Raw genomic sequence first — 72,089 nt, 5'->3', positions numbered from 1 at the left:
TCAGTTCTGGATCACTCCATACAGTCGACGTGCACGTACCACGTGACGTAAAGACAACGTCATAGATTCCATCTCCTGCGTTGATCAGTGAAAGGCTGGGTCCAACATGGTTGGAGAAAACATCAGTCAGTGACGTCACAAAACACGTGAAGGCAACTCCCCCATCTGATTCCCTTCTGATGACCACTGGTAAGCATCCAACGGCGAGGGACATAGTAGTGACCACCTCAAATCTGGAGACAGTTTGTTTCTCAAACACCGAGATCACGGCTTCAGCCTTCTGTCCCGGTTCCACTTGCACTGCAGTGTCCACGTCAAAGGTGTGAAGATCGTCAAAATCCTGCATGACGGGATTATTGACGGAGAGTATCTTGTCGGCTGCACCATACACCGCCCCGGAGAGTTCAAGGTTTGTTGTGCTACCCCCGAGAGAGTAACTCTGGAAAAATTTCACAGACACCGTGGATTTGAGCTGCTCGTGTGTGGAGTAAGGGAATGTTCTGGGGCGTGTGGAATCGTTCTCGAAGTACTCTGTGCCGATTATAAATGGGGTGTCCATGTCGAGAGAGACGCTCTTGTAGGAGAACTCGGGGTTATCTTCTCCTCTCTTGCACTTAGAACGACTGCGGTGAATCACTGGTGTCCCAAACTCCAAGGGAACGATGGAATCGTCCAGGCCGTTTGTCGTGGAGACCGTCGTGTGCTTGAAGTCCACAAAGTTCCACTGTATATCGAACACGTGCTTCTCTTTCTTCTGGAACAGGCGCTTGGACATGCGGGTAGAGCGTAGGTATTTCTTCCAGGCGTAGTTCTCCAGGATATCTCGCAGGTTATTGACTAAGCAACAGTGCTGCGATTGACCCTCCATTATGTCCTGACAACAAATATATATATATACATAAGTTACCTGGTCAACATGGATTTTCCAATAGAGTTCTGCCTATAGAGTGTTTTAAGTGTTTATTTCACGCATCTTTCTGAATGTTACGTGCCTTCTAACATATACCTTGATTGTGCAAACACCTAAGTTTAATATTTACAAATTCTCGCAAGCCAGTGTCTACATTACACCTAAGTAAGATGTTAGTCACTGGGATGTTTGGCGTAAAGTTGCCAAGAAACAATCGTATTAAGATATAAAGAGAATGCCCAATTGCTTTCTTTGTTATCTTTCAACTTCTACAATTTCATTTTTGAGAGAGTTTAGTGTTTCCAGCGGACCAGGATTTTACTGAATGGTTTACTTACTCTGCAATATCAGAACCACGATATAAGATGGTAAGGTAGTGCCCAGGAGTAGACTTCCACAATACAGTCACCAGTTATTGAGGTAAGGTAGTGTCCAGGGGTAGACTTCCGCAATACAGACACCAGTTGTTGAGGTAAAGTGGTGTCCAGGAGTAGACTTCAACAATACAGGCACCAGGTAAGGTCAGAGAAGTTCTTGTATCGTCGGTTGAAGGTAAGAATGACTTTCCTGTGTACCCGTAGGTATTTATATGCACGTGGGGCAGTGGAGAGGGGGGTGTCAGTGATCATACGATCAGACAAACCACTTGATCGCGTGGGTCTCCGGGGCCCACTAGGGGGTGTCTGGGTGAGAAATGGCGAGACCAATTTCCTGAGATTATTATCTTCAGATCAGCTCTAGAATGTCTACACAAAACTCGAGCGCTGTCCAAGGCTGCAACACAAAGGCCTTGTGGGCAAACATTGTGGGCATGAGGGTAGGTGCGGTCGCGCGAGCTGTGAGAAGTGGTCTGAATGTTAGTAACACCTGAGATAAGTAGTCTGTCACTCTTACCTAAAGCTGGAGAATTCGTATTGCAAAACGAATATACCGGAAATTCATTAAGTGAAAATTATAAAATTGTCTATGTATTTTAGAAGGGTGTATGATCAGTTTTTAGATTAGGCTATGCATCTGCAGTAAAAAATATATTTAAGAATATAAATTTGGCCTTTATTTTTCTATAAAACAGACCGATGTGTATAAAGTTACACCATATATATTTATATTCCATGGCTTACTGAGTAAAGAATTGAAAATCAACGCCTTAATAAGATTTGCACTATTCCTGAATTGGATTTGTTCAAACTTGTTAAAAAAGTATGCAAGGACATTAAACCATCCTTGGTAAATAATACCATGTAGAATAGTGGGAAAGATTACACGCTATGAACAGTCGTGAGAAATGCGTTGTTGTTGTGTTCTCGGGGTCTTGTGCTTTGATCTACAGTATAGACACATGCTAATCCAAACAGCCAGGTGATAATCCTCACACCTAGGGATTACTGATGGGCACATTTCAGAGCACGTTTGCTCCGTGTGATCAAAAGTACTAAAAATCTGTTTGCATTGGAAACGGTGTGTGACGAAGTTCAGTAGTTATGTACACATACATCGATTATCTCATCACTTGTAGAATACCTGCTATCAATCGTTTTTTGCTTTCAGAGTTCCTAAAGTAAATTACTAACTTTATGGTTATGATTGTGCACTAACCACTGGTGGAATCTGGCTGTACTGATGTCACGTGACCAACAGATGACATTAAACTTCATGTAAAACATTCCCTCAGTTTGCATACGATTAATCAGATCTTGTTTCCATTCATGCAGATGTCTGAAGTTAGGGCCGAATAATGGAGGTCTGTGAACGCCACATTGGTTCATATCCAGCGGTGTCATTCAATTATTCATTTAGGCATTGTTTTCACCTCGTCAGACAGGGATAATCCCTCATTATCTGTCACTATCTATGTTAATTGTGTATTGTTCCAGACTATTGCAGTTAACCACGGCTGAGTTTGGACCACTTGTCAGACAGATTAAAACCATGACTTTCAAAAGTACACAAACAGACAATTTTTTGATAAGGGTGATACGAAGCTTTATAATTTCATTTTGCAAGAAGGTACTCTTTATGTTTTGGGGTTTTTTGGCCGCATGCGCGTTATTCAGCTGCATATGAAAACATATTCATCAAGGTCTTTGAGGTTAAAAACTTAATGAACTAAAGTCCAAAATTCAAAGCTTATTAATTGTTCCAAGGTTTTATTATAAAGTGCAAAATAAATTTGTATTTTTTCGACGTTTTAAGCCCCCTTTCCAACATGTTTGCCCCCTTGCGTATTAAATATTGTGATAATGGGATAATACGATCCTCTGGTATACATACAGTGTCAACGTCAAAACCATATACATCACGTTCTATCATCCACTTATGGGGGAACATCGGTGACCCCATACAGGCGATGCATAAAGTATACGCTTAAATACAGTTAATAAGTTTAAAACTGCACGTAGGTATCGAGTTTTTGGTGGTTCAGCACACCGCGAGTGCGATGTTTGTTACCGCTAAATGTGAAGAAAAGTCATATTTCAAACGAGCAAAGTACCGGGTATAATATCTCATATCAGATTTGTGTAAGAATGTTGTCTATCTCATATCTACGACATTATACGTTCCGCCATGCTGACAAACATTCATAACAAGTTTGCCAGACATAGTTTAAAGATATGGACAGATAAACTGTCGGGCTTTGTGTCATTAGTATTTTTCATCATACCCAGAAGTGTGTTAATTGCCTAATTGTTGTTTATAGTCTGTCTGGATATTTTCAGACTATTAATAATTACCTGCTAATTGATTTGTTTGGAGAGACAACTGCAACTAATCTGGCAAAAGTCTGCCAAGTATCTGTTTTATTTCGCCAATTCTGAGCTAGACGATGATTTTAACATGGTTACCACGTGATTCTAAGTTTGTGATCAAAGTATACCATGCCTCCAAGTCAAATGTCAAGCCAGTCTAATTGCTGTTTAAAGCCACAGTTGATTGTAACTACAGACAATTTTTTTGTAAAAATACATAAATTCAATACATTTTTGCACGACTCGTGGGAAAGTTCTGTTGTTGTTACTGTTTTCTCTGACTGAGAGAATTAATGCTATACAAACATGACGGGCTAATCCAAACACCCAGGTGATAATCCTCACACATATGGATTACAGAAAAGAACTTTGTACTTGTGGAAATAGAACAAGGCATAATAACGCTGACTATACCATATACAGCCACGCAGTTGATGAGAAACGCCTACCTCTACGTGTCACTCTGAGCACTAACCACAAGTAAATGTGCTATCACAACGCTGACTATATACCACATATAACCAATGAGTGATGAGAAACGCCTACCACTTCATCTCACTTTGAGCACTATCCACTGAGCAGCATGTTATACCTTCACATAAAATCGACAGCTGTTGCATGGTGCTAAACTCTTGTATCTGATCCAGTAATGTGTATTTGTAACGCCAACTATAAATTTAAAATAAAATGATTTCATATGAGTAAACTAGAGAAGCTGTGGAAATTTTGACGGAACATGGATGACATTGTGTTATATATAATAAATACCACACGTATCACTAATCAGAACAGACTTGGCAGAATTATAAACAACATTTGTTACCATTATTTATTGTATGCATTTGTGGAAGGCGCTGTGAGATTTGTGAGTGTACATGAATAGTAGAAATACCTGCACCCCAATAAGAGGGCCCAGTAGTTGATTGAAGTTGTTGGTGGGTGGGTGGGGGCGTCGGGGTCATGGAGTTCTGGGGAGGAAATGTCTTAATTATGGCGTCATTGATGATCGCCACCTATAAGCAGACGCTATGATCAAAATAACGTTGACAAAAATTCCCGGCGGGGCGTCCTCTCTCACAGACACAAGAACTGAAATGTGTCATAAACTTAACCTGTCGTTTGTCTGTAATTTGTAAATCGTTGTTATCTGTTACAATAAACATCCTAATTGATGATCATCCTCCTAATTATTTATGATATGAATGGGGGTGATTCTATTTAAGGCTGAGCGATACATAATTATACAATGAGTTTGTTTCCGGCACGTTTCGTCAGACGGTCAACCCAGCACCCCCAGCATCCATACCTTGCCCCACCCACACCCCCTATGCCTAAAGTCACCCTATTAATGACGGGTTGGTATCGGAAATGACAGCTAACCTACAGTGTTCCGAAGTATTTATTTTCGTGCAATAATTTTTTACCACAACTCTGCGAAAGTGTCAGTATCTCGGATGTTGGAGAGAGATAAAAAGACTCCGTCTGTAAAAATTTTGCTTCGTCTCCCAGTGTTAGATTATTGAAATCAAGAAGCTGTACACCCTAAAATCCCTGATATATTGTTGGAATGCATGAGTTACTTCAATTGGACCTACATTGTGCAGAATACGGCACGTGACATATACGCTTGACTGACGGGATACAGCTGTTTCCTCAAGGTTTGTACTTTGACCAGGACAGAAAAGATACTAGTGTTAATCTGCATAAACAGACGATAATCTTTACAGGTGTGGGTTATACGAATGTAGATATGCAAACCTGGACAAACTGGGGGCTGTTGTCAAGAGGAGCACCAAGATTTAAGAATAAGCAGATAACAATGGTTACCACCAGGCAATTTCCACCGTGATATGATGGGCACTAAAATTTGTTAATGAGTGCTATTGAAAAGTCACTGATTTTTCAAGAAAAACTAATATTATCCTGTCTATAAAGTTGGACGAAATTCAAATGGCCTACATCTTGGAGGCCTTATATCATACACTTAATCATTATTTGTTTTTTTTTTAATTTTTCACATCCCATAGACGCTCAGATTTACGGATGAAGCACAAACCCTGGAGGAAACTCTCGGGATTCTCCAGAAGCCTGAGAACTCTCCTGACGTAAGGCCACAGTCGGACCAGCGGAAGATGCAGGCACCAGAGCAATGACTAAATCGTTTAGTCCATGTTTAAAACAAAATCTTCTTAAACGAATTGTTGCAATCTACTATTTGGGATGAAATCAAATGAAATAAATCCTTTAACACATATCTGTTCTTAAAATTCCATGCACATATAAATGTATTTACCAAAGTACAACGTTCTGTACTTTGGTCATATATGGTATAGTCAGCGATGTGATGCTTTCATCTATTTGCACAAAGCTGTTGGTTGATGAAATCGGATTCTTATAAAATAAATCCGTGTAACAAATACTTGTTCTTTCAAATACCATACACACTTACATTTACCAAAGTGCAAAGTTCTATTCTGTAATCAGAGGGTTGTCACCTGGGTGTTTGGATTAACCTCTTGTGTTAGTAATCAGAGGGTTGTCACCTGGGTGTTTGGATTAACCTCTTGTGTTAGTAATCAGAGGGTTGTCACCTGGGTGTTTGGATTAACCTCTTGTGTTAGTAATCAGAGGGTTGTCACCTGGGTGTTTGGATTAACCTCTTGTGTTAGTAGAACATTCAGAGAAAACAACAGAATTTTCTGCCGTTGTAATCTCCCGTGACTTGAAAAAAAGCAATTCAGTTGGCTTGAAAATGGACTTAGAGGCATGATATGCTTTCATCAGGGACTTTCATCTCCATTCCATAATGCAACCATTTCTTGTGGAATAACACAAACACCTGGCAGACTTTTACCAGATCAGAATATCGAAGTGACTTTTCAATAAACAGATCGGTTAAGAAATCATTACGCTGACTTTACCAGGTGGTGAGTTGATGAGAAAGATTAACCATACCACACATATACATATACATACCACACAATACATATGCACACAATACAATAACCATAAGTAAGTGTGCTATCACACCGCTGAATGTACAAGATGGTGAGTTAATGTTAAAGGTTTGGCATACCACACACACACACACAACACAATAACCACAAGTAAGTGTGCTAACACACCGCTGACTGTACCAGGTGGTGAGTTGATGAGAAATGTTTGTCATACCACAAATGTACAAAACACAATAACCACAACTAAGTGTGATATCACACCGCTGACTGTACCAGGTGGTGAGCTAATGAGAAAGGTTTCCCATACCACACACGCACACAACACAATAACCACAAGTAAGTGTGATATCACATCGCTGACTGCACCAGGTGGTGATCTAATGAGAAAGGTTTCCCATACCACACACGCACACAACACAATAACCACAACTAAGTGTGATATCACACCGCTGACTGTACCAGGTGGTGATCTAATGAGAAAGGTTTCCCATACCACACACGCACACAACACAATAACCACAAGTAAGTGTGATATCACACCGCTGACTGTACCAGGTGGTGATCTAATGAGAAAGGTTTCCCATACCACACACGCACACAACACAATAACCACAACTAAGTGTGATATCACACCGCTGACTGTACCAGGTGGTGATCTAATGAGAAAGGTTTCCCATACCACACACGCACACAACACAATAACCACAAGTAAGTGTGATATCACATCGCTGACTGCACCAGGTGGTGAGCTAATGAGAAAGGTTTACCACATCACACACGCACAACACAATAACTACAAGTAACTGTGCTATTATACCATATAGCGAGTTGATAATAAAGGTTTATCATACCAAACACGCACACAACACAACAACCACAAATGTGCTATTATACCATATAGCGAGTTGATGAGAAAGGTTTCCCATACCAAACACGCACACAACACAATAACCACAAGTGTGCTATTATACCATATAGCGAGTTGATGAGAAAAGTTTACCATACCACACACGCACACAACACAACAGCCACAAATGTGCTATTATACCATATAGAGAGTTGGAGAGAAAGGTTTACCATACCACACACGCACACAACACAATAACCACAAGTAACTGTGCTATTATACCATATAGCGAGTTGATGAGAAAAGTTTACCATACCACACACGCACACAACACAATAACCACAAGTAACTGTGCTATTATACCTTATAGCGAGTTGATGAGAAAAGTTTACCATACCACACACGCACACAACACAATAACCACAAGTAAGTGTGCTATTATACCATATAGCGAGTTGGAGAGAAAGGTTTCCCATACCACACACGCACACACAACACAATAACCACAAGTAACTGTGCTATTATACCATATAGCGAGTTGGAGAGAAAGGTTTACCATACCACACACTCACACAACACAATAACCACAAGTAACTGTGCTATTATACCATATAGCGAGTTGATGAGAAAGGTTTACCATACCACACACGCACACAACACAATAACCACAAGTAAGTGTGCTATTATACCACATAGCGAGTTGGAGAGAAAGGTTTACCATACCACACACGCACACAACACAATAACCACAAGTAAGTGTGCTATTATACCTTATAGCGAGTTGATGAGAAAAGTTTACCATACCACACACACACACAACACAATAACCACAAGTAAGTGTGCTATTATACCATATAGCGAGTTGGAGAGAAAGGTTTACCATACCACACACGCACACAACACAATAACCACAAGTAAGTGTGCTATTATACCATATAGCGAGTTGGAGAGAAAGGTTTACCATACCACACACGCACACAACACAATAACCACAAGTAAGTGTGCTATTATACCATATAGCGAGTTGGAGAGAAAGGTTTACCATACCACACACGCACACAACACAATAACCACAAGTAAGTGTGCTATTATACCATATAGCGAGTTGGAGAGAAAGGTTTACCATACCACACACTCACACAACACAATAACCACAAGTAACTGTGCTATTATACCATATAGCGAGTTGATGAGAAAGGTTTACCATACCACACACGCACACAACACAATAACCACAAGTAAGTGTGCTATTATACCACATAGCGAGTTGGAGAGAAAGGTTTACCATACCACACACGCACACAACACAATAACCACAAGTAAGTGTGCTATTATACCTTATAGCGAGTTGATGAGAAAAGTTTACCATACCACACACACACACAACACAATAACCACAAGTAAGTGTGCTATTATACCATATAGCGAGTTGGAGAGAAAGGTTTACCATACCACACACGCACACAACACAATAACCACAAGTAAGTGTGCTATTATACCATATAGCGAGTTGGAGAGAAAGGTTTACCATACCACACACGCACACAACACAATAACCACAAGTAAGTGTGCTATTATACCATATAGCGAGTTGGAGAGAAAGGTTTACCATACCACACACGCACACAACACAATAACCACAAGTAAGTGTGCTATCTCAATCATCATCCTATTAATGACGGTTAGTCTCGCAAATGGCAGATAAATTACAATGTTCCAACTTCTGTATTTTCAAGTAATGATTTGTTTTACTACAACTCTACTAAATTGGCAATATATCTGAAGTTCGAGAGAAAAACAGAGCATATTGTCTGTCAAATTTCGGCTCATTTCCCAATATTATGCTAGAAATCAACAAGCTTTTACGCCGAACTTCGGATACAATGTTGCCGTTTTTGACTGGTGTGTCATTAATTTTACACATTCTGTGCAGGGTAGGGTATGTTACATATATGGCTGACTGACGGGACAGTCAGATGAACGTTCCGTGGTTACACGCCGTTTGGTGGATTTATAAACATTAGGGAACCTGATGTGTGTGAGTGTGTTGACCTGAAAACCATGGAGTTAAGCGTAACGCATACCAATGAAACCAAAAATCCTCACAGGGTTTTGACACACTAAATACTTTAATGAAGATATCTGCACATCACAGATATTCCTCTGAGGCACCTTTTTTTCTTTCCGACTCATTTATATACTTCCTCGAAGTGTGAGGCGTGACTGACATTTTAGTTCCTCAATAACAACTATTTGTCGGCTGCCTGTAATCAGCGACCATATTCACACCACATACCGAAATACTATATCTGTAGATAATCGTGCTCTGCTTTGTTTATCACCTGTCCAGAGTCATTATCATACCATCCCGTCTCTACCATACTGTACAGTCTTTGATCATACTATACTCATGCTGATAGTATAACCAAGCTATTTATCTACCTCGTGCAACCGTCAAAAGGCTGATAGCCAATCTGCCATTTCCCTTAGAAATCTCCATATTCGGTCGGGCTGTTCCTTAATTTTGTTTTGAATGAAAGTCCATTCTCCCTTGATCTTTGAGGTCGTGGGTTGGAGACCAGCTGTCACTTGTTCGGCTGCAGTTTTAATCAAGTTGGGAGTTTTCTCAACTGACATGAATTTCGCCAGATACTAATATGAAGAGGTACTGTGCGTTGGAAACCCACGGATTTTACATTAGTTGCTGGGGTTCTTGTGGAGCTAAAGAAGGTGAGTCTAAGAGCCTTTCTTTTCTTGAACAATATTTGGAAATCCTAAAAGCACTAACAGTAGAAGACAATGTGCTGTTTAGACGGGAACAGAGACACGTGCAGGCGAAACAGTTTGAAATCCACCTTCGAAACTCGAGATAAATCGATCATTTGCCTTTCACTGCAATTGATTCTTGCTGATTTTTTGTGTATTTGACCATGTAAATAAGGGCAAGTTGAAAGAGACATAATGCCTCATAACGCTAACACAATTGAAAACATAGAACAGCAATGTTTTGATAACAATGAATAACGTTTAATACAGTAAAATGCATGTTACTAAAATGTAAGGCACAGTTTCCATGATAACATAAGAATAGCACTAAGCATGTGAGCTGACAAACAATGTTACTGGCTCAAGAGACGAATGGGCTCGGCCTTCACAATCAGTTCTGGATCACTCCATACAGTCGACGTGCACGTACCACGTGACGTAAAGACAACGTCATAGATTCCATCTCCTGCGTTGACCAGTGAAAGGCTGGGTCCAACATGGTTGGAGAAAACATCAGTCAGTGACGTCACAAAACACGTGAAGGCAACTCCCCCATCTGATTCCCTTCTGATGACCACTGGTAAGCATCCAACGGCGAGGGACATAGTAGTGACCACCTCAAATCTGGAGACAGTTTGTTTCTCAAACACCGAGATCACGGCTTCAGCCTTCTGTCCCGGTTCCACTTGCACTGCAGTGTCCACGTCAAAGGTGTGAAGATCGTCAAAATCCTGCATGACGGGATTGTTGACGGAGAGTATCTTGTCGGCTGCACCATACACCGCCCCGGAGAGTTCAAGGTTTGTTGTGCTACCCCCGAGAGAGTAACTCTGGAAAAATTTCACAGACACCGTGGATTTGAGCTGCTCGTGTGTGGAGTAAGGGAATGTTCTGGGGCGTGTGGAATCGTTCTCGAAGTACTCTGTGCCGATTATAAATGGGGTGTCCATGTCGAGAGAGACGCTCTTGTAGGAGAACTCGGGGTTATCTTCTCCTCTCTTGCACTTAGAACGACTGCGGTGAATCACTGGTGTCCCAAACTCCAAGGGAACGATGGAATCGTCCAGGCCGTTTGTCGTGGAGACCGTCGTGTGTTTGAAGTCCACAAAGTTCCACTGTATATCGAACATGTGCTTCTCTTTCTTCTGGAACAGGCGCTTGGACATGCGGGTAGAGCGTAGGTATTTCTTCCAGGCGTAGTTCTCCAGGATATCTCGCAAGTTATTGACAATGCAACAGTGCTGCGATTGACCCTCCATTATGTCCTGACAACAAATATATATATATACATAAGTTACCTGGTCAACATGGATTTTCCAATAGAGTTCTGCCTATAGAGTGTTTTAAGTGTTTATTTCATGCATTTTTCTGAATGTTACGTGCCTTCTAACATATACCTTGATTGTGCAAACACCAAAGTTTAATATTTACTAATTCTCACAAGCTAGATGCTCAGATGTTAACAACTGGGATGTTTGTTGTAAATTTGTCATGAAGAAACTATCGTAGTAAGATATAGAGAGAATACCCAATTTCCTTCTTTGTTAACTGTCAACGTTTCATTATTGACAGAGTTTAGTGTTATCAGCAGACCAAGGTTTTTCGGAACGGTTTACTTACTTTGCACTATCTGAACCAGATTATAAGATGGTAAGGTAGTGTCCAGGAGTAGACTTCCACAATGCAGGCACCAGTTATTGAGGTAAGGTCAGAGAAGCTCTTGTATCGTCGGTTGAAGGTAAGAATGACTTTCCTGTGTACCCATGGGTATTTATATGCACGTGGGGCAGTGGGGAGTGGGGTGTCAGTGATCATACGATCAGACAAACCACTTGATCGCGTGGGTCTCCGGGGCCCACTAGGGGGTGTCTGGGTGAGAAATGGCGAGACCAATTTCCTGAGATTATTATCTTCAGATCAGCTCTAGAATGCCTACACAAAACTCGAGCGCTGTCCAAGGCTGCAACACAAAGGCCTTGTGGGCAAACATTGTGGGCATGAGGGTAGGTGCGGTCGCGCGAGCTGTGAGAAGTGGTCTGAATGTTAGTAACACCTGAGATAAGTAGTCTGTCACTCTTACCTAAAGCTGGAGAATTCGTTTTGCAAAACGAATATACCGGAAATTCATTAAGTGAAAATTATAAAATTGTCTATGTATTTTAGAAGGGTGTATGATCAGTTTTTAGATAAGGCTATGCATCTGCAGTAAAAAATATATTTAAGAATATAAATTTGGCCTTTATTTTTCTATAAAACAGACCGATGTGTATAAAGTTACACCATATATATTTATATTCCATGGCTTACTGAGTAAAGAATTGAAAATCAACGCCTTAATAAGGGAGAAGATTTGCACTATGCCTGAATTGGATTTGTTCAAACTTGTTAAAAAAGTATGCAAGGACATTAAACCATCCTTGGTAAATAATACCATGTAGAATAGTGGGAAAGATTACACGCTATGAACAGTCGTGAGAAATGCGTTGTTGTTGTGTTCTCGGGGTCTTGTGCTTTGATCTACAGTATAGACACGGGCTAATCCAAACAGCCAGGTGATAATCCTCACACCTAGGGATTACTGATGGGCACATTTCAGAGCACGTTTGCTCCGTGTGATCAAAAGTACTAAAAATCTGTTTGCATTGGAAACGGTGTGTGACGAAGTTCAGTAGTTATGTACACGTACATCGATTATCTCATCACCTGTAGAATACCTGCTATCAATCGTTTTTTGCTTTCAGAGTTCTTAAAGTAAATTACTAAGTTTATGGTTATGATTGTGCACTAACCACTGGTGGAATCTGGCTGTACTGATGTCACGTGACCAACAGATGACATTAAACTTCATGTAAAACATTCCCTCAGTTTGCATACGATTAATCAGATCTTGTTTCCATTCATGCAGATGTCTGAAGTTAGGGCCTAATAATGGAGGTCTGTGAACGCCACATTGGTTCATATCCAGCGGTGTCATTCAATTATTCATTTAGGCATTGTTTTCACCTCGTCAGACAGGGATAATCCCTCATTATCTGTCACTATCTATGTTAATTGTGTATTGTTCCAGACTATTGCAGTTAACCACGGCTGAGTTTGGACCACTTGTCAGACAGATTAAAACCATGACTTTCAAAAGTACACAAACAGACAATTTTTTGTTAAGGGTGAAATTAAAGTAATACGAAGCCTTTTAATTTCATTTTGCAAGAAGGTACTCTTTATGTTTTGGGGTTTTTTGGCCGCATGCGCGTTATTCAGCTGCATATGAAAACATATTCACCAAGGTCTTTGAGGTTAAAAACTTAATGAACTAAAGTCCAAAATTCAAAGCTTATTAATTGTTCCAAGGTTTTATTATAAAGTGCAAAATAAATTTGTATTTTTTCGACGTTTTAAGCCCCCTTTCCAACATGTTTGCCCCCTTGCGTATTAAATATTGTGATAATGGGATAATACGATCCTCTGGTATACATACAGTGTCAACGTCATAACCATATACATCACGTTCTATCATCCACTTATGGGGGAACATCGGTGACCCCATACAGGCGATGCATAAAGTATACGCTTAAATACAGTTAATAAGTTTAAAACTGCACGTAGGTATCGAGTTTTTGGTGGTTCAGCACACCGCGAGTGCGATGTTTGTTACCGCTAAATGTGAAGAAAAGTCATATTTCAAACGAACAAAGTACCGGGTATAATATCTCATATCAGATTTGTGTAAGAATGTTGTCTATCTCATATCTACGACATTATACGTTCCGCCATGCTGACAATCATTCATAACAAGTTTGCCAGACATAGTTTAAAGATATGGACAGATAAACGGTCGGGCTTTGTGTCATTAGTATTTTTCATCATGCCCAGAAGTGTGTTAATTGCCTAATTGTTGTTTATAGTCTGTCTGGATATTTTCAGACTATTAATAATTACCTGCTAATTGATTTGTTTGGAGAGACAACTGCAACTAATCTGGCAAAAGTCTGCCAAGTATCTGTTTTATTTCGCCAATTCTGAGCTAGACGATGATTTTAACATGGTTACCACGTGATTCTAAGTTTGTGATCAAAGTATACCATGCCTCCAAGTCAAATGTCAAGCCAGTCTAATTGCTGTTTAAAGCCACAGTTGATTGTAACCACAGACATTTTTTTTGTAAAAATAGATACATTCAATAAATTTTTGCACGACTCGTGGAAAAGTTTTGCTGTTGTTAATGTTTACTCTGACTGAGAAAATTAATGCTATACAAACATGACGGGCTAATCCAAACACCCAGGTGATAATCCTCACACATATGGATTATAGAAAAGAACTTTGTACTTTGGTAAATCTATAGATAAGTATGAATGGGATTTGAAAGAACAAGTATGTGTTACAAGGATGTATTTTATAGGATTACGATTTCATCAACCAACTGCTTTCTTACAAGGCTTGTGCAAATAGAACAAGGCATAACAACGCTGACTATACCATATACAGCCACGCAGTTGATGAGAAAGATTGATGAGAAACGCCTACCACTGCATGTCACGTTGAACACTAACCACAAGTAAGTGTGGTATCACAACGACTATATAACACATATGATAGTGAGTGATAACAAAGGCTTACCATACCACCCACAACACAATAACCACAACTAGATGTGCTATTATACCATATAGCGAGTTGATAACAAAGGTTTACCGTACCACACACACACAACACAATAACCACAAATAACTATGCTATTATACCATATAGCGAGTTGATGAGAAAGGTTTACCATACCACACACACACACACACAACACAATAACCACAAGTAACTGTGCTATTTTACCATATAGTTGATGAGAAAGGTTTACCATACCACACACGCACACAACACAATAACCACAAGTAAATGTGCTATTATACCATATAACGGGTTGATAGGAAAGGTTTACCATACCACACACACACACACAACACAATAACCACAAATAACTGTGCTATTATACCATATAGCGAGTTGATGAGAAAGGTTTACTATGCGGCACCCGCGGCAGAATCACCAGTTGTTGCATGTTGCGAAACACTTATATGTGATATAGTTGGCAATAACATTTTATTCAACTTATCGACTTGAAACCGGCGTCCTGTGAAGTATGTAGGTAGACTGAAGCAGAAGTACATATGGATATTGGTCTATTTCTGACTAAAGCAGTAACACTGTTCAGTATCTGACATGTGGTCACGTTTATTGTGTATTTGTAACACCGATTATAATTTTTTATTATAGAATTTGATTTGAGGAAATCACAGAAGTTGTTAAGCTTTTGTCAGAACACTGATGGCAATGTATGACAATTACCTGTATAGCAATTAGCACACCTATCAAGAATCATAAGATGCAGACTGCATCAAATTATAAACTACCTCTGTTGCTATTGCGGACATTTGTGGAAATATCTAAACCTCAGTAATAGTCCCAATGAAACGAGTTCAATTCCATATCAGGTCAGACCGAAGTCATTAAAACTGACAGCTTGTCTGTGGCTGACTGGGTTGTCTTCCCCAGACAACTAGCGCTAGGGAATAGCGTTCTAATGAGCGAATAATGAGCTAAGTATGACGTCATTGATGCTCACTGGGATATGACTAAAACAACGAGGCATAATTCCAAACGAGGCCCCTTCAGACGCAAGAAAACAGAAATCTGTGAAAAACATAACCTGTCGTCTTTCGGTAATTAGTATCCTTAGTATGTGTTACAATAAGCATCCTAATTGATTATGATATAAATGGAAATGATTATAATTAATTCTTAGCTTTACATAGGTGTACAATGACATTGTTTCCGGCACGGCTCCTCAGACGGTCAACCCCGCACTCTCCCCCCACCCTCCCCCCACCCCCTATGCACCCACACCTTATCCCACCCACGCCCCCAATTTCTATTATCATCCTATTAATGACGGGTTAGTCTCGCAAATGGCAGATAAATTACAATGTTCCATCTTCTGTATTTTCATGCACACAATGATTTGTTTTACTACAACTCTACTAAATTGGCAATATATCTGAAGTTCGAGAGAAAAACAGAGCATATTGTCTGTCAAATTTCGGCTCATTTCCCAATATTAGGCTAGAATTCAGCAAGCTTTTTACGCCGAACTTCGGATACGATGATGCAGTTTTTTAGTGATATATCATTAATTCTACATATAGTATGCAGTGTAGGGTATGTTACATATATGGCTGGCTGACAGGACAGTCAGATGACTGTTCATCTGACTGTAGGTTAGGTTTAGGTTTTTTATTAGATTTTTCCATGTGTGTGTAACAGCGCTTTTCAGCATTGTTTGAGTTACTTCACGACGAAATCGTCTAGTCTGTGTACGCGCCTTGCATATAGACACACTGCTCAGTCGGACAGTTCTTTGTACTCTCTACCTAACTATACATAGAAAGGTCGATAGTTTGTCTCATAGACGCCGATTTCCTTCGCCCAACTTAAACTTGCCGCCACAGTATAAGGGGAAAAGTCTGGAGCTCGGCGTTTAACAACAAACAAATAAATCAATAAATAAATCTTTTATTTTCGCAGATCCCGGGAGTAAAGATCTGTTGTCGTTTAATGGACCATTGTCAGGTCATTCAGCACAAAGTATGCATGCTGGAAAATGTGATCGTAGTTAACGTGGATAGAATCTGTGTCTCGCCAGCGTGTATCTGTACTCACTGGTGGTCACTATATACATGACACTAGGTCTTATCTAGTGGTGTCTCACCAACTCGTTGTTTTCACAACGATCATGTGTCATATCCTCACCAGGTGGTGGATAATTCGCCATTATCTCCCCGTCAGACTTGGAAAATCGGTCATTATCTCCGCCAATTATGTACTGATTCAAATTTGGCAATGGGTATAAGTTTGGAAAAATTGTCAGACAGTAAATTAGTATGGTAAACTCGGTATAAGTCAGGACCAATTTTCAGACAGAGTCAATTAGGAGGATAAACCCTTTGGAGCTCGCATGGAACGGGCTGAATTAATACGAATATATACAGCATTTATTATAAATTGAACTTTTAATACTTTTCGAATTAAAAAAAATCGTTGAATTCTGACAGTAAAACTATATCTGTGCTTCTTGGAAAATAAAACTCTCAAACACCAATACTAAATCTACCTGAAAACCATATATATCAAGATTAAGTATCTAAATTGCAATTAATGAAAGCATCGGACATTATATACAGGCGAGGGGCCTCCGTGGCTCAGTTGGTTAGCGCGCTAGCGCAGCGTAATGACGCAGGAGTCTCTCACCAATGCGGTCCTGCGGATGGCCGTGGGATTCCCCCGGGCTGTGCCGGTTTCCACCCACCATAATGCTGGCCGCCGTCGTATAAGTGAAATTTTCTTGAGTACGGCGTAAAACACCAATAATTAACTAAATAAATAAATACAGGTGATATACAGGCGAGAGTTAGCACATATAAGTCCAGTCTATAGGCAAAATTGCTGGTATTGAGTTTTTGGCCGGTTGTATACGTTTATTACCTGAAACGCTTAGGAGAAGTTAGGCCTACATTTCTTACAGACAGAGCATATACGACGGCTTTGTGTTTGTTTGCTCCCTACCTCATGTCTGTCGAATTAGATGTTACTCCACACAAACATTTCATTGCAAGTTTGCCAGGCTTAATTTAAAGGTGCAGAGCGGTAGACTATCGAAATGTGTCCTATCAAACATGAACTTGATGAACAAACCTGTTGTTTATAGTCTGGCCCAATATCCTCCGACTGTTAAAGATTATATGTCAATGGTCGAGTTAGGTCAGACAAGTGCAGTTCAACAGTCATTTCGATCATCTTGTCTGACAAAAGTCTGCCAAGTATCTAGGGGTTTTTTACAGCAAATTCTGGGCGTAGAGGATATTTTAGAGTTGAGACATTCTGTTTAGCATTTAGTTGCACAAAATTCAAAATACATGCTGAAAAACATACTATACCACTTGGTCTAATTTCAAGCCAAACAAAGTACTGATTTGAAAGTTACATAGGTGATCGTAATGGCTGTAAATTTACTTTTGAAAGACATATATTCTGTGAACTTTCGCACTACTCGTGGGAAAGATCTGTTGTTGTTTTCTCATGCTCAGGAATTGGATTATACTGTACAAACACCAGAGGTTAATCCAAACACCAGAGGTTAATCCAAACACCAGAGGTTAATCCAAACACCAGAGGTTAATCCAAACACAGAGGTGATAATCCTCACAAATACGGAATACAGAATACAGATTTGTACTTTGGTAAATCTATATATAGAAGTGTGTGCTTGGGATTTGAAAGAACAAGTATTTGTCAAAGGTTTCATTTTGTAAGAATCCGATTTCGTCAACCAACAGCTTCCTTAAAATATTTGCACAGACATACAACACGGAATCGAGGGTCCAGTCGTTGAGGGCGGTTTACCATAGAACACAGCACACAAACCACAAATATATGTGTTCTGATCTCTCACCCAGAATAAATAGTTATTCACATATAGCAGGTTAAGCTAAATTTTAAAAAGCACTTTTTTCTCATAGTCTACAGCCTAAATACATGGTGCAAAACACTGGAAATTGATCAAGTAAACAATAAGATCTTTTCAACCACCAATTGTCTACTCGATATCGGCACTCTGTTAAGTGTGTAGGTGAACTTAAGCAGTGTCAACGCTGAACAATATCTAAAATATAGTCACAATTGACACGTGATAGAAACCCCGATTATATAAATAAAAGTTTTTGATTGGATATGTATAAATTACAGGAGTTTTGAAGCTTTTGTCTGAACACACATTACAATGTGTGATGTGAAGACACTAACACATCATTCAAGCAATAATGAAGCTTTTGTCTCAACACACATTACAGTGTGTGATGTGAAGACACTAGCACCATGATTCTAGCAATACTGAAGCTTTTGTCTGAACAAACATTACAGTGTGTGATGTGAAGACACTAGCACATCATTCAAGCAATATTGGAGCTTTTGTCTCAACACACATTACAGTGTGTGATGTGAAGACACTAGCACATCATTCAAGCAATATTGGAGCTTTTGTCTCAACACACATTACAGTGTGTGATGTGAAGACACTAGCACATCATTCAAGCAATATTGAAGCTTTTGTCTCAACACACATTACAGTGTGTGATGTGAAGACACAAGCACATCATTCAAGCAATATTGAAGCTTTTGTCTCAACACCGTTGCAGTGTGTGATTTGAAGACACTAGCACATCATTCAAGCAATATTGAAGCTTTTGTCTGAACATACATTACTGTGTGTGATGTGAAGACACTCGCCATCATTCAAGCAATTCCGTCATACGAAGGGCGACCACCCCCTTCCCCATTTCACCCAACAACCCCTATGTTAGTGGTGCTGTTAATGACGGTTTGGTCTCGGAATGGAAGCTTCATGGCAATGTTTGCGGTACATAGTTCCTCGTAATAACATCTTTACTTTACTAAAAGGCCAGTAAACTATCAACATCTCGATAAAGCTTCCAACAAGCTTTCCGTTTGGTTCCCTGTATAAGACTATACTTTGCACACAGCCGCCGGTAAAATGTAACCTAGTAGGTTTTCTTGTCAGCCAAATCAGACTAGCCTAGAACTGGGCTGCTAACTGACATATTGCAGCCGTCATATTGTAATGAGCTCATGTTCATTCAGTCTCTGTGGCAGTCTCCGCGAACACCCCACATGGGCTTTACGTTATAAATAAGAAATGGACTGAAATCGAGGAACTGTATTTCCAAAACTTCAGAAACATGGCTGAAGTGAATTTCAAGTCATTTATTCTTAGGAGTTCCTAAGAATAGGTTACATTTATTCCTAAGACTAAATGACTGGTCAAACTTTTGACGTAACCCCAGAAGAAAGAAGCAGCTGCAAATAGATGATGGACTCTTATTTAATAAAACCAGCATAACAACCCCTTAAAATATATATATACCGGTATTTAAAGATAGGTTGTATCATTTTATCTGTTATTTTTGCGAGGTGACCTGTTTTACACACGACTTTCTCTGTGTAACCGGTTACGTCCGTTGGTGGAGGAAATGTCACGAAATAATGAAGACATCATCATGGCTGCTGTACATGGCCAAGTTTATTCAGTGACAGTAAAACAGTGAAAAGTGACCAGGGGGTATAATGACAGAACAATTTCATTAGTTTTGTGTACTGGCCCCGATAGCACAGTTGGTAGAGAGCCCGCTTCGGGAGGTAGATCCAGGGCGGCTTACTTGCCTTCGGTGTCTCAGTAAAGCAGAACTAGATAAAAGAGAGGTGGAAATCTGTCTTGCAAGGAAGCACATTGCATGCACTCTAAGCTAACCCACCTTTATCGGGAATTATTGAAAGCAATTGATCACACTAAGTCAATCACCCGAGTACAACATAAAGGTTACCCGAAAAAATAAATTTCCACAAATATTATTGCGCAGTATTTTGATATACCTGTTGAGCCAGAAACAAGGATTATCAGAAACTTAATTCAGTTACAACCTTATTAACTTACAGCCATGATGTATTACTGATGTCACATCTCAAAATATCGCTGTCCCTGCACTTTAGGGCTCCCAATATCAGCTTTTAATGAAATAACTATAAACTCCAAAACCACATTTGTATCAGTTAAAGACTTCACGAAATTTACAAACAAAAGAAAATATTTGTAGCTACACTGTTGCGAAACATTAATGAAATGAAACCCTTATGACACTGGGTCAATAATGAGAACCCCTCAATATCCGTTAGGACTAACTGCAACCTACATAAGGTAATAAAGAAAAACACTATATACATGGACCAACATGATGACCCATAACTTCCAAACTTTCTAAGCGAACAGGGTTCACTAAGATACAGTGGTCCTTACTGAAATATCCATGGGTCCACAACAGTTTAACTACCTGCACTATCCAAATGCTATACTACACCAGTGTCTCACCAACACTACACACACATCTGCTTCACAGCTAAATCCTATTGGGTATACATTTAGCTAGCTCAGAAAAACGACCATGTACAGTATACATGTCAAGCATAAATTCATCAATATGCCATCCATTTAATTGAATATTTGGCGCTTAATTTGAAATAATCATCAAATACTAGCAAAATGACATCACTGCTCGTCATGCACTCTGACCATAACCTCAAAGGCATGCAGAATAATGCTGGTTACAGCTATTATTCTGTAACAGAATTGTATTATATTACAGAACAAAAATGACGTCATGAGTGGCATCTCACAGTCACACATATTTTTACAGTGTAACATATTTTTACAGTGTACTAAGTAATATTACATAAACTATGTGCAACTAGTTCCACGCTTACAGCAGAACTAGTATAACCAGCAAAAGCTATTAAGTCAGCAAATTAAAAAAAAAGTTTAATTCACTATTACCATATGAGTGAGTGAGTGCTTGGGGTTTAACGTCGTACTCAACAATTTTTCAGTCATATGACGACGAAGTAATCCTTTGAGTGCATGTAATGTGCCTCCTTGTCACAGGACGGATTTCCACCGCTCATTTATCTGTTGCTTTTTCACTCAGACGACTTACCGAAGGCAAGTAAGCCGCCCCGCCCGAGCTATTATACTGATAAGGGTCAGTTGAACGCCAAGCAAGGAAGTTATAACTTCCTCTTTTAAAGTCTTAGGTGTGATTCGAACCAGGATTGATCCTGAATCTACCGCTCCCGGAGCGGACACTCAACCAACTGTGCTATCCTGTATTATTACCCTATGATAAAGGATAAAATGCAGTGTGTAGACTATTGTCATCGCTCAGATTCCCTGCACAGTCACAGCAACGAGCGCATGTTTACACATTCACAAAAAAGAAAACACAGCAGAACCAGGCCAGCTATAAATGTAACAAATATTTCCTGGTTACTAGTGGTTACATACTATAACTTGGTCAGCTACATGTAATATTTACAGTTATTTGGACCTGCGCATTCATGGCATCTTACAAGATTTTCTGCCGTCAGCAACACCTTTACAACAGCGAACAAGACTCTCTACGCTTTGTCAATGAAATCCGATCATGGCTCGCACCATGAACAGTTCATTTCAAATACTACAATGGTGTTCAGAGCTAGAAAACTGGAAACACTAAGAAAATAACAAAACAACAAACCTTCAAACTGCATCTGCAGCTCTGAACTATTGCCGAATCAGCATCTCTATCTTCTACGCGCAGAGCTAAGAAGGGGAGGTAACTTTACATAATCATTGCGACGACCTTTCACATTTGCGATATCGGTGCGTTTATTTTGTCCAAACGACAAAGTACACAAAGGCACGAGAGTGCAGTTTTATCAAAGAAAGGCACAAAAAAATGAAACTCAACAATTCTCTCTCGTAATCCCGTGACGTCACGACGGTTGCCTGTCAGATCAGCTGATGGAGTTTGAAAGACTGCAGTCTTGTGCAGGTAGTTGAAATACATAGCTGTTAAAAGCTGAGTGATAAATGAATGCAGATGAGGTAAAATTAGAGGAGTGCACTGATACCTGGAAGGGGTACGCATAATTGTTGTGTTATAACGAAAGAAGCCAGGTATGGAAGCAGTGACGTGAAGAGCATGTAGTGGCGGCAGACTGAGGAAGGAAGACCGAGTGTGTTTGACGTTTCGCGGGCAGATGTGTAGAGATGAGTTTCACGGCTTACAAAGTGGATAGAGGGGTCAAGTCAATTTAGATTCTTAGATACACAATAACGTTTAAATTCAGTAGAAACTGATATTCTGAACTTGGAATGTGGAATAATTTCTTTGTGATTGCTTGACGAGACAGCCTCACCAGGCAATGGCCCTCTCTGTATTGTGGCGGAAATGTATTTTGGGTTCATCGATGTATAAGTCAACAAAAATTGTATGAGTATAAGAGCAAAAAAAAGAACCGCCCAATATGGCCCCTGGTTAAGTGGAAATCCGCATTAGATGCTTACAGACCACAGCTCTATATCTCTTCTACGCTATGATTATAGGCTGTAAACTATTCCCGATATGTTTGTCGCAACTTAAGAAATTTTGGAAGGAGGCGCCTTATAGTTAAGCCGAGCCAGAAGTTTAAGCGGCAATGTTTTATGGTAAGGCTGAAATCGTCGATATTAGTAAACGCTCTAGCATGTGCAACTATATAGACGAGTTACGAACACCACATGCAGGGATTCCTGGTATATTGACATCTATGGATGAATAGTTAATAATCTTGAAACTAATTGATCTCTCTTGTCATGCAATCGGTGGGAGAGAAAGCCCAGTACAAATAAGATGTGGCATCTAGGGATTCAATATAGTATCCATCAATTTCACTGAAATACGTTTCCTTCACTGCTTCGTATATATAGGGATTAAGTGTCTCGAGAAAGTCGTCTACACATGGTTTGATGACTGTAAAGATGTGGATTTTGTGAAGATGATTGTTCATTAACATGTTATGCGCCGTCGTATTCAAGATCTTTTAGAATGTCATCGAATGTGCTCCGCACGGCAGAGTGGTGTACGGACATCGGACTTGATACTTAGATACAGGAACTCTATGAAGCTGCTTTGGCCATCACATGCAGTTTGTTTCTACATTGTTAGTTCCTTCAACTTCGGCGGTTTCAGTTGTCGTTTTACCAATATACCAGGCAGACAGAGAGCAAGCAACGCGTGTCCTGATCCGAATTCCATATGAAGTACCGGAAGTGAAGGTAGAACACTAAATACTAAAGATTATGTACTAATGTCAAAGTCGACATAAAGCTGCGATTGCTGTCTACAGCTGACACACTCTACAGACCGAACAACAAACAACAATGTAAATATACGAACCATTTTCTTGCAAAAGATCAGACGATAGACCAATGCTGACTTACATTACCATTGTGAATGGGAGGGTGTTTTCTTGGCAGGAATGATCGAAACAATTCAGAATATCAATATCCTTCATCTGTTTTCTAAAGTATTATTCGATGTGAAAATGTCCTCTCATCAAAGAGTTGAAAATTCATCAGAGATTTCAAACAAATAAAGTAACACAGCCCCGTTGCCAGTGTCTGTTCCTTCCTGGGAACAAACGGGCACATAGACCTTTATACTAGAGGGCTCGCGGAGCGATCTTTATACCACTAAGTTTACACATGAAGATAGATCGATATTCCAGTTCGATATTCAGAAGTAGCTTAGATGCCAGTTGCCAGTTCGATATTAAGAAGTAACTTAGATGCCAGTTGCCAGTTCGAAATTAGGAAGTAACTTAGATGCCAGTTGCCAGTTCGAAATTCGGAAGTAACTTAGATGCCAGTTGCCAGTTCGATATTCAGATGTAACTTAGATGCCAGTTGCCAGTTCGATATTCAGAAGTAACTTAGATGCCAGTTGCCAGTTCGATATTCGGAAGTAACTTAGATGCCAGTTCGATATTCAGATGTAACTTAGATGCCAGTTGCCAGTTCGATATTCACATAACCACAGCTATATCAGGCTTATTTAAAAGAATATCACCACCCCTGGCGGCCAAATCTAAAACTAATCTCACAAAAGTGTGGGCGGTGTTTGTGTGTACAAATTCGCCCCCTGGTGGCTAAATTCAATTCTAATGTAATGAATGTGCGCGCTGTATGTGTGCAAACGTACAAAGTTTGGTAGTGAAAGTGTAAATTAGCCTGATATGGGTGTTTTAATCTGAATATTGAAGAGGCAAGTGGCATCTGAAATACTATTGAATACCCAACTAGCAACCGCGAACTGGCATCTAACTTCACGACCATAGTATTCGCGGATAGTCTCCCCTTGTCCGCAACTCGAAAAGTTTTGGTGTGCCAAGGATGCTTCATTTAATACAAGCCTTCATTTAAAGCTATGTGCCCCACAGCAACTGTTGTTCTTTTTCTATATTCTTGTACTCTTCTTTGCGATATGGACAGAATATATACATCAACTAGCACCAAACCACAGTCTCTGGTAAAAGTTTACCTGTACTCCGTAATATGGACGGAGACACCAGAATGTATGTATATACACGCACCAAAGATTGGGGCCTGGAGACCGGAGACACCAGAATGTATATATCCATCTGTACCAAACCACAGTGCCTGATGGATGTTTACTTGTCTTACTCAGCAGTATGGACGGAGACACCAGAATGTATATATCCATCTGTACCAAACCACAGTGCCTGATGGATGTTTACTTGTCTTACTCAGCAGTATGGACGGAGACACCAGAATGTATATATCCATCTGTACCAAACCACAGTGCCTGATGGATGTTTACTTGTCTTACTCAGCAGTATGGACGGAGACACCAGAATGTATATATCCATCTGTACCAAACCACAGTGCCTGATGGATGTTTACTTGTCTTACTCAGCAGTATGGACGGAGACACCAGAATGTATATATCCACCTGCACCAAACCACAGTGCCTGATGGATGTTTACTTGTCTTACTCAGCAGTATGGACGGAGACACCAGAATATATATATCCACCTGTACCAAACCACAGTGCCTTGTGGATGTTTACTTGTCTTACTCAGCAGTATGGACGGAGACACCAGAATATATATATCCACCTGCACCAAACCACAGTGCCTTGTGGAGGTTTACTTGTTCCACACAGCAATGTGGACGGACATACCAGAATGTATATATGCACCTGCTGCAAACCACAATGCCTGGTGTGGCTTTATTTGTCCTACTCCGCAATGTGGACGGAGACACCGAAATGTATATATCCACCTGCACCAAACCACAGTGCCTTGTGGAGGTTTAATTGTTCTATTTTGTAATGTGGACGGAAACACCGAAATGTATATATCCACCTGCACCAAACCACAGTGCCTTATGGGGGTTTAATTGTTCGATTTTGTAATGTGGACGGAGACACCGAAATGTATATATCCACCTGCACCAAACCACACTGCCTTATGGGGGTTTAATTGTTCTATTTTGTAATGTGGACGGAGACACCGAAATGTATATATCCACCTGTACCAAACCACACTGCCTTATGGGGGGTTAATTGTTCTATTTTGTAATGTGGACGGAGACACCGAAATGTATATCTCCACCTGTACCAAACCACAGTGCCTGGTGGAGGTTTACTTGTCCTGCTCTGTAATGTGGTTTGTGTGGGTCCGTCAGTCGATCTGTGTGGGTCGATCTGTCGATCTGTTTGGGTCAGTCAGGTTGATGACGCCTTATCCTTTAGTGCACATTTTTACGGGAGCGAGTAAGTACGTTCTTGGGGTTTAACGTCGTATTTAGCAAGTTTTCAGTCATATTACGACGAAGGAATCCTTAGTGTGCATGTGATGTGCCTTCTTGTGGCAGGACGGATTTCTACTGATCTTTTACCTAGCGCTGCTCTTGTTCGTTTATTTATTTAACTGGTGTTGCCTTGAGTAAACCACGAATGCCCTTCACCAGTCACCTCTATGACATACCCCCTGAAGTGGCGCTGAGTAAGCCACAAACGATCTTTACCGGTCACCTGTATGAGAAAACTCTTGACGTGGCACTGAGCAAACCACGATGACCCTTCACCAGTCACCTCTATGACAAACTTCCTGACGTAGCACTGAGTAAGCCAAGAACGCCCTACACCAGTCACCTCTATGACAAACTTCCTGACGTGGCACTGAGTAAGCCAAGAACGCCCTACACCAGTCACCTCTATGACAAACTTCCTGACGTGGCACTGAGTAAGCCAAGAACGCCCTACACCAGTCACCTCTATGACAAACTTCCTGACGTGGCACTGAGTAAGCCACGAACGCCCTACACCAGTCACCTCTATGACAAACTTCCTGACGTGGCACTGAGTAAGCCACGAACGCCCTACACCAGTCACCTCTATGACAAACTTCCTGACGTGGCACTGAGTAAGCCACGAACGCCCTACACCAGTCACCTCTATGACAAACTTCCTGACGTGGCACTGAGTAAGCCACGAACGCCCTACACCAGTCACCTCTATGACAAACTTCCTGACGTGGCGCTGAGTTAGCCACGAACGCCCTACACCAGTCACCTGTATGACAAACTTCCTGACGTGGCGCTGAGTAAGCCACGAACGCCCTTCACCAGTCACCTCTATGACAAACTTCCAGACGTGGCACTGAGTAAGCCACGAACGCCCTACACCAGTCACCTGTATGACAAACTTCCAGACGTGGCTCTGAGCAAACCGCGAACGCCCTACATATGTCACCTGTATAACAAACCTCCTGACGCGGCGCCGAACCACGAACGTTCTTTTCCAGTCACCTGTATGACAAACCTCCTGACGAGGCGCTGTGCAAACCACGAACGTTCTTTACCAGTCACCTGTGTGACAAACTTCCTGACGTGGCGCCGAGCAAACGACGAAGGCCCTTCACCAGTCACCTCTATGACAAACTTCCAGACGTGGCACTGAGTAAGCCACGAACGCCCTACACCAGTCACCTGTATGACAAACCTCTTGACACGAAGCTGTAGACAGCTTTAGTAGGCTGAACGAGCGGTCTCAATCATAACAATCTGTGTAAGAAACTGTTCGAACTGAAGCGCGTGTTTCTCTTCAAACTGATTTCTCTTCAACTGATAATTGACAACTGATTTGTTAACATTGTTAAAAGCCTGTAATCTAACATAAAGAGAACAGAACTGACTAAAACCCATCTGAAAATCATCAGCTATCTGTTTATTTTACTGTTACACGTGGTTGGCAGAAATCACTTTCAAACATTCTTTCAAGGTATAGATAGATTAACTAAGCAAGGGTGCTTCTAAAAGCATTCCTTTTCCATGTCAGTAAAGCATGCTTCTTCCGTTTCCGTTATTCCGTCAAAGAAACAGTAGGCGAATATGATGGACTTGTCGATGCCAGGAGGGGCGTTGAACTTGACGGTTAACACTGGTCCCTTCACCAGCACTGAAAAACAAACATATTAACGGAACTGGTGTAGAATGTGTCTGTGACACCCACAGGAATTCCCTAACCCTGTGCTATACCCACAGGAATTCCCTAACACTGTGCTATATACGATGATCTTAACAGCTGATTAACAATGGATTTTCACAAACGGGTTTCCTTTCGCCAAAGTATTATGGTTATGTAGTTTAGGTTACCTGTCAGTGTGTGGGCGGGGGGGGGGGGGGGGAGGGGGAGCACTCTGGCCTGTTTTCTCTCTCTTACTCGTTTTCTTCGTGAGTAATTATAACTCTCTAACATGGCCAACACACAGAGCACCTAAACAATGGTGTTTGTCTAAGCAGGAGACTGTGAACTCCTGAAGACATAATCTACAGTACACCTTGTCACTAATTTCCTAATTTCGCCCCGTTTTTACTCCTCGGTGCTCAGTGGGGAAAAAATCCCGTGCGTCCCCTCTGCGTGGCCACAGAGATGATGGTGAACATGTAGAACAGGCAGAACGTCACACAGCTGAGCAAAAGGTTACTATGTTTGAGTTGATGCTGGGACAAATTGCCAACTATTGTCCAGTTATTTCACGGAACACCATTGTCGGGAACTCTACCTACATTAACAATATCTGGCAAACCATTCGGCTACATTATGGCTTTCAGTCATCAGGCGCACGTTTCCTGGACTTCTCCGCTACCCACCTATAACCCGACGAACGGCCAGCGTCTCTACCAACGCCTTATGGTGTTTGTTGAAGATAATTTACTACTGCGCGACGGCAGCATTCAACACCGCCAATGCTGCTGTAGCTGAGGACGAAGAACTCTCCCCGTCCCTCGAAAATTTCATCTTCCTTACATGGTTGTGACTTTTACACCCCGCACATTCCTCAGCTCATTAAACAGCGATACGGCAAAGAAATATGCTTCATAACATTAGCGTCGATAAAACCTGAGATTTCACAGGCACTTGCCTCCCTCCTTGATGAAATCAGAACAACGGAGGAGACAAAAGTAATGCGTACATGTACATTTAAGAATAGATTTGCCTCTGCTAACCCCGCGCCGCCATTATTTGAGGGAGTTTTCTTACCATCCTGAACAAGACAAATAACTCGAAAAGGCCCGCCAAAATCGTAAATATTGTCGAACAACCCTGCGACGACATTGCCGAAGTAACCTCTGACGACGGGATGGATCATCCGCGCTCAACGTCGTCGGCGAAAATGACTTCACAAAGATTCGTAATCTTTTGCGTCCTCGTGGTTGAAAACTTGGACGTGGAGATGCTCGCGGGAACCCCATTCATGGAACGCAATGACATTGCCGTTCGCCCAATTCAAGCGTGTGATCATATTTAGTGACGGTATCAGTTATAGGTATGTCTCCGCAAGCTCGCATCCGGCCACTCACACCATCCACCGTCCCCATTTGATTCGCGCCCCATCTCATGCGTCAACAATTTGGCCGGATAAACTTTTAGAAGTGGACGTGTCGGATATTGGATCCAGACAACGCGTATGCTCTAGAGCCCCGTGTGGATAGTCCTGTCAACAGCAAATATGCTCATATGTGGCCAAAACCCCATCTGTTAACTAGCATATCAAGAAAGATACGTGTATCTAACCTGTCCAGTGAACCCAAAACTGTTCTTGGTGATGAACACGTTTGCCAAATACGGTCAGTTTTTCCCCCAACGACATATTTAATCATTCCCAGCGTTCACACATCACCCCAGCAGTGTTAACATTGAGCCCAATAATATCCTGTCCCCAGCCATGAAAGCCAAGTTCCGAGATATACTGGTCAATTTCGAGGATGTCTTTGATCCAGAACCCGTGGGCTACAACGGTGCCTCAGGCCCATTCCACTCAGTTGTAAATATGGATCCCGCTCAGCCTCCACAAAAAAGGCCGCCTCCAGAATTATTCCGTGACAACCTTATCGAGCTTCAGCACAAGTTTGATGAATCACAAGAAGTCGGAGTATTTCAACGACCGGAAGAGGCCGTGATATCTGTGGAATAACTGAATCCTTCATTTTTGGTTAAGAAACCAAGTGGTGGCTCCCGTCTTGTGACTGCCTTTGCTGACGTGGGTCCCTATAGCAAGCCTCAACCTTCTGTTATGCCAGACGTGGATTCCACCCTACGCCAAATTAGTCGTTGGAAGTATATAATAACTACCGATCTCTCACGTGCGTTCTACCAGATCCCTCTTTCTAAAGATTCAATGAAGTATTGCGGTGTCGCTACTCGGTTTCGTGGCGTCCTTGTTTATGTACGGTCCGCAATGGGAATGCCAGGCTCGGAGACTGCCTGAGAGGAACTAATGTGCAGAGTTCTGAGAGACTTTCCAGAACAGGGCATGGTTGTAAAAGTAGCAGATGATCTTTCCTACGGTGCCCAAACACAAGAGGAATTGCTATGGGAAAGACTACTACAAACACTACAGAAAAACAGTTTGCGTCTGTCCTCCTCCAAGACAGTCATCGCCCCTCATCAGTCGCCAGCTTAGGTTGGATCTGAGGGAGGGATCTGTCTACGCTCGCCCTGACCGTATTGTTGCCCTGGCGTCTTGTCCTGGGCCGACAACTGTTCATGGCTTACGCTCATTTATGGGGGTCTACAAGGATCTTGGCTCGAGTAATTCCACGCTGTTCTAGCATCTTGTCTCCGTTGGACCCTTTCACCGCTGGACGTCAATCAAACGACCAATTCTTGTGGTCAGATGAAGAACTCCAGGCTTTTCACTCAGCCCAACAGGCCTTATCCACTAATAAAGCCATTGTTCTACCCCGCCCAGAGGACCAACTATGGATCGTCACAGACGGATCCGTCAAAAGACATGGCATCGGAGCTACTCTGTATATAACCCGCAATGATCGGCAACACTTCGCGGGGATTCTTCAGTGCGAAACTTCGAGGACGACAAATAACGTGGATCCTGTGTGAAATTGAAGCACTGTCCATTGCGGTGGCAACCAAGCACTTTCATCCATACATAGTGCCATCCTCCCATAGTGTCCAAGCCTTCCAATGTCGTGGCGAGTTTTCTGCCAGTCCAAGGTGTCAACATTGCCTGCCCACCGTCAGCCGATGCCAGGCTTCTATCCGCCATCCAGCTGGTTCTGCAAATGTCCCTTCAGACTTCGCCAGTCGAAATGCTAGACTGTGACGATCCCTCCTGCCAGGTGTGTTTCATTTGTCCAACGTTCTGAAAGTTGTGTTGTCCATCGGTGCTCGCCTAACGACAATTCTCAGTGGCATAACTAAACTGCCTTTCACAACTCGCTCCGTATGGCTTGCTCCCTAGTCTGAATGCCCTGATCTACATCGTGCTCATGCCCATCTCAAGCAGGGACACCCGCCCCTGTAAGAAGTCCACCGCCATTAAAGACGTAAAGTGATACCTAAACACCGTCACTATTGCAAAAGATGGTGTTCTTGTTACCCAAAGTATTATCGTTAATAGGGATTACACTTTCTGAATATAACACAGATTCTAGTGCTGAAATTTGGTGAGACCACTGCGGTCACCAAAACATCTAGATGACGTTGATTAACGCACAATGCATTTTTGGTATCATGTTTCACAGATTGTTTGTACCATTATTCAGTTTCATTCACCACTGAATTATGCCTCCTCACTTTCTGACTTTTACTCTGCAGTGACTTTCATTTAACATCAATCTGTCTCTTCTACGTGTTTTGTGGTGTTAATCTCCGTCTTGTGTTCTCAAGAGTGGCCAGACTAGAAAAAAGTAGCCGTGCCAAAGTATTATGGTTATGTAATTCAGGTTACATGTCAATGTGTGTGCAGAATTATCCACCCTGCTTGCATTGGGGGTGGGGGGGCTCTGGCCTGTTTTCTCTCTTTTCCTGTTGTGTTGTTGGACTGCGTTTGGTATTGTGCATTTGGAACGAAAATACAGTTCAACCTTACTGATACATGGTCACCTCGCTTGTAGTTTTATCCCTGTAATATCGCGACTCCTCATATCTCAACTGGCGTTTCTAAGGCTAAACAGACTTAAGAATAGCTAGAATAGTTTCTTATTCCAAATCAATTAAATATGAAGTCGTCATATGACGACGAAGGAATCCTTCGAGTGCATGTAATGTGCCTCCTTGTTGCAGGATTTCCACCGCTCTTTTATCTAGTGCTGCTTCACTGACACCTCTTACCGAAGGCTAGTAAGCCGACCCGCCCGAGCCATTATACTGATACGGGTCAACGAGTTGTTGCACTATCCCCTTCATGCTGAACGTCAAGCGAAATACAGCAGTGAGTCATGTCCTTAATTGGGTGGTCACTGTCTCTGTTCTCGATATCACGGAGGGGGAGGAGGTGCTGAGTATAATACAGCAGTGAGTCATGTCTTAATTGGGTGGTCACTGTCTCTGTTCTCGATATCACGGAGGGGGGGGGGAGGTGCTGAGTATAATACAGCAGTGAGTCATGTCTTAATTTGGTGGTCACTGTCTCTGTTCTCGATATCACGGAGTGGGGGGGGGGGTGCTGAGTATAATACAGCAGTGAGTCATGTCTTAATTGGGTGGTCACTGTCTCTGTTCTCGATATCACGGAGGGGGGGAGAGGTGCTGAGTATAATACAGCAGTGAGTCATGTCTTAATTGGGTGGTCACTGTCTCTGCTCTCGATATCACGGATGGGGGGGGGAGGTGCTGAGTATAATACAGCAGTGAGTCATGTCTTAATTGGGTGGTCACTGTCTCTGTTCTCGATATCACGGAGTGGGGGGGGGGGGTGCTGAGTATAATACAGCAGTGAGTCATGTCTTAATTGGGTGGTCACTGTCTCTGTTCTCGATATCACGGAGGGGGGAGAGGTGCTGAGTATAATACAGCAGTGAGTCATGTCTTAATTGGGTGGTCACTGTCTCTGCTCTCGATATCACGGAGGGGGGAGGGGGGTGCTGAGTATAATACAGCAGTGAGTCATGTCTTAATTGGGTGGTCACTGTCTCTGTTCTCGATAGCACGGAGGGGGGGGGGGTGCTGAGTATAATACAGCAGTGAGTCATGCCTTAATTGGGTGGTCACTGTCTCTGCTCTCGATATCACGGAGGGGGGAGGGGGGTGCTGAGTATAATACAGCAGTGAGTCATGTCTTAATTGGGTGGTCACTGTCTCTGCTCTCGATAGCACTTGGGGAGCTGAGTATAAACAGCATTGAGTCATGTCTTACTTGGTTGGTCACTGTCTCTGCTCGAATCTCGATACTTTTTGCCACAATCACGACACTGTTCCTGACCGTTCGGGTCCTGATACGTGCACCTGAAGCTCCATTCGCCGTTCTCCTGAGTCCAGGGATCAGCGCAGACTTTCCAGGCCACGTAGAAGTTGGCCTTGTACGGCGCTATAGCAAACTCCATGTTTGTCTCCGAGCAGTTGGAGTGTGCAGAAGCGATCAGTCGACCTGAGTGTTCCTTTATCACCCCAACCTTAGACGTCCGGCCAAGCACTACACATACAATGAAAACAAAACACCTGCGTGAAATCATGTACAAAGTTACCTTACATGATTACCCCTTTATTTCACGTTAATAACCTTCGCTAACATTTTGCCTTACATGACCAACCCTTTATGTCACGTTAATAACCTTCAATTTTTACCTTATATGACCAACCCTTTATGTCCTGTTAATAGCCTTTACTAACATTTTTACCTTACATGACCATCCCTTTATTTCACGTTAATAACCTTTTAGTCTTTTATTTTATATCTTTATACTTTATCTTACATAAGCATGCCCTTATTACATGTTAAACTTTTATTCCATAAGTATTACCTTAATCAATAAACATCCTTCGTTGTGTTTCGTAAACAATCATAAAAAATCAGTAACATATATTTCAGAGCTCTCAATGCAAGTAAAGGCACAGCTGAATGGCCATTGACGAACGAGGTCGCGTGCAACTACAGCTGAAAGTTCGAACCTGTGCCTGACGATGGACAATGTTGGCCATTTGCTCGACGGTGGACAATGTTTGCCATATGCTGGGCGATGGACCATGTTTGGCATGTTCCTGACGTAATGGGCAATGTTCGCCATGTGCCTAACGATGGATAATGTTCGCCATGTACTTGAGGGTGGACAATGTTCGCCATGTGCCCGGTAATGGACCATGTTAGCGATGTGCCTAATGATGAACAATGTTCGCGATGTCCCTGACGATGGACAGTGTTAACCATGTGCCTGGCCATGGGCAATATTCGCCCAATGTTGGCCATTTGCTCGACGGTGGACAATGTTTGCCATATGCTGGGCGATGGACCATGTTTGGTATGTTCCTGACGTAATGGGCAATGTTCGCCATGTGCCTAACGATGGATAATGTTCGCCATGTACTTGAGGGTGGACAATGTTCGCCGTGTGCCCGGTGATGGACCATGTTAGCGATGTGCCTAATGATGAACAATGTTCGCGATGTCCCTGACGATGGACAGTGTTAACCATGTGCCTGGCCATGGGCAATATTCGCCCAGTGCCTAACGATCGACAGTGTTTGCCATTTGCCTGGCGATGGACAATGTTCGCCATGTGCCCGGCCATGGACCATGTTAGCGATTTGCCTAATGATGGACAATGTTTGCGATGCGCCCGGCGATGGACCATGTTCGCGATGTGCCTGACGATGGACAATGTTTGCCATGTCCCTAACGATGGACAATGTTAGCCATGTGCCTGACAGTGAACAATGGTTGCCATGTGCCTGGCGATTGACCATGTTCGTCGTGTGCCTAACGATGAACCATGTTCGCGATGTGCCTAACGATGGACAATGTTCGCCCTGTGCCTGACAATGGACAATGTTAGCCATGTGCCTGACAGTGAACAATGGCTGCCATGTGCCTGACGATGGACCATGTTCGTTATGTGCCTAACGATGGACAATGTTCACCCTGTGCCTAACGATGGACAATGTTAGCCATATACCTGACGATGGACAATGTTCGCCCTGTGCCTAACGATGGACAATGTTCGCCATGTGCCCGGCGATGGACAATGTTAGCCATGTGCCTAACGATGGACAATGTTCACCATGTGCCTAACGATGGACAATGTTCGCCCTGTGCCTAACGATGGACAATGTTCGCCATGTGCTCGGCGATGGACAATGTTCGCCATGTGCCCGGCGATGGGCAATATTCGGCATGTGCCTAACGATGGACAATGTTCGCCATGTGCCTAACAATGGACAATGTTAGCCATGTGCCTAACGATGGGCAATGTTTGCAATTTGCCTGGCGATGGACCATGTTCGCCATGTGCCTAACGATGGACAGTGTTTCGCCATGTGCCTAACGATCGACATTGTTTGCAATTTGCCTGGCGATGGACAATGTTCGCCACGTGCCTAACGATGGACAATGTTTACCATGTGCCTGACGATACTTGATGTTTGCCATGTGCCTAACGATGAACGATGTTTGCCATGTGCCTGACGATGGACAATGTTTGTCATGTGCCTGACGATGGACAATGTTTGCCGTGTGTTTGGCGATGGGTAATGTTTATTATGCGTCAATTTTACCGCGACTGATATACTAAGATGACAAAGCACTCACCATCACTCTCGCGGTTGATATATAATCAACACCCTCACGGTTGGTATATAAAGATGACAAAGCACTCACCTACACCCTCACGGTTGATATATAAAGATGAAATAGAACTCACCAATACCCTTGCGGCTGATATATAAAGATGTCAAAGTACGCATCAACACCCTCACGGTTGGTATATAAAGATGACAAAGCACTCACCTACACCCTCACGGTTGATATATAAAGATGAAATAGAACTCACCAATACCCTTGCGGCTGATATATAAAGATGTCAAAGCACTCACCTACACCCTCACGGTTGATATATAAAGATGAAATAGAACTCACCAATACCCTTGCGGCTGATATATAAAGATGTCAAAGTACGCATCAACACCCTCACGGTTGGTATATAAAGATGACAAAGCACTCACCTACACCCTCACGGTTGATATATAAAGATGACAAAGTACTCACCAACACCCTCGCGGTTGATATATAAAGATGACACAGTACTCACCAACACCCTCGCGGTTGATAAAAGTCAGCTGAAACGACACGTGGAAAAGGATTCGCTCTGAATTTTGACATTTAACAAGTAGCTTTTTGGTACATTCCAGTAGTGTCTGTCGAGTGTGAGGCGAGACACTTATTTGGTTAGGAAACCATGCTTGAATAAAATAAATTGAGAAAACCAGGCTGTATTGATAGATTGATTGATTGATTGATTGATTGATTGATTGATTGATTGATTGATTGATTGATGGATGGATGGATGGATGGATGGATGGATGGATGGATGGATGGATGGATGGATGGATTGATCGATTGATTGATCGATTGATTGATTGATTGACAAGCCAGGGCACGCCAAACGGTATTGAAGAAAACCTTGTAACAGAGTAGAGTAAGTCTGTGATAGGACAAATCATACTGTGGTGGAAGGATAAACAAGAGGTACAGAGATCAGGGTTGTTGTGGAGGAAACCAAGTTGTTGTAAAGAGAACCGAGCTGGTGAACAGGTTCCTGCATGTTAAAGGAACCTGGCTGTATGTTGAAAAGGAAACCGAGTTCTAACAATAGGAAATTAGCTGCTTCATTCGTTGGTTTATCCCACTCAAACCACTCAGGGTGGTACAGGAGGTACAGCATTTTACATATTTACACAATATATGGCGGCTATAGATATACTTACGTTTGCAACAGCGATGAGGAATATCATTAAAACTTACACATAGTCACGCCTTCCTTTATAAAACGGGATAGCCTTTTTAGGCTGATCCCGTCTATAGATTACAAAATAAATTTCAGTTTAGCTTGTTGTGTGCAGGCATAAGGGTTATCTCTTTTGTACTTTACTCGCAAGTGCTTTAGTTTTGGACAGACGAATAAGGAGTGATATTTGTCACCAGTGCAACCTGTTTCACAAGCCATACTGAGACGTTGTGATCTGTCAGTTTTGGACCATCTTCCTGTTTCGATTGGAAGTCTGTGGCTGGATGTCCGAAATTTACTAAGGGCTTTTCTGTCGTTTTCCCTTAGTTACAGAAGAAATTTTTCTAGCTGGAAATCTGTTTAATATATCTTGTATATTCTTTCCTTGGGAGATGATTCAATATCACTGAACCATTTCTGGAGGAACTGATCTTTTAGTGTTTGTTCCAGGACTTTTGTGAGAAAGGTAGCACTGTTTACAGCTTGTGTGTCCCATATAAAGTTTAGACCTGTTGAATATAGAATTGTTTTAACATTGGTAAGCCATAGATTGTCATACATTCCTTGAACATAAACCTGTACATAAGACTTCCCACCTTTGTCTCTTTTCAATGGATGATCTTAACCCAGTATGAGATTATTCTCAGATACACCTTTATATACAGTGGGTAAATCCCGAGTTCCCCATAGACCACAAAATTTGGAGTTGAGCACTTTACTCCTAATATACATTTACAAAATTGTAGGTAAAATGAACTGTGGTGGAAGGATAAATAAGTGATAAAGATATCAGGGTTGTTGTGGACGAAATCAAGCCTTGATAACGAGAACCGAGCCATTGAACAGGTTGCTGCATGTTAAAAGAACCTGGCCGTATGTTGAAAAGGAACCGAGCTGGTCGATGTATGGAAACCCAGTTCTGACGAAAGGAACCGAGCTGCTCGATGTAATGGAAACCCAGTTCTGACGAAAGGAACCGAACTGATCGATGTAATGTAAACCGGGTTCTGACAAAAGGAACCGAGCTGCTCGATGTAATGGAAACCGAGTTCTGACAAAGGGAAGCGATCTGCTCGAAACCCGAGTTGTGGCAAAAGCAATCGGGCTACACGTTGCAGAGGAATGAATGAATGAATGAATGCTTGAGTTTAACGTCGTACTTAACAATTTTTCAGTCATGTGACGACGAGTGCTGCCGCCACTGCAACATGATGCCGAAGACACCAGACATGACTGCCCACACCGTCATATTATACTGACACCGGGCCAGCCAGCCCTATTTTCTTGACCTAACCTCTCAATGCTGAGCGTCAAGCGAGGCAGCAAGAAGTAACATTTTTAAAGTCTTTGGTATAACCCGACTCGGGCCTGATCCCGGGTCTCCTGACTTCGAGGCGAACGCTCTAAATATTGGGCCACCAAGGCGGATCAACGAAGAAGAAAGCGAGCTGTGGGTAAAGGAACTGGGCTGCACCTTGTAAAGGAAAGTAAGATTCACCAGAGAGGGCTACCTTTTTCGAGCGAAGGAAACAGGTAATAAAATACATGCTGGAAAGACTTGCAGTTTTGTGGCCTCCAAGATATCTACAACACAATCTGCAACTTCTGCCTTAGTATAAGGTTGTCTCTACACATTGCAAGGTTTGGAATAAGCAACATGATGCTGTACATGCACCGCCAGTGTGTGTGTTGATAAAGGCTGTAAATTTAGCAGTTGGTGTCATGGAAGCATGCTTGTATATGATCATTGGGAGATGGGGTTTGAACACAGTTGCCTCCCGGTGACTACGCAAGTTTTCCTCTTATAATTACCACCAGTGAACGAGTGAACTGCGCCGTTATATCAAAAAGGAAGGCCACATTTAGGTCTTTGCCGCGACTAATTTTCAGCCTGTTTACAGTAACAGTTTATGGTCAGGTGACCTTCAAAAATGTAAAAATGTAAAGTTAAGTTAAAGAAGTTTTTAACGGCAATGTACAAAAAAAACTATACTTCGGAGAAGAGATATAAAACCAGTCTCGTCTTCAGCACACCAAATTACATCAATTATACACACTTTTTATTCCAAACTTCAAAAATGGTCGACACCTAACTTAAACGACCAGCGGCGAGCTTTTTCAGTTTTCAACGAATTTCACTCAATTTTAAATATGTTGTACCTCCAAAGGACATGCACAATCATGTCAAATTTCAAACCAGTTATAGGAGCAGTTGTAGAGATACTCTGTATAACCCAATATTTTGGTATATCTCCAATATACGGGCAAAGTGGGTCAGTGATGTGTGACGTTATAGCATATAGCCCGGACAATACGATAATGATCAAGTCAGTCATACCTTGGGTACTATATTCTAGATTATTCGACTGCATTTTACTGTTTTGCTGCCAAAAATCAAAGCGCTTTATTTGCCTCAACGTGCTTCATCAGCATATTAAATTATAGCTCATAGCATGAGAATGTTTGTTGCCTACTTTACATATTGACGAAATTAATTTTCAACATACTTTTTGCACCTTGTCTTGGACTTTCAATCAATTTTATTCAGTAGTTGTGAGGAAAATGTTTTTAGTTTACATCATTTTCCAATACGGTAGCCCAGCAACATAAACAAGACAAATCTAATTTAACCCATTAGTCTGTATTTTAGATTTAAGCAAATTCTGGTATGACTTTGTAGCCTAATATGGCGGCAAACCGCGTTACCTACATTGCTCTTTTTCTGGTCTCCTGATATAATTTTGACATACCTTCCATATACTAAAATTTCAGATTTCTAGCTACAGTGGTATATATTCTTGGAGAAAGAAGAACAACAAAAACAACTGCAAGCTGCTGGAAGCCCCAATAATAATCCATATGGTAACAAAAGGCTTTCCAACCATGGAAGCCTACTAAATGATATTGTGCGCTACAAAATTAGCAAGGTGTGGATACTAATCAACTCACACATTTAATAGTGAGTTACAAGCCTGCTTAATAAGAATTATTTCCCAGTCTGCTGTTTTGCTATTAATCAAGCTGTATTACCTGAGCCATGGCCTGGTGAGACAAGCTAAGAATCAGCAGAATGCTCCCGAGCTGCAATGTGGGCGCCATCGTGGTTGTATAGCCTGCTGTGTGCCTCAAACTAAACCGCGCCATATATACCACCCTATAAACGCCAAATAAGCAAACCGGAAAAGGTCGAAACAAGTGACAAGATGTCAAATCAAATAAAAAAGAGAAGATAAACTTTATGCACTTGGCACAGAGGTTTCTGATTGGACAAAACGTCTGGAACGTCAGACGCAAATAAAATACCTACTGATTCGCGATTGTATGTTAACAGCTTCGTGTAGGAAGGTTTAATATAGCGGATACACATTAGCTTCGTGCGAGTGCATATAACATAGACCCGTCCTAGTGACTGAATAGAACAGGCCCACTTCTGAATAACCGGGTTTGAAATAGAGAAAATCGTTTATTGGTTTTTTTTTTAAAGGAGACCGGGTTTGAAGTAGAGAAAACATAGATTTGTATAGAGAAAACATAGATTTCTACAGAGGATACTGGATTTGTATAGAGGATACTGGATTTGTACCAGTATCTGTGTTTGAAAAAGAGAATACCAGGCTTATATAGAGAATACCAGGTTTGTTTAGACAATACTAGGTTTGTATAGAGAATACTGGGTTTGTATTGAGAATACTGAGTTTGTATTGAGAATACCTGGATTAAAGTAGTGAAAGCGATCGTGCAATGCAGAAGGAAAAACGGGTTTGAAATAGAGAATGCCGGATTTGTATAGAGAATACCTGGTTTGTATAGAGAATACCGGGTATGTATAGAGAATACCTGGTTTGTATAGAGAATACCTGGTTTGTATAGAGAATACTGGGTTTGTATAGACAATACTGGGTTTGTATTGAGAATACTGGGTTTGTATAGAGAATACGGGGTATGTATAGAGAATACCTGATTTGTATAGAGAATACCGGGTATGTATAGAGAATACCTGGTTTGTATAGAGAATACTGGGTTTGTATAGACAATACTGGGTTTGTATAGAGAATACTGGGTTTGTATTGAGAATACCTGGTTTGTATGGAGAATACCTGGTTTGTATAGAGAATACTGGGTTTGTATAGACAATACTGGGTTTGTATTGAGAATACTGGGTTTGTATAGACAATACCTGGTTTGTATAGAGAATACTGGGTTTGTATAGACAATACTGGGTTTGTATTGAGAACACTGGGTTTGTATAGAGAATACTGGGTTTGTATAGAGAATACTGGGTTTGTATAAAGAACACCCGGTTTGTATAGAGAATATCTGGATTAAAGTAGGGAAAAACAGGCTTGTAATGTAAAAACAAACTGGGTTTGAAATACTTATTTAGAGAATTTAGGTTTGTAATATATAGAATACCGGGATTGTAATAGATAAAATCAAATTCATTAATGGAACGCAGTTCTTGTGCAGGCAGCCATAAAAATAAAGATCTTTTGAGTACAATAGTAAACCATCTTCTCAGTGTCGTGATTGGATAAACAAACAATGCTTATTCATTGTTCATCGGCAAAACACAGTCGATTCAGAGTAAGTGCCTGATTTACTGGGCATAAGGAGATTTAGACATGACATACACACGATTTGGATCGTGTCAGTACTTAGCCTATAGCCATGTTCCACACTTCACAGTCCATCATAACATAAACGTACAAATGATCTCAAAACAAAGATCTTGTGATGTAGGAAAGGCATGGCCGCCATAAACTCATGAGAGCAAACCAAGGTTGAGGTGTACTTTAATTTTTGTACCTTCCATTGCAATGTCTAAATCCTGGTAGTCACCTGACAAGCTTACATCGGCTCCGATTGAAAACAAGTAAAACCAGTCCAGGCATCATTATGCCATAACATTTGAGAACATTGAGATGGAGTTTCAAATTCAACCAAGTTTAAACAATGGGTTTGACTTCAAATTTTAACTAATGGTTTTGCCTGATGTCCTAATCTGAGATTTTTAAACACTGGTTTTGACTGACGCTCTATAACTTAAAATATTAAACATTGGTTTTGACTGACGCTCTATAACTTAAAATATTAAACACTGGTATTGAGATTTTAAAAATTGGATTTAACTGATATTTTCACTTGAGAATGTAAACAAGTTTACGAAGTTAAACCCCAATCACTCACTCAACCTAAACAAGTGTTTAGTTTTGTTTATACCGTGGCTCTGCAACTGATGCCCTAACTTGACAGTTTAAACATTGGTTTCAGATGATGCTTATGTAATTGATGTCCAAAGTTCAGAGTTTACATAGTTCCAAAAGATGAATCTTTCTTGAGATTTTAAACATTGTTTCCAAATGAATTTAAAACATTAATGCCCCAACTTGATATTCTTGATATTTGAAACATGGTAATGACGGATGCCATAACTTTATAATCTAAGCATTGATCACCCAAGCTATCAGATATCTCATGCCTTACACATGGTCGTACAGTAGCACTCGTGCAGGTTTGGCTTGGGATGACGCATACCGTCGTATCGGTAAGAATTCACAAAATTCCTACAAAATTAGGCGGCGGAAGTCTCTTGTTATAATTGGTTATGTAAGAGTAGACATTAAAACGGTTGTGTACCGATTAGCCTCGATCTTTCGTCTGGTGCAATTAGAAACTTCAAAAGCTTGTTACTGTAGGGTTAGGGAGCTGTGACTTGGCATACCAAGTTGTTGTAGGTAAGTGCAATTTAAGGTCACTGTATATAAGTGATGAAAGGAAGTGTAGATCTGCGATAAGCCGTACAGATCGTATCGCCTCTTTCGAGTTGTAACACCTCCAGTGGAGCTCCGGGAGGCCAGCATTGTGTAGTTTCCTTCTTGGCCTTCACGGGTTTACGATCTAAACCAGGAGGTGAGCCTGACACATCTTTGTAACGATGAAGTGTTATCTACACCCCTAGGATATCTTCAGTGTTTTACCAGGCACTGACCATCTGCTCTTTAACCTCGTCTCCCTTCAGGCTGTGTGAGCCCCGCCCTACGTGCCAGGGGTCTGTAATACCCTGTACAATAACTACGTAACTCCTAAGAAAATGTTGTAAAGTCCCTAACTTTCATCTGTCTATCGTACGATTGCAGAGGGACATCTGCTCGTGCATGGGGTTGCTGTACATCTACATTTTACTCATGCGCTATGCTGTGGATTGTAAACTACACCTTAGTCAGTCATGATTTCAGTTGACAGCTGTAGTTTTCACGCGGGGGTCGAGAATATTTCAAATAAAACATTTGTCATCATTATTTGTGACCGGGATGATCCACAAACTTTTTGAAATAAAAGCAGTGCTTATTCCATCCGAAGACGGCTTCGAACGCGCGACCTGGTGGACGCTATAGCAACCTTAAGAGGGAACCCAATTGCTGGGGTTGGCGGGAGGACGTGGGAGGCTTCTATAACAAACGGACTTTTCAGAAGAACATAAAGGTTTTTCGGCTTTCCTACAGTTTCTTAGAGTTCGTAAACCCTAAAATGGAAAATCCTTACTGCCAAATATGAGATTCCTAAAAATTTAACAGCTTCGACAATAGTTTTTGATTCGATAGTTTAGTTCTATATAATTATGCTTTTGACAGATTTTCAGATAGTTTGGACAATCGCATCTATTGTGAAGGTCTGTCTCTGGGATGTTTGCGCATGCCTGAGACTCCGGCCACCCCGGCTCCATTTGTTCACAAGAGAATTATACTCATTGTAAAATTTAATTGAATTCTTCGCGTTGAACATGTAAATCGTTACACAATAAACTTGATATGTCATACATTACAAGGCGAGATTTGTGCACGCCAAGGTGGTTAGTCTGTCAGCGCAGCGCAATGAACAGGGAGCCTCTCGCCAATGCGGTTACTGTGAGTTGAAGTACAGTTCATGCTGGCTTCCTTTCCGGTCGTATGTGGGAAAATGTCCCAGCAACCTGAGGTTGCTGGTTCTCGCAAAATGAAATTGTTAAGATGAGAAAGATGAATGGGTCACCTGCAGTTTCCAGTAAGTCTAGTGGAGGTGAATATATTTCAGCTCCATCATGAATGAAAAAGCTTAATGTTGTTTACTCTATAAACTGTGGATGGTCGCGGCCAGCATAATGCTGGCCGCCGTTGTATAAATGAAATATTCTTGAGTTCAGCGAAAAATAACAAACAAATCAATAAAATAAATAAGATTACTTTGCAATAACTTCAGTCTATTTATAGTCGTGTTCATATACGACACAGGTTTGCCAAAAGGGGCAAACATTTTGTACCTATGGGAACACCCCTGTTGAAACACCTAACTGATGACTTCCCTGTATTCAACATGCATATTGCTAATGAAAAATTCAAACAACTACAAGTGACACGCGGGGTATTTTTTTTTAACATTTATTGGTGTCGCGGAACGAAAGTAGGTAATTCTGTGTGTAGAAGAAGTGGATATAACTTTGCTGGCTTTGACGTTAATGTAGCGGTGTTCAAGTAAGCGCATTTCACAGTGTCACACTTGGAACTTTGTGGTCTTATGCTCTTTGCTGTATCTCTGTACCTTTCATGGAGCATGGCAGAGATGATTGGTGTGACTCGTACATCTGGCTTTGGTCATTTCAGATATATACATTAATTTACACACCAGTCATCTTAATTTGCCTAACTGTTGTAAATACCGTATCTCTGAATATATTCCACGTGCACACCGATATTCGGAGGTGGCACAGCCGCCTAAAATAAGCAGGATAAGCGTTGGTAACGTGGACCTCCTGGACATTGTGTTGTGTTCTGCAGCGATTAAGGTGGATATATATCCCCCAACCACTGTACGTGTACCGTCTAGTATTACAAATGACTTGCTAAGATAATAATTAGGACTTCTATATGCGCCTTTTGAACTCTTTACGTCTATAATTGCATTAATTTAAATAATAATCAGCTTGTTTTTGCTTAACTATTGGCATTTTAGTCACATTTTTATTTCTGTACAAACTAAAATGAAATTCGTGAAGTTTGCAGAAATAACCATTGTGACTCTTGAATAGGGCTTTTGGTTGATTCACATCTGCACATATCTATAATCTGCGTATTAATCATTCTATTTTGTTGTAATCAGCATACCGCCATTCTCTCTGAAAGAACATCCATGGCGTTTTGTTGAGATGGTCATCTAAAGCTGCGTGGAATATATATATAGCTGGGGAGTTATGTTGTTATCATTTATGTCATCATTATGTTGCTATTTTGTTATCATTGCACATCAATACTTTTCCGTGCGGTCGCTGTGAGTTCAAGTCCAGGTCATGCTGGCTTCCTCTCCGGTCGTACGTGGGAAGGTCTTTCAGCAACCTGCGGATAGTCGTGGGTTTCCCCGTGCTCTGCCCGGTTTCCACCCACCATAATGCTGGCCGCCGTCGTATAAGTGAAATATTCTTGAGTACAGCGTAAAACACCAATCAAATAAATAAATAAATCAGTACTTTTCGCAAAATGTATATTTCATGTAGTGCTTTCCTTCAGAGACATCCCACAAGTTGGATGCTATGCCATTTTTTAATCCATTAAACCTGAGGGATATATGTGTGGTGGGAAATTACAGTAACTACATTGGGATTTTACCAACCACAGAGAGTGAAAACTCTGACATATGGAAGAATGTGTTAGTTTTACTACCTGGAAGTTCGTATAGGATGTGGCGAACGTTATATCGACCACTGCTCTCAAGGTTCGTAAAAATCAGATCACAGTAAGAAATGAAGTATAAATATATTTACCCCCTTACCCCCACACCCCACCCCCCATCATTTAATGTGTGTGTATATGCATGTTACTTCTGAAGCACTAAACAACAACAAAAATCGTATGATTATTAAAATAATTAGTTAATGAGCCACTATATATGTCACGTCAAGAGATCGCAGTGGTATCACAAATAGTCACTGCATGCATCTGCTTTTGAGACATTTCTTACAGGAGACCATGGCTAACTATATTGTCTGGAGAAGCAAGACTTGATTATGTAACTACATTTTACTACATCTCTTGGTGCACTAAAACATTTTAAAATTTCTTGTTAAATGCTACATATATAAATAACATGTAGTTCAGAATATCGTTCCTCTCCTTCTTTCTAGAAATGTTTTAATAACATTTATCCGCGATCTCCTAATTATTCGAGCTTCATTGTTTTCGACACAATTAATTAAAAGGACTTGCTAGAGTACCTTCCAAAATTGACATGAGAAAGTCGAACGCTTGTATAGTGTTCTTCAAAATCAAATTTTCACTTGAGGTTATCAGTGAAAGCCATTTTGGTCTTTTCATCTTGTTAAATACATTCTCTTGAATACACACCATGCGGGTATTTTACCATTGTGCTTTTTTGTGCGGTGTACCCACCCAATAGGTGGCTTAGTGGAAAATTACAAGGCATTTACCGCTGGAAATGGGTTGTCTGGTTGGACAGTCGCATTGTTTCGGACTGGGCTCGGCTTGGTAGGCTCACCTGTTTATTGTGTTCAGGTGCCAACGTTGTTTTTATCTGTCACAGGTATGGTTGGAGGTGAGAGATGTGGCTGTTAGTAGAAATGCACCAGCTGCGGCGACAAAGTTAATAACAGTCACGGAAAAACGGATTATAACAGAAGCTTTTTAGCTTTATTAAAGGTGTTAAAAAGCAAAAATAAACCTTTTTCTGGCTGAAAAGGGTAACGGTGTATCGCTTGCACAGGGTGTTAGCAGCTTTCCCACGGACAGAGAGTCAGAAAAGTTTGACAAGTCAGATTAGTGGATAATGTGGATTAAAACGTAGAAAGGAAGGATTTGAGAAGGTTTGACTGCGGAGCTGAAATCACCCATTCTGGTTGTCAGGAAAAGCATGGATACAAACACAAAGATGGTCGTGCTGATGCCCTGATTGCCACAATTCATTTAAATTTAGTTACTGATTATCATTTCCGGATTCACTGTCGTGGAATGATGTGTATCAGAAGAGACAACAAGAATACCCAACACGTTTGCCCTTTGTCTTGTTGATGCGAACTGAATACTGTATCTGACGTATAGCAACCTTAATTGTAGTCCAAAGACGATTCTTACTGATACATTACGATGAAATGGGCAACAATGTGCCTTGATGTCTTGAACAGTAGACGCTCGCAGTCTTTGTCGTAAATACCCAAGTCTTGTCTCGTTCTTCTTATTTGTCAACGTTTGTAGCGTATGTGTTTGACGCGGAAAGTATGTGAATATCTGTCAGATGTACCTGAGTGAGCAGGACGGATAACACTCTTGCCTTCGCTGAGAAGGCGCTGACGAGAATGCTGGTGGGTCGTTGTGTGTTATGTAGGTAAAAGTCTAACGGCACTTGCAATCAGGACTGTAATTCATCTTCCCTGGACACTAATGGTCCGGTTTTGTTTATCTGTCACACTTGTGTAGAACACAAGCGTACAGCTCCGTTAGTGACGTTCCATGGAAGTATATCCATAGAGTGACGCAGAATGGAGCTTCTTGGAGAAGAGCCACTTAATAAAACCTGGCATAAGTGGTACAGCTGGATGTAGGATATTTGTCAGTATTTCACAAATCTATGACAAAAGGGAAAGACCTGTGAAATAAAAGACCCAATACCGCCCATTTTTAATTACATTCTTACATAGTTCAACTAGACGTTTAAACCCACATATTCATTCCTCCTATCGTATATATGTATATATGGTCTTCAGCAGAGGTATATCGCATACCGCTACATTTAAACAGTTTATCACTGTCATTAAACCGTGTTAATATCGTTCTTTATTAAATGTCGACTTCATGATTATACATTATTGTATAGTATTTGCCTTCATTAAGGAAATGTTTTAGGGATCCATAAGTTACCACTGATGCATTAATCGCCAGTTTTTGCGTATTTGATGTCTCATACTTTAGACTGTGAAATATGAATTGTTAAGAATGTAAATATGGTCACGAAAGAGTATGTGGTAACACTGCTGACTCTTCTATCAGTCTGTTGTGAGGGGAGCTTTTCCCATCATTATCACAATATGGTTGTTAACGGTTTCGTAGCTGCCGAGCACCTGTTTGAACAGCCAACAAACCTTGTCACTTTGCACACTTTAAGTATTACATTTGGCAGATGCGTCTTTTGAACAGACGTTTTAGTACGGTTAAATTGCATCTTAGTTGATTAATCACAGATTTGGTAGATTACTGAAAGTCGGTTGACATCAATAGACGTTTTTCCGATGAAAGCTTGTGGGTTTTAGAGCACTAATGCTGTTGTAATTCGACTAACAAAGATTAACAGTCTAATGGCCTGTTTTATTACATGCGGACACAAAGGCTAACAGGAATGACGTAAGCCCTAACCTGTTATCGCCTTCACTTGGTGGTTGTTGTCCTGAGGACGACGCCCATCGAGTGCCCAAAGAGCTATTGGGTTCGGGTCACGGCTCAGTGGGCGGGGGTCAAGAGCTCTCAGACTGGAGTGGGCCGTCAAACTTGTGTGGGAGCTATAAAGGAATAGACATGAGTGGAGAAAACACGTAAAAAGTGTGAGAACTCCCAAAATACGAATAGGAATTGTAAGTTCAGTAGACAAACGCTTCTGACAAAATAAAGCCAAAACCAAGTTTTGACGGACACACTATTGGCATGGTTAGTTCACCATGTGAACTTGACTGCTCCGGAAACTTGGCTATAATTGTGTTATACCGAGGCGAGTTCGATGCGTCGTCTCGTGCCCGATGGGTTACATTCACTCCAGAAGCAGATAGTTATAGTATTTGTATAATATGGTTTAAGTTAAAACTCAGACAGCACTTTGTTAAAACAAAGGTTAGTTTACCATCCACTGAGACCATCACTCCAAACATCAGTGTTTGCGCTTGGAAATTTGATATTTCCAGACTTGCATTTCTTCCTTCATTCATGATTCATTCCTTTACCTTAATGGGTACGTATAGAATGAATAAGCCGTAGTCATTGTTTGACATTCATGAATTAATACTAGATACCTTAGTTGACTATATTAGAAGAAGGAAATAATAAACCATAATAAAAATGTGATGGTGGCTCTGGAGCACGAACAAACATCAGTTGTGTACATTGCTATCAGGCGACATCACCACGCGCCACGATAGTTAGGCTATCGATGCACTCCTGGCAGGTAAATTGATATCCAACTTACATGCTTAGGTTTAACGTAATTTTTATAGAACAAACATATTCTCATTGGAATACGACGAAACGGAGTTGCCACCGATATAGGGTTTCCTATAAAATTGAACAGAGGTACCAATTTAAAGTTGATCAGATCTGTAAAAAGGTTACACGGTAATCTTCAGAACCTGCTGACATTTGTTGACAACCTCCCCAGCGGGATCAGCCAGGCTTTGTTGACAGCTAAGCAAGGAAACTGCACACTAACGTTTTTTACCCTCACAGCTAAATCCCCTCTTTTTTTGTTAAATCGTTGACATCAACCTGAGGTCATTTGTCCTCATTCAGAACTGGGTAATTAATAATAACCTAATGCCTTAGACTTACTTGAGTTATGCCCGCCTTTTTATCGATTTACAACAATTATAACGGTCGTTTAATTGATGTAATCACATAATCCTTACAATTAATGGTGAGAAATTTTGACGGTGTCCATGTCATCGGTAGTGTGGAGGCCAGCCCAAAAACGTGAACGATAGACAATGAGAAGAAAGGCAAGCATTACAACACTGACTAATCCAATATCAATTATGTCAAACCATTGAATGTGTATACCTGGCCCATATTCGACAAGTACTATCTCTTACTCTTTCTTAATATTACTTGATAACCACTGATACCCCGCCCGGGATATCCATTTCATTCTGCCCGTGTCGCAGGCATGGCGCTGTGAATAGGGCGGGGCAGCGGCGAGTTAACATCACCTCCCGCCGTCACAGCGAGTTCACCAGGCAAATGTAGTAATCTTTTCTGGGAAAGTTTAATACTTATAGCAAAAAGCCTTTAACGAGATAATTTATATCTGTTTGCAACAGCTTTCATGTTTTTACGGAGTATTACGTGAAGTCGGCCTTTTGATCGCGCACAAAAATTTCTTCAGTCCTTAAAATCACAGTTAATTGATGGAATGGAAAACATCTGCTCTAAAGACTGCGGTATTGGACATAAGATGCGATGAACAGCCTGTTTCAAAGGCTGTGATCAAATTTTAATAGCCCATCACTATTTACTCACAGTTTTCTCATGATTAATTAAGGGAAGGGAGATGCCTGTTACTTGTATATGTCAAAGTTTCAAGCAAAGGATGTCTTTCTTGGCCACTATTTCCATTTGGCTTTCTATCTTATCTCAACAGTATGCAATTTCTCTGTGCCCGTGACCTGAGCTCACAACCCTGTCAGGTATTTGTCGTATTTCACTGTGCCCGTGACCTGAGCTCACAACCCTGTCAGGTATTTGTCGTATTTCACTGTGCCCGTGACCTGAGCTCACAACTCTGTCAGGTATTTGTCGTATTTCACTGTGCCCGTGACCTGAGCTCACAACTCTGTCAGGTATTTGTCGTATTTCACTGTGCCCGTGACCTGAGCTCACAACCCTGTCAGGTATTTGTCGTATTTCACTGTGCCCGTGACCTGAGCTCACAACTCTGTCACGCATTTGTCGCATTTCTCTGTACCCGTTACGTGTGCTCACAACCCTGTCAGGTATTTGTCATATTTCTCTGTGTCCGTTACCTGAGTTCACAACTCTGTCAGGTATTTGTCGCATTTCTTTGTGCCCCTTGCTTAAACTCACAACTCTGTCACGCATTTGTCGCATTTCTCTGTGCCTGTTTCGTGTGCTCAGAACTCTGTCAGGTATTTGTCGCATTTCTTTGTGCCCCTTGCTTAAACTCACAACTCTGTCACGCATTTGTCGCATTTCTCTGTGCCCGTTACGTGTGCTCACAACTCTGTCAGGTATATTTGAAGACTTTATCTCAGAATCTGGATATTGATAAATCAGTTAACTGCTGGACCCGCGAAACAACCAATTATGAATCAGTTCGTCCTCTGTATGTTATTTTCTTTCTGCCAGGCTAGATTATGAACATATGGTGACGTGTTAAACTGAATCCTTAAGCAGAACTTGGTGTTCAGCTATATATATACACCATACACTCAGTCAAACACAGCGTTTATTACTACTTCAAAAAACTGCATCAGCCTGAACCAGAGCGCATCATACCAGAAGACTTCTCACCCTTAATCAGCTGTAATCCACTGTGATTTTCCTCCCAAAGTTTAAAACCCTGAAGAACACAGATCTTTAGAAAGTTACCCAAATGCCCAGTTTCGATGCTACTTAGGGTATGAGTAAGTATATACGGCGATAAAACCACCATATAGGACTACTGTAACGTAGCAATAACGCTATAGACAGAAAAGACAGCTGCATTGTGTGAAACTATTACTCTTTACCCTTAAACAAGACTATCACATTCATTGTGGTGCGCGTCCAAACGCCCTATAAACGGTTTTCCATGTACCTCGTTTCACCCTTATCTCGGTCATTTATCTCTTATCTCGGAGCAGGTTACGCGAGCTGAGATCTCATCCTGGCCGGGCCATTGCACCCCGTCTGTTGTACGGGTACCGAGCCCAGTTACAGCGATGCTATCAATCAATCAACCGATCAATCAGTGAACCCATCAACCACTGCATAGGATGATTACGCTGTGATGGGCTGACTATGAAACGTGAAATGGTCCCTATAATCGTTTGAAGTGTTCATGATCGATGATTTTATCCTGGATACGACAAGGCCATTCTTCGAGAAAACTAAACAAACGCATGCGAGATTCAACAACAATTCGTTAGTCTTCATCGCTCACAATGGAACTAGAATGTACCTTCAAAACCAAGCTATGAAATGTGCACTGGGAAACAAAAGAAACTATACGCGCGAATTCGCTCACATTTTACAATTTATCAATTTGAGCATTTTCGGAGGTAAATTTAAATTATCGCATTAAAACACAGTTTACTATAAACAGAGTTTATATCATATAAAATAAAGTTTCGTTTCTGTGGCGAAAAATTGTCATGTGGTTCAGCACGAAGGGTAGCCTAATAAAGTGTCACGTTTAACATGTACAGGTCCTTTTTCTCGTTAATATCGGACGTTTCTTCCAGTAATAAAACATCAATTTGTCAGAGGAATTCTGCCGCCATTGTCACTGCAGTTATGTAATAGTTTATGCGCATTTTCGCGGCCATTTGAAGCCTATGCAGTATGCATACTAGTTAAGACAAATCACACGGATGTTAGCAAATGATTTCAGTACATTTTATACATATTTAAGGCTAAGCATTCCGATAACAGTAGTGCCTAAACATATCTATGGTGTAAACACAGAAGCATAGAATGGTCCCAAACACTGTCTCTTTGTTAATCCTTTCCCACCTGGTGTTAAATGTATGCAAAAAGTTGAATATGTAAATTGTGTAATTTGCATACATACGAGAATACACAATCAGAATACACGGTATTGGAGGCCATTGTTGATTTGCTGATTGTCAACACCGTGTCACTTTACCTTAGTTCAAATCTTCTTTTGGACAGAAGGTGCAAAAAAATAATCGATACATTAAAATTTACGCATTTTAGCGCCTTTGAAAAGGTAGTGATATATTACCGTTTGAAGTTCATTGTGCTTCTGTGAGTGGGATGTGCTCCCGCATACGACCCTTCTCTAGTGCGCGGTTCATACGGCGCAGTTACAAGGCAGCTGCAACTTTCACCCCCTGCTGAGTCTGCTAATACATACATTTAGGTCTCCCTTCATTAATATCAAAGACTCATAGAGCTATAAAACTAACGACTGTAGTTATCTACCCACTCAAGCTGAACCGACGATGAGCTCAGTTGTAAGCCACATTGAAATTAATGTTAGCTCAGGAAGTTTCGCAGTATTCATAAACTCAAGAGCATGTCAACAAATAAAAAATAGGACTTCTGGTGTTGAATACCTTTGCTTTATTGAACGATGGATTTCTATAGCGTCTTTGATCTAGAAGAAAATTGTTTTATAAATAAATGTAAAAATGGTAAGCACGAAAGACGACAATTCTGAGGCCGCCTTGTCTTATATCAAACAGAACAACAGTTTTGAAGCATAAGAAACCAGACCCATGATAACAGTAACAGAAGAGCAGTAAGCACTATGCATTGATAAAATAACTATTTACACGCCTTAGGGAGTCCTTAGGGGATTATCGGTTCTATCTGTACAACTATTTGTGGGTCGACCCACTTAGTCATCTTGCATTTCCCTCGAGATTTAACGGTAACATTGTAAACACCATTTGCTGATTTCACCACGCCTAAATTTGCACCAACGTGCTGATCGAAGACGTCATCTAGTGACGTAATGAAACACGTGAACAGAGATTTATTGTCAGTTTTCCGTCGAATGACCACGGGAAGACATCCAATAGCCAACGACAACGTTGTTGTCACTTCAAATTCACAGGACTCAGTCTTCTCCCGAGCTAAGAGAGTGGCCTCCAAGCGATGTCCAGCATCTAATTCAATATCTTCATCAAAGTTCAAAATACTCAAGTCATGGAAGTCCTGCCTGTGGCACTCGGTTACGCTGAATGATTTACCAGTAGTGGGAGTGGACAGAGCCAGTTCTATGTTTGTTGTGCCTTCTCCTAGAGAGTAGTTCTGTGAAAATTCCACAGATAATGGTGACGCAACTGAGAGGCAAGAGAACGTATGTACCTGAGGTCTGGCTGTTGTGTTTTTCACGTACACCGTATCCATGACGACAGGCTCGTCCAAATCCAACGAGACCTTTTTATAAAAACAGTGCGAGCTATTCAGTTTCTTCCACCTGTCGGAGCGTCGAAGTTGCTTTTTTGGAGTACCGAAATCCATCGAGGTGAGGAGTTCATCCTCGGGTTTCAGCTTTGTCGTATGCGTACTGTGACAGAAGTCCACAAATTTCCACTGAAAATCAAACGCATAGTTGTTCCTTTTCAGCATGAAACTTTTTGCCTTGCCTAGTGAAGTTGTAAACTTCCTCCAGGCGTAGTTCTGTATCATTTTCTCTAGGTTCAAGCAGGTTACCTGGCATTCGCTCTTTCTAGACGTCACCATGGTGATATCGTAAGGTATTCCAGCAATCCTGGAAGAACTGGCCTATTCCTGCAATTAAAACGTACTGAAATTAAAGAATGAAGAATCATTGAAGTGGTGGTCAAAGCACTGTTTGAGTTTACTTACATATAATAGTAAGATAAAAATCAGGTAAAACCTATGTTATAATATTTCGGTTATTATTAATATTGTATCATTTCAACCAAATAATTGGGTCAGTAATTATTGTATAATTACAACCAAGTAATAACCTTGTTGGGTCACTCACATCTGAAAATATTTAAGTCAAATTTAAATCGTTAGCATTAATCTTGATGAAGATCTGATCTGAGAACACCGGGCGTGTTTTCTTATCTCTAACATCCACATGTATACTTTCGTCAGGTGTTTAGAAAAAAAATTATTTTTATCGGAGGTTTATGCTTCCAAAAGGTCTTCAGTGCTTTGTAAGACGTGTGTTATGTGATGACTTACCTGTGGTGATTATACCGAGATCTGGAGTTAGGCCTAATTGCGGATGGCTGCAGTGCTATCAAGCTAGCTATAGGGTGTTCAAAGTCAAGCTTGACCAGATGTGCGAGATAACTGGGACTACTGAGGTGTGGCGGGGGTTTTTATGCACGCTCGTGAAGGAGAGCTCATCACGGGGGTGGGGGCTGTGGTGACCCGGCGGGGGTGGGCTATTGTCACACACGGGGGTGTAGAGGCTGGGCGTGGCCAGGCTAAGGGAGGGCAACCCTATCACGAGACGCTGTCCCCTTCTTGGCGGCTAAAGGCTGTGCTGACCCCCAGTCGAGTTTGTTTGACAAACGTTCCGCGGGATATTCAGACGAGCAGCTGCTGGTTGAACAATACTTTCATTCATAGATTATCTCTCATTTTTGCTGGGAGACTTAAGTAATTCTCTGATTCTGCAGCTTTCGATAAGTTCTAGGACAAACATTCGCCATCGTCCATTAGCTCAATTTACTTAGCAATCAAGTCAATATGTGATCCATAACACGGCAGATTCTCTCGTCTCCTAATGGACAGATTAAAATAAGTGTTAAAATATAAGTAAGCTATAAAGCCCAGTGTAAACCGCCACCTGTTGCAGCACTACCTGTATTATTACCGTTAATATGCAATCAGTGTGTTTGCCTATCTATTTGACTCTGCCTTCATTAATGTCTACCCCCTGGTATGGGTCTAAAACTGTCCATTCAAACCATAAATTAGATACTATTGCTTCCCATTTTTAGAAGAAAATCCGGTCACTAATACTGTCGAAATGAGTGATAGGTAGATGGCACACCTGTTTGTGCTCACAGGTGATATAGCACAGACTTAGTAAGCGAGACAGCCAAACTAGCACAATGTTTTTTCGCCTTGAAAACTAGCAAATATGAAAAGAAATATGTGCATAGCTATTCGATGTTTTTGAGAAAATGTGCGTAATCTTTTTATCATTTGAATTCCATAAAATGAAACAAATAACTTGGTCTGGGATTGCAAGGTGGAAATGGTTCCACAATAACCTGTGCAAGCTTCACACATACATCTACTGATTCGTTTTGAGAACAAAATTCATTCAAGAAATATTCCTCTATTATAATATCTGATACATGTTTTATAAACTTATCAGGTTGTTCTAGCATCCTGGTGATCTACAAATCACTCCATAATCCCCTTTTTTAGACTTTCACAGACTATGTGAGAGCATGGAGTTTAAGGGATGAATTAAAAGACCAATTTCAGCGTGAGCTTGTTGTGTACTGGTGGACACTGAGAAGTCTCCTCCAGGCGAGGACGTCGTTAGCTTGTGTCAGATGGCTTATGCATTATGTCATAGCTGTTCCTGTGGGACAAGCTCTACTCGCGTGGTCAGAGAGTAAGTCCTAACCCGGCTTGTCATTGTATAAACATGATAACAAATCTTGTCTTCTCGGCGAGTAAGCATCACTGATATAGAGGTGCAATGATGTTTACAGTCGTTATGGCTGTTTATTTGGGATGGCTCTGATTGCAGAGGAGTGTAGCAGAGCACCACTCCATCTGTTAATGAGATTACACCCCTAAACGACAGCTTCTGTAATTGAATACCTGATCAGCTCGTTTAGATATTATCTTAGTACCGGCTGTGTAGAAGAACTTGTTAGCGCAAACTTTGGAAGGGTATTTCTCTTACACAGATAACATGTACATATCTTAGAAACATAAACAGCTGTGTCTTTGATGTTACATTAGCGCTTAATGTACACATAACATCATTTATTGTTTGACAACTATAGATTTCGTATAGTTTTACGTGATAAGAACGTTCTAAAATAGAAGAAATAAAGATTTGGAATAAAACTTACATGTAATTTCATGTACTAATTTAAGTGAATACCGGTACATGTCATTTAAACGGTATCTTTTCAAATGATCACTAATCAAAACAGTATACATGCATATGAAAAGACCCCTGAGTCTCTAAATTGCATGTGATCTTCCGCAAATACCCAGCTTATAAAAATTAAAATGCGTACTCCCCGAACCATTACCATTTGAAGGTCTCAGTAAATAGGGGTCAGTTAGGATATCTATGGACAAGGATGTTTCTCCCTTGCATGTGAGGGTAAGACAGATGTGCGGACTGTAGTTACACCTGAGAAGAGCAACATAGGCTGCTCACAACCGACGTGTTCCCCATGGTAATGACTGCACCACATTCGGTTCGTCTAAATCGTATTAATTCTCATAGCCGTCATAGGTTTTTTATATTTATTTTTTTATTATTGAAAAAACCTTTGTTTTGATCTTCATGTTCTTGATTGACCCTTTTCACGTTTTCAAGTATAGAAAATTGAATGACGCCACGTTCTGTAGCAGAAGCTTTAACTATTAAACATATAGTAGATGTGAAGAACAATTTAATATCTGAAAAACTGAAAACACACCCTGCACGTGAGCAATTCCAAAATCATGAGAATAGGAGAAACTACGAGGTTTCGTAAACAATCAATAATCATCGATTGTTTCATTTGACCAGAAAGACTATGAGCGGACTAGATGCCCATGGATATACGTGATTGTATCATATAAATACAGTGCACTTCAGTTTAATGCAAATACCCTACTAAACATTCACAGCCATTATCTATGCGCGGCACACATTAGCGTAATCAGTATATAATCAGCATAAAATACCCCACATCAATCTCATCTATGTATAATGTCCGATTGAGCAGATGTTGAGTATTTACCCGAAGGTTTTGCTAGACAAGTACGGTTAGAAAGTGGAAACTGTGAAATGACACAGTTGATAGCGACGTGAGAGTAATTGTCAATATTCCAAGCTGGCCTGTAGATCTGCAGGCTGTTAGAGCTTACACGCCAACATAAACACTCTGTATACATGGACTCCAGTATAAAATCCCTGTGAATACCAAGCTGTTTATAACACCATTTCTGTGATTAACCTGATTAAACAACATATATATTGCCTAATCAGATTATATCTATTATATATAATACCAGTAAACGTATAGCTATTTTTGGATTGATTATGACACTTAGAAAATTAAAAACAGAAGACTAGTGGGAATATAGCTCCTTGAAGGCGTGTCACCCGAGTTTTTCTTTTCCTTTTTCACGAGTATTTGTGGTTCAGATTATGTTGGTGGTGGTGGTCATAATACTGCAAAATAATCTCTCACTTGCTGTAGAATTGCTGTGTCAATTCTCAACAAGCAGACTATACATGGGGTGTGATGGGATGGGAAATGCTCGGAGGCTGAGAAAATGGAATGTATAGCCTCTTCTCAGCAGTTAATTTTATATGTCAGGTGCTCTAAGTTTGTTGAAAATTTTATTCGCAGAGATAATTAAACAGAGCGTCTGTGTAAGGAATTGGACTGGTATACCAACTGAAACAGCATTTGCTATTAACAAATGTTACATAAGTTATAATTGCGCAGAATGGCAGGGTGCCCAAGGCCTACAAGCAGGTAACATTGTTAACTGAAGAATTTGAACATTAGGGGGAAACGGACCCACCCCTTCTCGGCACACGTACAAAACACTGGATGTGTGGGAGCTTTGGTTTACACGCTATGGACAATTGAATACAATAGTTAAGGAAGCTACATAAATTAAATATAACCCAGCCTTCTTCCACAGTATAGAATGTCAAAGCCGCACGCTATATTAGGAAGTACAAGAGAATAATTTAATTACGCTGTTTTAAGACGATTTCTGACCGCTGAAAATGTAATATTTGTGTAAAGATGGGAAGATATGACAGTTAATATCTATCTGGTATCAATCTGATTTTTTAATAGGCAGTCATGACACCTGGCACACATGATATTTACAAATAGTGCGTGACAGCTTTTTTTCATTGTATTTTATGTGGTATTATATCAAAATTACCTTAAAAAAGAGTTAAAATCAAAGGCCGTCCAAAAGATTTAACGTTGGCCAGATTTATCGGATCGTACAATTACGACGTACCGTGTGGCTTTGAGGGTATGGCTGTTAATTAATGAAATGAACAAGTATATAGTTTTTGTAAGAATGTTACAATTTTATTTGGAGAGTCTTGATTCTTTGCGGCTCTTGGTCAAGTGTTCATAGGACAACCGGGTAAAGTATGTCTAGTGCAGTGAGTCTTTCTCTTCGTGTGACCATTTGCGCTGTGTAACTTCGTTCAGTACGACATGTTTTTCACCTATACAGTGTGCATATCTGTGGTTTTCGGCACAACTGGTCACCCTGAAATCAATATTGACTGCTTTCAAGTGATAATGCGCGGTGTTATGCTGAACTCCATCGTATTACTGTAGCCATAAATTAAGTAAAATGTGAAAGTCTGTAGCCCTACGAATTTCTTGATTTCTGGATGGATTGGGGTTCAAGTGGCGATGTGCACCACTCTTAACCACTCTTAATCATAACACACCAGGTGCGGGTTCAAATCACGGCCATGGACAAGGAATTTGTTCATGTCCCCATTCTAGTTGTTCGTGGAGATGTAAGTGGTTGGCGGCGTTCGTGGGGCTCTTTTCGTCGTCACCAATACGACCCAGAGGCATGTACGTCACATGAGAGCAAGTTTGTCAGGGACTTGCTTAAGACCAGTGCTTTACCCTCGGCACGTGGCAATAAAATAAATAAGTAAATACATAAATAACTTGGTAGAAGCGTCTCAACTTTAATCGCCACGCATAATTCACGGCTACTTGTGTTATATTACTCAATACAAGCCTATGATATATTATTTTAAGATAATAGCGTCTTAACGAAGTAAATTATTGTGGCAAAACGAGAGCATTTTGCACCACTAATACTGTGTAAACAGAGAGAATCCCTCAATTGTGTCAAAACTAGACCATTAGTGTGGCTCATTGAACCATGTTAAAGTGGCGAAACGAGACCATATGTACCGTTAATGCCGCGTGGCTTTGTTTAAACATGGGAAGTTTTAAACTGAGAAGTTTTAGTGTGTCGAGCGAGGTCAAGATGTTGCACCAATGCAGTGTAGCTCGGTATGTACTGAGGCATATTGAGAAGTTTTGTGTGGCGACACGAGGCCAGGATGTTGCACCAATGCCGTGTAGCTCGGTATACACTGAGGCATATTGAGAAGTTTTGTGTGGCGAAACGAGACCAAGATGTTGCACCAATGCCGTGTAGTTCGGTATATACTGAGAAGTTTTAATGTCGTGAAACGAGGCCGATTAGTACTACTAATGCAATGTAGCTCTGTATACACAAGACACAAATGAGAATCTAGTGTGGCGAAACCAGACCGATTAGTACTACTAATGCAATGTAGTTCTATATATATATATATATATATATATATATATGTATATATATATATATATATATATATATATATATACAGAGGCCTAATGAGAAGTTTTAGTGTATATATATATATATATATATATATATATATATATATATATATATATATATATATATATATATATATATATATATATATATATATATATATATATATACAGAGGCCTAATGAGAAGTTTTAGTGTGACCAAACCAGACCGATTAGTACCACCAATGTTGTGTGGTTCTTTTTATATACCATGAAGAGGAAAACTGAGATGTTTTAGTGTGGCCAAACGATACCAGTCTGTACCAATATGAACACCGTTTTGTGTGGCCAGAAGATACCAATATATCACCATGCACTAAGGCCGCCTGGAAAAACGAGGTCGTATAATATTATTACAGTAACGCACACAAAACAGGGTGAGACTGATAATGACAGAAGCTATGGCAGTGTGGTATATTTGGCCATACATGAATGTAGAACCAGTGAATTGGTGGCGATATACAATAGTTTAAGATGAAGCTCTAATCCGGATTGTTAGTAAGTCTTGTCTATACATTTGTGTGCCTTATCTTCACACCACCCCTATCCCTCCCACGCTGCGGGCATTTCCGATTCAGGGTGGAGATCTTCCCCTGAAGCGGAAAAAGCAATCTTGTCTGACTATGAGCTCACGTCTTGTTTAAATGACAGCCATTTACTACATGTTGCTGTTAACTCAGATAATGTTTTGTCAACAAAAAAAGACTTAATAATGTATATCTTAGATAAAGGTGTGAATAACCTGGTATAGGGTTGATGTTTACTTCTGCACTCCCATCCGCAAACTGCCAATGAGTCGTCTGATGACAACACGGACACATGCGCGCATGCTCCTAACGACATACTGACAATTCTATAAATGATAAATCAAGTACTACAAAAATGTTATATGCGCAAAATTCTGAATAAATGTACACATAAATGTTTAAATCCCATATATGCAAGGCTGAATCCGCAATCTTTAGGTTAGGACAACTTCATAGGGAAGTCCGACCAGACCAAAAGAGTTTAAATTTTCCAATAAAGCATATGGATAATGAAATGATGATATTTAGAAAACAATTAAGCCACAGTGCGTATTTAATCTTATGTAACGCGCATGATTTTCAAATAGAGGACATATTATCTATAAGAAAGTCTTCTAAAACTCGGTATTGTTGACATGCAATCGCAATATTATATTATATTTAACCTATAAATAAAAATGAGTGAGACGGCGAATAAATGTATTATAAACTGTCCATGCAGACATAGGTATAACACTCTCAGGGGGCTGAGGGTGCCGTGACTGGTCGAGGGAAGCGGGAGTGTCTAACCTTGGCGGAGAACTTCCCAGAGAAGGTCCCGGCTCCGTCGTCCAGGATGAGCAGGGCACCGGATGAGAGTATAAGGGGATGGGTGCACGCTGGTGTCATTTTCCTCATCACAGCACCACCACGGGTGGCATTGTCTCTAGTTAACGACATATTGCACCTGAGGATGTAAATAAACCACGAAGTATAGTATTTTGTGGGAGTGTCTCACTGACACATCCGCTTATAGGAGTGGGTGGTGGCCCATCTCAGGTGAGCGGATATAGCACTTTCTGGTAGAACAGACCGCCCCTAATACACTCACATGCCAACTGACTGATCCGAGGAAAATATGACAGATAACTATACACATCAGCAAAGGTGACGAGATGTGGCGTAAATTAGGCGTGTGAACAACAATGGCACTCACTAAATAACTCACTGGCATCAAGCTTCATAAAACATTGGTCCATTCTATCACACCCAAAAATCCCTGGGCTAGACCCAAGAGTACTCTATGGGTATTTATGGAGACGATGTGGGGATCAATGGAGAGATAAATGCTCAGTAATTATATATATATATATATATATATATATATATATATATATATATATATATATATATATATATCTTTGATATTCAGCCATAAGAAAGTTGAAGGAAATGGAATATTCTGCATTGTGAATATTAAAACAATAGGATGCCCTTGGCTCATAAGACGATGAACTGTTATAGTCTCGAAACGGCCAATCAGACCATGGCCGGCCAGGCAGATCGCAGGCTCAATTCCAACTCTCGTTGCTGCGTCTCTGTCAGTCATGAAGGGTAGACTGATATTATTTATTTATTTATTTATTTATTTGATTGGTGTTTTACGCCCTACTCAAGAATATTTCACTTATACGACGGCGGCCAGCATTATGGTGGGTGGAAACCGGGCAGAGCCCGGCGGAAACCCACGACCATCCGCAGGTTGCTGGCAGACCTTCCCACTTACGGCCGGAGAGGAAGCCAGCATGAGCTGGACTTGAACTCACAGCGACCGCATTGGTGAGAGGCTCCTGGGTCATTACGTAGACTGATATAAAGGTAGTGCTTGACACATTACTCTGCCTGTCAGAGTAACTGAACACTAACTGAATACGGCTAAAAACAAAAACACAGTAATGATGACGAACAAAAACACAGTTATATGAAGTGAACACAGCTGGATACGACTTGAAACAAAAACACAGTAATATAAAGTGAACAGTAACCGAATACGGCTTGTAACAAAAACACAGTTATATATGGTGAACACTAACTGAATAGGGCTAAAAACAAAAACATAGTAACTGAATACGGCTTGTAACAAAAACACAGTTATATATAGTGAACCGTAACTGAATATGGCTCGCAACAAAAACACAGTTATATAAAGTGAACAGTAACCGAATACGGCTTGTAACAAAAACACAGTTATATATGGTGAAAAGTAACTGAATACGGCTTGAAGCAAAAACACAGTAATATAAAGTGAACAGTAACCGAATACGGCTTATAACAAAAACACAGTTATATATGGTGAACACTAAATGAATACAGTTTGAAGCAAAAACACAGTAACTGAATATGACTTGTAACAAAAACACGGTTATATAGTGAACACTAAATGAATACGGCTTGTAACAAAAACACAGTTATATAAAGTGAACACTAACTGAATATGACTTGTAACAAAAACACGGTTATATATAGTGAACACTAAATGAATACGGCTTGTAACAAAAACACAGTTATATAAAGTGAACACTAACTGAATACAGCTTGTAACAAAAACACGGTTGTATATAGTGAACTCTAATTGAATACGGCTTGTAACAAAAACACGGTTATATATAGGGAGCACTAACTGAATACGGCTTGTAACAAAAACACGGTTGTATATAGTGAACACTAACTGAATACGGCTTGTAACAAAAACACAGTTATATATAGTGAACAGTAACTGAATACGGCTTGTAACAAAAACACAGTTATATATAGTGAACAGTAACTGAATATGGCTTGAAACAAAAAAACGGTTGTATATAGTGAACACTAACTGAATACGGCTTGTAACAAAAACACGGTTATATATAGGGAGCACTAACTGAATACGGCTTGAAACAAAAACAATGCATATTTGGAAAGAGCAACGTATACAGAGAGATTGTCTCATTCCTGCTAATGCGATGAATGATATTTTCAACAAAGGCCTTGTGATCGGTATTAGATGTGTAGCATAGAGGGATAACGCATGCATCAGCACAGTAAGACCCCCTCCTTGCGATGTAAGTACTCTAGAGTAGCTGTACGGTATCCATTGTAACCTTGTACAGCAGTGTATATAGTTGCTGAACAGCACTGTACACTGTAGCTGTGTGCATGCTACTTCAACTTCTTTCGAACCGTTCACATGCATCAATAAAATTCCACATCTCAAAAATTGCACCATGCAGATCTTGGCCCCTTGTGAACAGAAATTAATAACTGAGCGTTTGACAAACACTTATCTTCAGAAGTTCGACTCTCTTCCATACCTGGGATATTTTAACCATTATTGTACGAAATTAAAATGATCTGGAGGATATTTAGTATCTTAAATCCACAATAAACCTGTAAAATGTTCCGCATGCATACCAGTCAATACTTGTATGTATATCTATGTTTCCTTGGGATTTTACGTCGTGCTTAACAATTATTCACTCATATGGCGACGAGGATCCGTTAGGTGTGTGTACATGTACTGTGTCTTCTTATGGCTGGGTGAGTCCAGGCCATCAAAGTGCTGCCGTCACTAAAGTATCATGCGGAAGACATTATACTGACAACGGGCCAGCCCTGTTTCCTTGCTCTCATCTCCCAAACCGGTCGCGATGGCTCAGTTTGTAGAGCGTCCGCTTTAGGGGCGGTAGAGCGTCCGCTTTTGGGACGGTAGATCCAGGGTCAATTCTGGGTAGGGTCTCATCTAAGACCTTAAAATAGGAAGTACAAGGTTCCTCGCTTGGCGTTCAGCGTTAAGGTGATAGTGCAACGACTGGTTGACCCATATCAGTATAATGGCTCGGGTGGGGCTACTTACTTGTCATCGGTAAGTCGTCTCAGTGAAGCAGCACTAGATATGAAAATCCGTGTTGCAACAAGGATGCACATTACATGCACTCCAAGGACTTTCGTCGTCATATGACTGGGATCTTGTTAAGTAAGACGTTAAACCCTAAGCACTCACTCAATAACTCTGATCTCTCTATGCTGATCGTTAATGTGGATTAACGCCACATTGGCAATATTTCAGACATGTCGTTGAGATTTGGAATTCGTGTTGTAATTATTCAAGATTACAAGGTCCAGTTCAGAGTTAAGGGGTTAAGCACGTATACATAGATTTCGTATATATTACTTTAATAATTCGAATAATCCGGTATAGCACTCAGCACATGCCAACTGTTCAACCAATTCCTATGTAGGTATTGCCTATACATTCTATAATCATACATGTACAAGGTAGACAAGATGTGATTGTGAAATGTTGTGTATGATCTGTGAAATGTTGTGTATGATCTGTGAACTGTTGTGTATGATCTGTGAACTGTTGTGTATGATCTGTGAACTGTTGTGTATGACCTAAGATAACACAAACACTGCTCGATATAAATCCAGGATCAGTATGTATTTTCTTTGAGATTTGTGTAAAATATATAACCAGACTTAACTGAGTGTAACAAACTCGACAGAAGCTGGATCAGCTAGCCAATGCCTGATTACTTACGGAGTAATCTATCAGACGTGTTTATGTTTGGATAACCAGTATAAGTATGGACATCAATCAGGTTTTCATCGCACGAGGTTACACATAGCGCGCACATGGACTGCAGATGTGACAAGATAAATTCTATTCACACATACAGCATTATATCCAATCTTTGCAAAACTTCGCACAGGTTTATATGAAACACGTTCGAAAAGGCTTACGCTTCTGTTGTTTGGTAGAAATAGAAAATGAGCCGAGTATGAAGCGGTTTGACGTAGATTAACAACTTCATGGAACTGTACAGCAGAATACACGGTGACTCCAAAGACAAGCGGCATTGACTGGTATATGGGTCAGCCACGTATGCGATACGGAGTAACGCATTTTTATGACCATTTTCCCTCATGAACAAATATTTTAATTTCTCTGCAAAAAAATCGTTAAATAATCATACTAATTTCATATGTGTTATATACACAGCGTCTCCCTAAATTATATATGCCAACAACCATGATTAAGAAAATGAAACTGACTAGAAATGGAAATGACTGACTTGTATCTAAGAAAGAACTGATGAATGTATTTATAGTTTCTGTAAGACGCAGGTAAACTGACTTTTCAACTTAGGAAATTCAGAACTTGTTTGACAGGAGCTGTGAGACGCGGGAAGTACCTGGGAGGGGTCTTTGCTATGAGTGATTTGTGGATTTAAGAATTAGCCCAGGTGGGTATAGCGGTCATTGATCAATGTCATCAAGTTTTTATTCTTTAATTAGGCTTGGCATAGAACCAACATTATTGCCATCAGTAAGTTTAAGGATTTAAGTTGATATACAAAAAAAATCCAACTTGTTTGTTATTATACCTACCGTTTAGAAGTGTAAGTGGATGGATGTTTGTTAGATGAATACTATCACCATGACTGTTATACCAAAAGCAAGAAGAGTAGACGAGATAAATGAAAATAACCACCTCAGCGATTAACAATACATACTAATTTCACCTTTCTTTTACAGGCGTTACATTAGCACCTATTAGCGGGATATCCATAGATTAATTAAAACATTACATATTGTTATGACAAATAAACTTGTATAGTATTAATATTTCCTAATTATTTGTCGAATGAACGGAACAAATGTAGTAATTTCACAAAAGATTGTTTTCAATTTAAAAATTTGAAATACAGGAAAGAGAACATAACGGGAAGATTAATTATTGTAAGCTGTGTCTGTCTAGTTGCCGTGTTAAAAGGACAGCCTCGTCAACTGGTTACTTTAATTTATTTTCCTTGATGGTTATGAGTGTAGAGTTTTACAGGAAGAGAAGGATTTAGCGAACGATATGTCTGGTTGATAGCGTACACAGTTCGGTCATTTGTTTATCATTTCAACTATTATAATGATCACTGTTTACTGAAGTTTCAAAAAATAGTGTTATCCAAAGTACTTAACAACAAGAATACTTTAACCCTTAAGTTTATTGCAATATTTTAACAGAAATCAAAGTGAAAGTATTGGGAAAAGCTATGTGTGGTATCGGAAAAGACATATTGTGAAGACACTGCCCTAAAAACAGCCCTGACATATCTGTGAAATACCTGAACGTATCGGGAGGGGGTGGGAGAGACAAGTATTTGTATGAAACAGACCAAATCTTAACAATCTTACATTGATGTGTTGTCAAGAATCTGGGTGAAACCTGTCCCCATAACAAACCCACAAAGACATTTTAACAAGCTCTCTCTGGATTTCCGCCAGCATGCGCATGACTTCAAAGTGTTGGATCTGATTGGAAGATGGGCTCTACACAGAAAACTCTGTATCTGCTTCAGTCTTGGAGACAATAGGCACACGAATCCCCGACCCACGGGGAAAACATTTCGCCAAACATCTCCTGCAGAGGGAAACACGGTAATTAATTCAGTCCCTCCTGAGAGGGTCTGTCAAAGAGCCTGGGGCATGTAGCGCCACCCCCCCCCCCCCAACCCCCTACCCTGCTCTCAGTATTGTTAAAGGGAAATGTGCCGTGACCACAGACGGGCCCCACCTGGGTACTGGGCGCATCCTTGATCCCTCTCCCTCGGTATTTAAACCTCAGTACCTACCCGAACAGCTCAGTCAACACTTAAATTCCGGATGTGCCATACGGGTCTTCAGTGGAGAGCTCACCGCCGAACACTTCAGCCTTGGACCCACACTTCCCCTTTCTTGCATGCACACACTGGATATACGTTTGGTACAATATACAGGTAAGTTCTCCCTTTCTATTCAACATAGAGGACCTGTTTACAACTACCAATATAGACGTCCGGATTTCGGCTAGACTTCTCCTACTTCCCTGGAACAGTGGACCATTTACACACGTCATGGACGAGAGTATCATGTTGAAGCTTAAGTGCCGATCACTTCTGCCATTAACATACCCATAGGTACATACCTATACGTATACAGATGCTCTATTCGAATGTAGTCTCTCCGGCTCCATTTATTGCCGAAATGGTGTTAGGACGTAATCACTCATACTTTTTACGCAATTTTCCATTTTTTTTTATATGCGGAGAACCATAATACGCAGTTGAAAAACAAGATATCATTGGCGTATTGTATACGACAATATTGTATTTATTGGTAACACTGTATATAGATATGGCAATATTGTATATATTGGCAACACTGTATATAGATATGGCAACATTGTATATATTGGCAACACTGTATATAGATATGGCAATATTGTATATATTGGCAGCACCTTATGTAGATACGGCAATATTGTATATATTGACAACACTGTACATAGATACGGATATATTGTATATATCTACAACACTGTACATAGATACGATAAATACTGTTTTTATTGACAAGACTGTACATAGATACGGCAATATTGTATATATTGGCAACACTGTACAGCCATGACCCTTTGGAACACACCAAATACCACGAGCATATTCAAAGTGAACATAAACAGAGCAGATGTTGACTTCTAGCGTGAGCATGCGTTATGGAATGCGACCTCCCGGCAATTTTCGGTTTATCTGTTCAAACCTCATACAGGCCGTTGTTATGCTAATACCCTAGGCTATGGCCCAGAAGGTTATTGTACCACATTTACACCGGGAATCTTAGCACATGGCTTCCCCACACAGTTTAATTCACGACACAGCCTTTATTCTCACTTTGGCATGAAAAGGTCAAGCTTTGACGTGATAGTTATTTAATGAAATATATCAACACGCAATATTTTCTGTATCAGCAAAGTAACGCTGAAATCATATAGGATGTATTCGACACACTTTGAATGGCTTGCTCCTGGCTTTGATTGAGTTGATATTAAGTTTCAGTGTAAATGAAAAGATCAAAAACAGACATTTACTGGGTATGAAATATTAAAGACATCACTAAATTAATCAGCTTTGTCGAGCGTACCTGATGTCGTTGATATGAAGACATTTGCACGATAGACAAGCCTTTCATAATTCATGCCCGACCATTACCATTCTTGCTATCCATTAGTGTTCAGAATTCACCAGTACACGCTGTTGTCTGTAACTTGTACATCGGCTTTCTGTGTTTTCTAGGCGTTCCCTGAGTAGCCAAGTTCAAGCTGCAGTCTCACGCGTAAAGCCAATCACACCTATAAACAGTAAAGTAACTGTTTTGTCTTTATATATGGTCTTTTCCCATTCTTCCCCACAGGTGAGACAAGGTCGGATATTCAGGGACAGTATGGGTCCTCAGAAGAAGATGAAATGCCAGCTGAACCTGGAACAAATCATACAAAACTACGCCTGGAAATGTTATCTGAGTTCCATGGCCATGGGCAAGGCAAAGAAGCTGTTGATAAAGAGAGAGAAGTTCTCCGTGGATTTCCACTGGAGTTTTTTCAACTTCTCCCACTGTACGACGATGACGGAAATGGAACCAGAGGACGAACTGCTAAATTCCGTGGATTTCGGAACGCCGAACAGAAGTCTTCGGCAGTCTAAGCGTTTAAAGAAAACTGCAAGTCCGGGATGTTTTTACAAGAGCGTATCTATGAACTTTGATGAACCAGTGGCCATGGAGACAATGGTTTTTGAGAATAACACCTCAACTGTGCAACATCATACGATTTCCTCAGCAAAGCCCACGACAACTACGTTATCTGTGGAGTTTGCCAAGATTTATTGCCTAGGCGATCTTACAAATATCGAAGTAGCTATTTCTGAAAAGGACTTTTCCTCTACTTCACAGGCCACCGTCGAAAGTCAAACCCTCTGTGTAACGAACACAAAGCAGCAAAAATTTGTGAATGTAAGCGATATGGACTTAGTAGGGAACTTTAATGTGAAACCTGGTCACGTTACCAAGGCAACACTTCTATCGCGCGAGCAGACAGAGACTAAAACGTTTCAGGTGAATACAACAATCTCCTTAGTCATCGGATGTGTGCCGGTGGTAATCAGACGAAAATCCGACGACAAAGTCATGTTCACTTGTTTCATTACATCACTTGTTGATGTCTTCGCTCCTTATGAGGGAGATTGTCTATCGCTGGTAAAGAAAAATGGAAGCTTTGACGCGATCGTGACGTCATCAGGTCGTTGTAAGTTAACAAATTGGGTTGAGCCACAGCTTATACTCCATTCAGAACCGTTACATCAGTAACACGGACTTTGTCATGATTTGTAGCCTCAGAAGGTGCTATTTCCTTAATTATGTTCGAACTGAAATTGCTAGTATCATTTAGTACTCATATTACGTTGTAGTTTGTGGTCCTCTTGTTATCTGTAAATATCATTTGTTTTTCGTCACCCTCTTAGTTGTTACGCAATAATAAACCCTATACACAACATAAGAATACATGTCTCGACTTCGTTGTTTTAGTGTCGGTGTATCAGAATTGCTTTACCCTTTACTCCTCTGTGTCTTTCTTTCATTGTGCCTAGTTAGGCAAGAAACGATTGCATATTACAATGAAGAAAGGGTATACGACAGAAACTATGACGGCTCATATAAATATCTTTTGACAAAGTAACGTGAACACATTAAACTGCTTGTCAACTGTTGACAGACATGAACAATTACAAGTGAATCTTTCCCACGGTTTTAAGCACAGTAAGCGAACCACTTAGCATTCGTCTCTCAAGAATTGGACACTTTTGGCAAGCTGGTTTACAATGGCGCAGCTACTTCAAATGTAAATAATCATGACCTATACTACTTAACTTCCATTCATTTCATTCTCACATATCAATAAAATCATGGCTGCGAAAAAAAGGCTTGTAATGAATTTGCATCAACAATGAGTGACTGACAGCGCTGCAATTAAAGCTGTAATCCTTTAATCGGTCTTCGATTTGGTTCTATCACGTATTCGTTCCGACCACACAGCTAATGACGTATCAATGAACAGATGTCAGATAGCCTCAGCTGATCATCTGAGCTCTCCATACAATGTCCGAATGCTCGCCAGTACAATTGATTAGCTTGCGAGTAAATGGACACGCTGAGAGCTATTGGTGGAAACACGCCCCTTGCGCGCGAAGATCACGTCCTTATGTAATAAGTGGCCAGCTTACCGTATGTCCACAAACATGCCTCTTGTGCTATTACACCATAAACTACCCCGAGCCATAGCAGTCTTTAGTGGAATTCGAAGATCTGTCAAAATAATTTCACAACACCAGTTCAACAAAATGGCCCAAAACAGGTATGCTACTAGTGTGAGTTAAGAGCGAGTAGCCGTTAGGCTAGGCATTTATAGTGGCCAGAATCCGAATTCGATGTGATCCTAATACGATAATGCCCGAGGCCGTCCAGCAATACGAAGACTGTCAGCAGGGCTTGTTAGCGCTGAAGATGTTTACCTGTCCTGACTTCAAACAGCTCACTAGTAACACCCTTCAGTCCCAACGCAAGAAAAGCATTTGGAAACTTGGTACTTAATATCTCACTCACGGTCAATTTCATTTTGGTCTTCAGTCTACATGTTACGTTGATAAAGTTTGTGATCCGCGAGTATTTAGTGGCCTGGCCTTTGATCGAAAGTTCTTGCGACTTCGAACACATTCTGTCACATGGGATCGAGACCGTCAACACGAGGACTCAAAAAAGATGTTGAGTTGGTAGCCAATATCTATTTTGTGATTACAAGACACTGTAAAAACAAACAGTGTGTAAACTAGCGTTCATTTCATTAATCATAGATTGGTCTGTTACGTTTATTGGAAGTGTTTCACTTGGGTTTTTGGTTGAGGTATATGGAACAAATTTAAAAACTGTTGTAGAGCACAATGGTTAAAATACAAATTCCTTATGGGTGTCGTTATGCCTTTTTCCATATCTTAAAACTTTTGAAATAAATGTGTTTTCAGAGCTTTGGAAATCAGTTGTAAATCTTTAATGCTACCTTGTAAAGCTATCAATGTCATTTTCAAAGTCGCTTTTAACGTGATTAAAGTGCAGCAGGCCTACCCTGGAAGGCCACGGGAGGAGACTGTATTTCCCAGAAAGTCCTATTACGTCACATTTTAAAAGTTTTAAAAGTAATTAAGGTGAAAAATTTTGAAAATGTTTAGTTAAACATTACAAACTATTTTAAGGCTTTAAAAATAAATTTAATGCTTTAAAAATGGTTTGCAAATGATTTTTAAATGCTATTTAGCGCTTAAAGAGTGAAGAATACAAAGCGCAATGCCGCCATGCATACGAGTGACAATAAGAGGGTATCATCTCATTCATTTGATAATTGCAGGTGGATTACAGCCTTATAAATATGTAGCGCTCGTACACGACAGAGATCGGGTGGATTCAAGAAAACCTTACAAAGTTTTCATAGTACAGAGAGGTGATGATGTCACGTGCTATCCCTCTACACGAGAAGGATTCGAAAGGCTTGTATACTGTGTTAAATTTTTTAACTATAAATCTCAATACCATACTTCGGCTGATTCCCTGTCAAAGGTTTCAGTGGTCAATAGGCATATATTTTGTTTGTAAGGACTTACATATTTTTTTGTGATTTAAATATT

At 40.7% G+C, this 72,089-nt stretch overlaps 2 protein-coding genes across 2 annotated transcripts; one reads left to right on the top strand and one right to left on the bottom strand.

Moving 5' to 3' along the window:
• Positions 1 to 26,323: 26,323 nt before the first annotated feature.
• LOC135467588 (uncharacterized) lies at positions 26,324 to 27,275 on the top strand. Its single transcript, XM_064745362.1, has 2 exons — positions 26,324 to 26,391; positions 26,816 to 27,275. The coding sequence occupies exons 1-2, from the start codon at positions 26,324 to 26,326 to the stop codon at positions 27,273 to 27,275; spliced, it is 528 nt and encodes a 175-aa protein (XP_064601432.1).
• A 703-nt stretch (positions 27,276 to 27,978) lies between these two features.
• Positions 27,979 to 40,068, bottom strand: LOC135466264 (uncharacterized). Its single transcript, XM_064743674.1, has 4 exons — positions 39,998 to 40,068; positions 36,272 to 36,299; positions 33,388 to 33,663; positions 27,979 to 28,184 (listed from the first exon to the last, which is right to left on the bottom strand). The coding sequence occupies exons 1-4, from the start codon at positions 40,064 to 40,066 to the stop codon at positions 28,039 to 28,041; spliced, it is 519 nt and encodes a 172-aa protein (XP_064599744.1). The 5' UTR covers positions 40,067 to 40,068; the 3' UTR covers positions 27,979 to 28,038.
• Positions 40,069 to 72,089: the final 32,021 nt, after the last annotated feature.

This window comes from Liolophura sinensis, chromosome 6, assembly GCF_032854445.1.
Source record: "Liolophura sinensis isolate JHLJ2023 chromosome 6, CUHK_Ljap_v2, whole genome shotgun sequence".
NCBI lineage: Eukaryota > Metazoa > Mollusca > Polyplacophora > Chitonida > Chitonidae > Liolophura > Liolophura sinensis.
This window is presented reverse-complemented; position numbering and strand designations above follow the sequence as displayed.

Bases quoted from the DNA above. Each gene is read 5' to 3' on its own strand.
- LOC135467588 (XM_064745362.1), top strand. From the start codon at position 26,324: ATGTATATCTCCACCTGTACCAAACCACAGTGCCTGGTGGAGGTTTAC. The intron at 26,392-26,815 runs GTTTGTGTGGGT...ACCCTTCACCAG, and splicing joins TTGTCCTGCTCTGTAATGTG to TCACCTCTATGACAAACTTC.
- LOC135466264 (XM_064743674.1), bottom strand. From the start codon at position 40,066: ATGGCGCCCACATTGCAGCTCGGGAGCATTCTGCTGATTCTTAGCTTG. The intron at 33,664-36,271 runs GTGAGTACTGTG...TTGTATGTGTAG, and splicing joins TATCAACCGCGAGGGTGTTG to TGCTTGGCCGGACGTCTAAG. The intron at 28,185-33,387 runs GTAAGACATGAC...TTTGTTTTTCAG, and splicing joins CAGAGACAGTGACCAACCAA to TGCTGGTGAAGGGACCAGTG.